This window comes from Pectinophora gossypiella, chromosome 8 (genome assembly GCF_024362695.1).
Source record: "Pectinophora gossypiella chromosome 8, ilPecGoss1.1, whole genome shotgun sequence".
Lineage (NCBI taxonomy): Eukaryota > Metazoa > Arthropoda > Insecta > Lepidoptera > Gelechiidae > Pectinophora > Pectinophora gossypiella.
Window position 1 is genome coordinate 4,851,495 of NC_065411.1, and position 72,089 is coordinate 4,923,583.

The window sequence follows — 72,089 nt, forward strand, 5'->3', positions numbered from 1 at the left end:
AAACTTGTTTTGTATGTTGTGTGCAATAAAGTGTATTTGTATTGTATTGTATTATCACATCGTCGTGTTCCCTGCAAGGTCAAATGCCAACGTATTTTAAATCATTAAATGGGTCGTTCTTCTTTTTTATCGACAATAAAAAGACATTTTCCCAATTAATCGGACTTAACATCTTTAAAATTATAACGGCAATAAATATTTTAAAACATCATATAAAGATCTGTCCGTAAAGGACTATTTAGTGGTTCTCTTTATCTTGGTAACATACTTTTCTTTACAGGCGCATTCCAAAAAATATTGTGACAGAGTGGCCCTTTTCATCGGAGACAGCATTTCAATATACCACTCTGTCACAAAATTTTGTGAAAAACAATGAAGCTACGTTAATAACTAATTGAGGAACCGATTAGTATTTTGCTTGTATTTTGAGTATAATAAGATAACTATATTTTTGGACAATGGAAACATGAAATAAAATTCTAAAACATAACTTATTAAAAGCAGTACGTAAGACAGATCATTGTCGATAAAAAAGAAGAACGACCCAATGTAAATCTAAATCACTTTCAACGCTGCTCTTAGAACTTGATTATCCAGTAAGTGTTTATTTTTAATATCGCTGACCATTGTAACGGGATTAAAATAGTTAATGGAGTTTCCATTTTTGATGGGCTCTAAAATAAATAATACTTTGAAATTAGATTGTGATCCCGGTTTTTACTGCACCCTCAAATTTTACGCCGACCGCATTAGTCAGTAATCTCAGTGTTACCGCCCCGGGCATTCTGAGGACGCATAAAGGCGGTCACTTACTAGTACCACGAGTTAAGATTACATTTTGACCAAAAATGTCCAAAAATCTAATGGAGTAGATATTGTTATTCAGCTCTCGTTTATGAAGACTCGTTAAGTAAACTGCCTTATATTTCAAACCATATACATGAATGTTTCAAACAGGGGGATTAAAATGGCCACATCGAATTCACCTCAGAAAGAAATATTGCAATTTGACATTTTGCGCATATACTTAAAAGTAAGTACGCAATGCAAACAAATGTCAAAAAGCAATATTGCTTTCTTAGATGAATTGCTTCGATATGGCCATTTTAACCCCCCTTGTACGCTTCATCTACATTTGAGGTGACGCAATCGAAATTCAAATATATTTTTTACCCTTCAATTTACACCAGCAGTTTTCAAGTGCGGTCTATTATGACATAACATAGCTTGGAGTCCACGCACTAACCAACAAATATTCGTTATTGTATAAGGATAGTATCTGTCATAAGCACTTATATGATGTAAATATTTGCATCATCTCGACGGTACCTACTGATAAATATGTCGAAAATTAGACTGTAAGCCCTCTTCCACACAAGCAGCATTTGCTGCCGACAGAGAGATCAGTAGCTGACGGAGATAGCTGTTGGTCCTAACGACAACAAAGCGCTGCTCGTGTGTAAGAGACTTTACATGCTCATCTCATACAAAAAACTGTAAATGTTTCATTTTGTTCCACCGTCTACAGGTAATACAAAATCGTTTCATGCGGAAAGCCACGGGAGCTCCGTGGTTCCTTCGCAATGAAAATCTGCACATTGACCTAGGTCTGCCAACCATTGCCCAATGGCTCAAATTAGCTTCCAAACGTTTTTTCGATTCTGCTCCGCACCACCCGAATCCCCTGGTAGTTGCGGCTTCCGATTACATCCCGCTTAGGGACGGTACTGAAAAGTATCGGCGTCCGAAGGACGTAATATACGATCCCGACGACCCGATTACCCTAGCCATAGAGGCAGCCAATCAGCTCGCGACACCAAACACTTCAGGACCCCGATACCGACCCCGCCGGCGTGGTCGACGATTTCCCTCATTCAGCGCTTATCGCTATCGACCCACTAGGGTCGATTAATTCTTTCAAATATTTTTCCTCTCAGACGACGCCCTGAGCCGAGGTTCGCGCCCAACTGGGCACCCTCAGGCCTGTTGTCTTAAATGTTGTACCGGGTGAGAGCCTTCAGCGCTCCCCATTTGTCCGGCCAAGTAGTTAATGCCATCTGCGGCAAATCTACAATAAGTCACGTCAAAAAAAAAAAAAAAAAAAATTTCATTTTGTAATGCGCTGTGTAATACACGTTGCACAGTTAAACTCTGGAATTGTATTTTTTTATTATCTATGAATGTCTAGGGCTCTATGCCAAGATTTTTCTTGCAACTACTTTTCCTCGGCTATACAGATTAAGAAAGTCGGATGAGATGTTCATCGAATAATATTTATGTTGAAAAATTTAGGATTCAAAGTGTATTATGATACCAATTATCTAAATAAAGATATTTTTGAGTTTGAGTTACCCTCACAGGTGTAAAGATACTTATTAGGTGTAGAGTACTAATATGTATACACTTTGACACCATCTCACATTAACTTTTTTGACAAATTAAACCGTAAGTCTCATTAAATGTCAAATATGATAGTGCGACAGGGTTCTAAAGTGGGTACATGATATTGCTCATGACTGTACTCACAGACGTAATACAAGAATCTAAATTGTTACATTACAAGCGAATGCTCCCAGTGAGTGACCACCTTATTACGATTCCTCAAAAATATATTAAGTATAGCCAAGTACTCATTTCGGGTGTGTCCAATTTCTTTTGCCGTATTTCGTTGTGTTTTAGAAATTGGTTACTTTAGAAAAAATGTGTAAAGGTAATTGAGTTTATGAAACATTCTTCTATGGGTAAAGCGGTCGAAGAGTATAAGGTAATAAATACGTAACGTAATTTAATGTGATCTATCAAACATGGTAAGGCAGTGACCACACACACAGACACACTCGCACAATGTTACAAACGTTTCGTTGCACTAGATATATTGACACGCCAAGTCCAAAAATTGAACACCCAAACACTCCCTTACCAAAAAATCGATATGACAATAATGGTTTCACCAATTCGACACGGTTACCCTTACATCAATCTCCATCCTACCTACGAGGTGTCTTCCGTGAATCTCGTTACATTCACGATTGAAATATATCTCAAAGCCTCACCCCGCTTCTTTATTTGTATGCCCCCGTCAATAAAGGAGTCACACGGTTCGGAAGAACCCTATTGTATTCTCTTGAGGTTACCTCACTACATCCTCATTCATACATAGAGGTTCTGTGAATGAGATTGTATGACTAAAGTGGCAATAATAGCTGCTACATAAATGTATAATGCTATGCTATTTAATGAAGTAATAATTATAGTAATAATTACTAAAACCCGACGTAATATTTTAGACGTAGGTATTTATGAAATATTCACTTCAGTTAGAACCTATGATAAAAAAAACCCACCAAAAATAAGTCTACACAAGGAAATTTCCCCGAATAAATGTTTGTGAAGTAAGATTTAATATTTCAAAATATAATGGCGCAAATAAAATACCGAAAGGAAAAGTACGTTATCACAAGATTTTTTTCTGTATTTGTTGTCTTCTGAATACACTTTTCAATAGATTTTTGACGAGATTATCAGGTCTAAAATAAATTTATTAAGTTTTTAAACTTCTTGCAATGATACGCACTCCATAAAGTTACGTCAACTGACATTTCTATTTTCTTTTTTGAAGACAGAGGGAGTTTTTGGCGGGAATCAAAATAGATTTTGGCTAAGAATCCTGGTCGATTTCTTAAAGTTTGAAGAACTTAGGAATACAATTACTTACTTAATACTTACATATTATATTTATTTTGTAAGTAAGTAATTACTACTAAACTACTACTATCAGTCAAGTAAAGTTACGAGAGAAAGTTCGTTGAACACGTTAATAGACTACTAAGAAAAACATTGCGAATCTAGTCATAAAAGAAACGTGTAAATATCCTTGACTTCGGTGTTACTTCTCCATTGTTAAAGGTTTTCTTGCGTTTTCTTAGCCCGTTGCTTCAAAGAAAATAATGTGGTTACCATTGTTAAAGGTAAAAACATGTTAAGCGTATTTTTGGTTTTCATTCTGAAGGAAACGGCTTTGATATATTATTGTGTTACCTCTCTCGTGTATCTACTACGTACCTACTTACCTATTTTTATATATCGTCATTCGGATGTGATTTTTGACGACAAAAGCTCGCAATGGACACGTTAGTTACAATCTAGATAACAAAATAGGTTTTGTTACAGAAAATCAAAATTAACAAAAAATAATACCGCGATGCGACGCCTGCGATACTTTCCATCAACATTTATAAATTTTATTCAGTTAGTTTTTATTTAGAATAAGTTTTTGTTTATTTAAATAATTATATGAACACATTTCGTACAGCAGTATAGGGTTTAAACAGTATTCCATACCGTCACACAAAGAAACAGACCTACATACATACTTACATAGATACTCTCGAAAAACATTACCCTCCTTTGGCAGTCGGGTAAAAATACAGGTAGGTAAATAATTAATGAAATTAAATAAAACACTATTTTTGCAGCTTGCATGCAGTTTTTCTGCGATTGGCAATATAACCGCAATATTTTCCTAGGTTATAGATAATTTGATTACCTAAATTCTGATTACTAAATAAAGACAGATCTAAAGGTGACAAATAACGTTTCCTTTTTTCTATTTAACTTATTTATGAGTTTTAATAAGCCAAAATATAATATTAAGTTCGATATTTGTCATGTTTTTCTATGACGTCACAGGTTGCTGTTACATACAAATTCCTTAGTAATTTCGTGTTTTGACATTTAGTAAAAAGTAAGTAATTTGACTAGTTGGAAACTAGCTTATTGAATAGGATTGGTATCCAGTTCAATTACAGTTACATTACAGTCACTTTGTATGATGCTACCTACTTTCCTCATGGCTTCTGTAGTCCAGTGATTGAGCGGTGGGCTCACGATGCGGAGGCTCCGGGTTCGAATCCCGGTGGGGACATATCACAAAAATGACTTTGTGATCCCGAGTTTGGTTAGGACATTACAGGCTGATCACCTGATTGTCCGACAGTAAGATGTCCCGTGCTTTGAAAGGCACGTTAAGCCGATGGTCCCGGTTACTACCTACTTACTGATGTAAGTATGTAGTCGTTACTGACACCAGGGTCGATGAGGTTGGTATTCCACCTCACAACCCATACGATAGAAGAAGAACATCCAGTTCAATTAGTTACATTACAATCAGTCTTTTTGATATTAGTCTTCTTTCTTGGACAAATGGGGAGAGCTAAGGGCCTTGCCTAAACCACCGGAAACAAACTGACTGTGTATTATTCAAATAGAGCCACGTAACTAATTGCATTGAGTGTCCACCCGATTGCGTTGATTGCTATATAACGATATTGCTATACAGTTTGCTGCAATAATCTCTTTAGCTTCTGTAAATGCTGCTCCCAAAACGCAACGCTGTAATTACATAGTTTACCGCCAAATTCATATTTAATGTGAAGTTACTAAAACATTTGCATGGATATGCGGTGTGGAAACAAGGTGATTCGATTTCATTTATGTTGTTAGTTCGTTCTGTAGCTTGGTTTGGTGTATATGTATATTTTAATCCGACTCAAACTATGCTGGGTCCCTGGGCACACAAAAATTAGGGACCCATTTGGAGAGTAAACAAAGCGAATTATACGGTAACTATTTGTTATGGGTAAATCAAATCTATAATTTATTATCTCATTAATAATATTGATATGCTACTGATGTTTTGGTTCAGTCCCTCAATCAGCGCTTATCGCTATATCGCTTAGTGCTGTAGCGATAAGCTTCTTTAAAATATTTATCCTCTCAGACTACGCCCTGAGCCGAGATTCGCGCCCAACTGGGCACCATCAGGTCTGTTGTCTGAAACGTTGTACCGGGTGAGAGCCTTCAGCGCTCCCCAATTGTCCGGCCAAGTAGTTAATGCCGTCTGCGGCAAATCCACAATAAACCACGTCATAAAAAAATCTCTAAACAAAGAGATTTCTTCCTACTGACCAACGTTGTGGTCTTCGCTGTGTGGTCAATAAGTTACATAAAAAAAGGTGTTTTGGTTCATTTTCGAAATACGAAGAAGGATACGAAGTACATATATATATACAGATACGTACAATCAAACAGCAAAAGTGCAGTCAATGAGCCCAGCGAATTATTTGTAAACAGTGGTGAAATTAAACCGTTAGATCTCATAATTATAAAATTTATGTTTTGTAGGTGTTTTTGGGTTTTTGGTCTACAGAAACGACATGTAACCAGGAGGTCTTAAGTGCAACCAGTTAATTTATTACTTTGCAAGAAACTGATTGGACTTTTGCACCGTATCGTACATAAGGTGAGGAATAATTTAAATTATTTCATATTGTGAAAAAGTTGTAATGCGACCGACATTGTTTGAGAATAAAATGTGTAGGAGACATTTTTGATCCTTCGGGGCCACCTGAAGAGGGAGGGGGGTCTGGCAACAGGACCCGTGTGTACGGTAAAGACGGTATTGATTATAATGTAAATGAAAACTTCAAACAGCTACAATTCTGGATTGGGAACAAATTAAAAACATAGCATTCCGCTGATTATACATGCGGGTACTTACCCAAGGGTGTGTTACGCTTCCGTGGTGCAATGGTTGAGTGCTGGGCTCACCATCTTGAGGTTTCCCGTAGACCATATATCACATAAAACACTATGCGATTCTTAGTTTGGTTTGGTCATTACAGATAGTAAGATGATAGGAATTGAGAGTTACATGAGCCATAATAATAACCCTGACACCAAAGTTGCTGAGATTGGTAATCCACCTCACAATACATACGACATCATCTCCCTAGCATTATCCCATTTTTCACAGGGTCCGCTTACCTAACCTGAAGATTTGACAGGTCCGGTTTTTTACAGAAACGACTGCCTGTCTTCCAACCCGGGAATGTGAGTTTCCTCACGATGTTTTCCTTCACCGCTGAGCACGTGATAATCATTTATGACCCAAACATGAATTCGAAAACAAATTCGACAATCATTGGTTTAGGTATGTGCTGGATTCGAACCAGCGACCTCAAAGTGAGATGCAAGCGTTCTACCAACTGAGCTACCATGGTTTCTACCTCACAATCCACACGATATATAAATAAAAACTTACATTACATTGTACAAACATTAAGTGCAATGTAATCATGACATTTCAGCTAAAAAGTAAATAGGAAATAGGAGATGCGACTCACAAAGACAGAAGAGGAGGCTTAAGCTTCCCACGGTGCAGTGGAAAATATGAAAGTGCATTCTATTTACACAATACGGATGGTACAGCTTAGTGAGTAAGTGTTATTTACTTATGTACCTTTGTAGACCGATTACACATAGAATATTTATGTTAGAGAGTCGTACTGTTTAGTGAAGCGAAGCCATTATTTTTATAAGTAGTTGTATATATATAGCTGATATATATTCTATCTGCATGCCGTAGTACTTGTCTTCTTTTTAAACCTGCCACACTACTTTATTTACATAAAATTTATTTGTAATAATGGAAGAGCGGGGCCTCCAAACACAGGCTTTGTCGCTTAAATGGAGACCCCAATCCACCAGTAGTTAAGGCTTTATTGTAAAAGAAAATAAACATTTTTCATTTTCATTTCCATTATAGTTATTCTAATTGAAGTTATCATGACGTACATATACGTACGCACCCATAGCAACGTTGAAATATAATTACCTGCCAATAGTACGAGTAATAACCGTTCATCAGGTCAGGACCTATCGTATATATCATATAGATATATCAACGACCTACGTGGTCCAATTGATCGTTGGACTCACGATCCGGAGGTCCCGGGTTCGATTCCCGGTGGGAACATATCACAAAAATTACTATGTGGTCCCTAGTTTGGTTAGGACATTACAGGCTGATCACCTGATGGCCCGAAAATAAGATGATCCGTGCTTCGGAAGGCACGTTAAGCCGTTGGTCCCGGTTACTACTTACTGATGTAAGTACGTAGTTGTTACATGAGCCATGTCAGGGGTCTTTGGCGGCTCAATAGTAACCCTGACACCAGGGTTATGTAGGGTTATGTGGTTGGTACATAGATTTCATCATCATCAGCCGTACGACGCCCACTGTTGGGCATAGGCCTCCCCCAAGGATCTCCACGACGATCGGTCCTGCGCTGCCCGTATCCAGCGGCTTCCCGCGACCTTCACCAGATCGTCGGTCCACGTTGTAGCGGGCCTATCCACTGAGCGTCGTCCGACACGTGGTCGCCACTATAGTATAGTTAGCCCGTGTAGAGTTAGAAGCTCTACATGAGATTTGATAACTTTTCGACATTGTGATCGATATGATCTCATTTGGGCATCATTTTACAATAAAATGTTTTTGTTGGCATATTATTTACATTTCCTTACATCGTCTATAAAGTTGAATGAAGCTAAAACGTACAAGTTTAGAAAACTTTACAATCCATTTAACAGGTAATATAATTAATTATTATCGCAGCAGTGGGACACTTTAGGCTGGATAAGAACAAGATAATTATTATCGATTGTGTTCGCTTTAGCTTCTTCCAACTTCAACAGTGGTGCAAGAAAGCACCCATTAGAGTGCACACACATAGATTACGATGATTACTTTTTTCCATCAGTATATATCAACTCCATTACAGAGGATGCGATAACAAAAGATAAAAGTCCACATTCCACCACACGTTATGAGAAATAACCGCGGCAGCCATAAACTGGGGAGTTATTAAAAGTTTTCACTTTCTAAAACTTCATAATGTTGGAAAAATGGACGTTCAGATTGAAACAATTCTATATCACATACGATGCGCAATTCGGACTGCAACCATAGAGTAAAGAATGATACTACGTAAAGAACGGTAATTCTCCGTCCTGCACTAACTCGCATCGGACGCCAAGCTAGATATACCTCACTCCACTGGGTTTACTTTAGTCTAAATGCCCTTTTTTTTTTGACGTGACTTATTGTAGATTTGCCGCAGATGGCATTTACTACTTGGCCGGACAAATGGGGAGCGCTGAAGGCTCTCACCCGGGTCTAAATGCCCGTAAACCGCTAAGAAGTAAGGGGAAGCGCGCTCAGATTGTATTTCACTCGCACTCATATGTTAAACGGCATATGATAAGAATGATATTTTTGTATGGAGTGTCCGACGTGTGTTGTACAACCCAGGGGTAGCCTAAAAAGTCCACTCCAAAATGATATTTACACGACATAATTTAAGATTCAAAATTTTGGGTTATCTTATTGATAGATTGCAATTCTACCCACCAGAAATCAGAAATCATTTTTGAATTTACGTCATTTCGCAAGGTGTTATGGCTGATGAGAATAAATGACAAGAAACTGCAACAGCAATACCCTAATAGGTATCACGGGCAGGATTATAATGTACGATATAGGTATGTGTAGTAAAATCATACTTTTATTATTAAGTATCCGATTTTTGGACGAGATCCCAACGCATCGTGTGGCATGTCGTTTTGAGTTATATGTAAACTTTGCAGCAAACATACAACATCGCACTGTGTGGCTAAGCTCTAAATTGCAATGTAACGTTTGCATTACGGCAATGTTGCCGCCAATAAGAGCTATAGACAAATGATTGAATACCCACTTCCTCGCCGATACTTCCCCACAACGATTCAGTTTCAACTAAGTCGGTTTATAGTTAAAGTTGCATCTCACATGCTTTCACCGAGGATTAGGATGAATGATCCGAGTTTGACAGGCCGACAGACTTATTGGAGCCAGTGCAAGCTCTCATTAGCTAATGTTCGCATGATTGATGCATTGTTATACGTCTCTGTCACACGTAATGTGTTAGAACAGGATATTCTGATTGATTAGATGGAAACATGCTGAGAGGACGCCTGAGAATGTTTTCTTTGACTGGTTAGGTTACAGACTAACTAACAACAACTATATCCCCGAAGGGGTGGCAGATCAAGTACACTCACTCCTCACCATACTTACATATATATACGTCCCACTGCTGGGCACAGGCCTCCCATCAATCAACCGGAGAGGGTATGGAGCATACTCCGCTGCTCCACTGCGGGTTGGTGAAGGTATTTGGGCTAGTAGCCCAGGACCCGTTGGTCCTGTAAGCCGTTGCTTAGCGTGCCTTCTCCACGCCAACTATGTTTAAATTCCATATAATAGGGGGATAGCCTATTACCATTAACCAGGCACAAATCCTGGGAACAAAGTGATCAGACTAAAGAAACACTACTTGTTTGCAACCAATTGGGTAGTTGGGATGCAAAAAACGTTTTCTTTTTTCTATTTAACTTATTTATGAATTTTAATTAAAAAAATAATAATTATAAGTTCGACATTATGTCACGTTTCTCTATGACGTCACAGGTTGCTTTTTCATACAAATTCCATAGTAATTTTGTGTTTTGATGTTCAGTAAAAAGTAACTGATTTGAAACTACCGGTATCAACATCCGGAGACAACTGGAAAATCCGGTTGGGAGAATGCACGTCTTTTCGAATCTCCGGATAATGTTGACTACACACAGAGCCGGAAAAGCTGGAGAAATGAGCCGATGCGCGGGATGTTGATATCCGAATTTGTTTGGATCACAATATCATGTTTATTATTATGCTCAATGGTGAAGGAAAACATCTTAAGGAAACCCATTATACCCGGGAAATTTCAGTAACTGGACAGAGACAAAAGATATTTGCCAGACAATATTTCTTACTACAATTACTTTGTGTTTGTACTCGTACTGTCTACAAGAACGCTATAACTATTAACACCGTGTTCAATTAAATAATTAAAATATGATATTACGTTAGCGACGTCTATTTAGTTGAAGTAACAGTAGAAGTGGCAGTCACTGTGGTCAAAGTGTCACTGCCTTGCTATTTAAATGGGGGGCGCCGGTTCGAACCCCGGTAATATACCAAGTCCAGTATACATACCGGACTTGCACCATCATCATCACCAGCCCATTAACGTCCCCACTGCTGGGGTACGGGCCTTCCCTATGGATGGATAGGGAGATCGGGCCTTAAACCACCACGCGGGCCCAGTGCGGATTGGTGGTTATTAACGACTGCTAATGCAGCCGGGACCAACGGCTTACCGTGCCTTCCGAAGCACGGAGGAGCTTGAGATGAAAACTTTTTTTTTTTTTTTTGTGGTCACCCATCCTATGACCGGCCTCTGCGAAAGTTACTTTACGTCAACAATCGCAGACCGAGCGCGTTTACCGCTGATCCACCGCGCTCCTCAACTTGCACCAATGAGTAGGTAATTAGTTTATCTTAAGTGCAATTTTCACCAACATAATTGGCAACATTTTAACGGCGATACCATTCACCACCTATCACATTGGTCTAACAGTCACTACGGATTACTGAAAAAACACTGAAACCCAAGTCAGTTCAAAAAAGTTCGTGTCCCAAAATGTCCTGACCAGGAATCGAACCCAAACACGATGTCTAACTACTCCCACAGACGCCGCCCTTAGCAAATTCCTTTATCTCTGTCAACGTCATCCTTCCGCAATTGCACACGTGATATTAAACTTTTGTACAAAACGAGGAAACATTATTTAACCACCAATGGCATCGTAACTTCAATACACATTAGCTTGAAAATGGCGAATTCAAGGTAATCTCTTGTGGATTTAGAAGCTGACATTAAACGCGTGCTAATAGAGAGTGTGACACACTGACTTGTGATACGGGACAGGCCACAGGAGACCTGTTAACGTTGATCCTTTTTACGCATAAAACAAAAAACATGAATCCTTATAGTGAAAGGCACTTTAGTGGTCTGAAGCGCATGTTAAAAAAAATTCATTCTGATGTGATTTTCTTCAAGAAAAACTCGATTTTCTTCAATTAATTTCATTCAACATCATCATCTCCCTAGCATTATCCCGTTTTTCACAGGGTCAGCTTACCTAACACAACAATGTGTCCCACAAGAATGTGATTTTTCAAAAATGCATAGCTTAAGCTTAAGGATTATATCCCAATCGGGGTAGTCAGAGGTACGAGTAATACATCGCAAGAAGAACTAAGGATCTACAACTACTCGTGACCTGAGCCTACCTTTCTGTTAGACCGACCTGATAGATGGTGACGCAAAAAAAGCGCTTATATGTGGTTTTCACTATAAGGTGTAATTCATACTCACCAGCCTATCTAGAGTAGTAAAAGCCAATGTTCGACGTATAGGAACAGTTCCAGTTCGCGCAGTGTGAACACCTATTACGTTCTCATTACCGCGGCCGTACCGCGCCGCTTTACCCGCTCGTTAACAATGCCCTACCTGCAAATTGTGCCTTCACAATGAATGTATACGGCCTTTAACGAATTTTCATTACTCGCGGATATCTATGCTTTAGTTAACGGCTGTAAACTGGCATTGTATGTTGTGAATACGTTTATTCGAAACTAAATTGCCGCTTTTATGGCATTTAAAAAAAGAACCGACTATTGGTAGTACTTGTCAGAACCAGATTCAAGGCTTTAGCTTTCGTAGATTATGTTATAGGTTTTTTGCTTTGGCATCGTTCGGTTAAATGAAGTACGCTCGATAATAAGTCACAAATGACCAGAATAATGTTATTTGATTGTTTGTGACATCCTAAAGTAATAAATGTTTCTTTCTATGATTTAGAATGAAATAACATCACTTAATATTCAGTGCATCTTTGTTCTGACAAAAGACATAAAGGACATAACATAAACAGCCCACATAAGTCCCACTGCTGGGCACAGGCCTCCCCTCAATCAACCGGAGGGGGTATGGAGCATACTCCACCACGATGCTCTACTTAGAGTTGGTGGCGTTTTTACGCCTAATAGCCAGGGCCAACGGCTTCACGTGCCCTCCGGAAGCACGGAATGATCTTAATTTCGCAGACAATCATGTTATTGAAGCCTGAAAAGTCCTCACCAATCAAAGGATAGTCTCACATGGTGCATTTCGACAATGTCCCCATCGGGAATCGAACCCGGACCTCCAGATCGTGAGCCTAACGCTCTAACCACCCTCCATGGTCTAGTGATAAAAGACAACAAGTCATAAATCTTGCATTAGTGGACAAAAAATCTTCAAATCGGTTTGTTCTGCGACTGTAAAAATATATATATACACCGCGATCTAAAAGAGCTCATTCCACCATCCCCCTTTTATCTTCGGACTTCCAGACGTACGGCCGGGTTCCATCCCTATTGGGTGGATATCCCAACTATTCGCACAAAGCGCTTCGCATCGTCCTTCATTACGCGCACTGCTAAGGAGTGGAGTTCTCTGCCGCCTTCTGTATTTTCGAATGCATATAATCCGGGTGCTTTCAAGGTTAGAGTGAACAGGCACCTTCTGGCCGAGCTCCATCTTAGGCCTCGTCAATGCCTTCGGGCAAATCTGGGGCCAAGAGCAAACCCATAAAATCAAATAAAAAAAAAACAACCAAAAAAATCTTAAAAATCATTAATAAAGATGAAGATTTGCCATGGGTAGGCAGACACCACGAAATTCCACTTACCACGATCCTGGCATATCACGCTTGCTCCAGGCTCATCAAAATCTACAGTAAATGGGGTTTAATATTAGCGACGCAAGGATCATCCCAGTTATATTTTATAATATCACCTTTAATATCTCTTTATGTTATAAGTTCCATGAATAATCAAGGCTTAACGACTACTGTACTAACCTGTGTGTATACAGACATGGTTTAAGATCTAGAGAAAATTTTAAAAGATAGGCAAGGATAACATTGGCAAGGTTCACCCATCACACTGTAATCTTTTCACCCGTTCTCTTTATATTAAATGATTTTCGTCCCATAGTCATAGTACACGTGTACGTTATTTAACTAGTATACCTCTTTTACATTTGACTTTGTTTTTTTTTTTGCATTTGAGCCCGGTTAATTGTAATAGGCTCGCCTTCTTTTACATGGGAACGGCCTCTATAGTCCAGTGGTTGCGCGTTGAACTCACCATCCGGAGGCCCCGGGTCCAAATCTCGGTGGGGGCATATCACAAAAATCACCTTGTAATCCCTAGTTTGGTTAGGACGTTACAGGCTGATCACCTGATTGTCTGAAAGTAAGATGATCCGTGCTTCGGAAGGCACGTTAAGCTCTTGGTCCCGGGTACTATGCAAGTGAGTAATAGTTACATGAGCCATGTCAGGGGCCTTTGGCGGCTCAATCATAACCCTGACACCAGGGTTGATGAGGCTGGTATTCCACCTCACAACACACACGATAAGAAGAAGAAGAGCATGGGACTTAAATATAGATGACCAAATGTGGATCTTTGTTTATACTATATACCTCAGCGTACCCCTTCGGGGTACAATGTTAAGAGTATGTTATGTTACTTTAGAAAAACATGCAAAATATTCCCCTTCAAAATAACGTATCTCGAGGCTCTTTCAAAAAGTCACATTTCCCATCATTCTTTCTACCAATATTTACTAATTCAATACCTTTTCGTTACCGAGGTGCAGGTAGAGATAACAAAAACTCAAACTTTGAACAAATATGAACTTTCCTTCTGAACAAATGTTTGGCTACCAAAGTTGGAACATTGCGCCCAAAAGACAAAAGTAACAAAGTAACTACGAACCAGAAAGACAAGTTGGACTACAAGCCAACAGCATAGGGGTTATGTAACAAACACTTAAAAAAAGTATAAACACTATTTTAAGATATGTAATATACTTCCTGTTAGTCTAAAGCACACCTACTTATTAATATTATAGAGAACTTGTTGAGGCCTCGTCCCCCTCAGTATTCATTACGATGTCACTAACACCCTATATATTAAATGTTTACAGACTACGAAACTGTTCTAACTAGACAAGTATTTAACATGTAACTTTACCTTCTTATTATGAATGTCGTGGTACCGAAGTTGGAAATAATTGTGGAGGAACTAATTAGGTGAACGACAGCATGAGAAGTGACCTCATTGCCAAACATAACATAAATAGCCTCGTCTCCGTGCTAGCCACGTCTCACTGCTGGGCACAGGCCTCCCCTAAATCAACCGTAGGGGGTATGGAACATACTCCACCACGCTGCTCTACTGCGGGTCTCACCCAACACTTAATATTATTTATAAAGAGGTCTACCTCTATGAGCACATAAACTAAATTTAGATTTTTTAGAGATTTCTTTTTCATATCTTTTTTTAATATCTTTTTTTAATATTTCTTTAGATTTTTTTTTTAACTTTTTTAAGGTTGTATGCAACGTATTCTAAGAAAAGGCAGATAATCCATTTAATCGAACAAACGATTTTACTACTATACAGTGTTTAGAAGTAACAGAGTATAGTTAAAACATTAAAATGTGATACAGCTGTCAAACCAATCATTCTATATTTATTTTAACGGGCTGTAAAGAAAAATGTAATCCAATTGTTATCTTTATAGTGAAATAACAGGATTGAAGTTCACCTGGCTAAATATCCAAATGCTAAACACCGTTTTGTGGTAAAGGTAAATGTGTTATATTTATATCAATACGCCCTAAGGGCCTCTAAAAACACCTTTGACGATTGCGTGCAAAGCTTTTGCGGCACAAGCCATCTGTGGCGGCTTTTAAAAATCTTTTCCTTTGGCAGCGTGCAGTGGTTGCGGTCTCCGCCGACGGGAACAGGTGCGAAGCCTACGAAGCCTCCGTTTTTTGTATCAAGCGATTATTTTCCCAGCAACTCTGCAGAGAAAATGTAAAACGACAGAAAACTTGCTCCAAATTACGCGCCGCGAGATTTTTCACTGCATTTTTACAACTTCGCGCAACATTCTGTTTAATATTGATGAGTTCGTTAGATTGTTGATGTGACTGAGATTGTTGCTCGTTAATTTGTAATTTTAACTTTTATTGCTTATCTCATGCTATTTCCGGCACATTGTAACAAAATGTACTTTAGCATGCTAATTTGCATATGTACAGCTGAGTAGAGAACTTAGGCAACACTGATCACTGTCCTGTTAAACAGAATCAGGTTGATTTCTCTAATGCCCTTTTTAACACGTTTCAAACCAGAACGTCAAGAGGCAAGAGGCTAAAACCATTCTTGAGACATTATTTCCCATGTTTTTTGACACATTACAAGGCAGACCCCACCATCAGATGGGATTAATAAATGCCGCGATGAGAGAGAGACTTTATCTACACATTAAATTTATTTTTGTAAAATTATACGATGTAACACTACTCGGCCCCAATATCTCACAATACGACTCTAATATTATATTATTTGTATTATGATTGCTCGCGTCTTAACGGAGTGGCGTATACTCAAACTCAAAGTCATTTGTCGACAGCCGTTGTATCATATCAAATTCGATTTCTATGCTCGTCTCTCGACGCTCTATCCCGGAACGTGTTAAGCAATATAATGTTACACACATTTGAGACTGCGTAAAATAGGAAATATATTTAAAATATATGAGTGCCTACTTACATTCCATTACTGGAATCACGAATCTGATATTCAACAAGCTCAACATGTTTATTTAATAATTTATTGTACACAGAAACAAAGTCATAAAAACAAGTCAAGAATATCGACTGCATATATGCAACAGAGTGATTACCTGCCGCCGTTTATAATAGAAAAAAACATTTTGCTTCATTAATTTCATATTTTGCGCGAAAACGGTTTGTCACCACATTTTCCCCAGTAATGTGACATTTAAATAAACAACGAAACTGTCAAACAGTGTAACTTGAAACCTGATAGTTTTTGTTTATTTTGTGATATGTGACGTCACACGAAGCTCAATCATGGCGCCCGTGTTTTAATTTGCGAAAATAAATATTGGACTTGTGACTTTCTGTGATTTGCCCTACTTATGGCATTAACTACTTGGCCGCAGATATTTAGGCAGTAATAAAACTGTTTTTGAACAAAAAACCCACGATGAGCAACTTCACGCTCTTTTTGGCGCATCAAAATTTATTAGCGGACTTCCAAATCCCAATTTAATTTTTCAGGCTGCTCTAAAAATATTGGAACGGAATATTTTAAGTTTTTATTGCGTTTCCGCTGGCGGCGGTTGACTCTGCTCTATTTTCGACACTCGCTCAAATAACCAGTAGGTAGGTAGGTAGTGACGTGCCATCCCCAGGAATATTCCCAAAGTGGGAAAGTTCCTTTTGTAAAAAAACTCTTCAATAGTAAGGAAACTGGCTGCTTTTATTTTCAAATAGATCTTGTTTGTTTGCATACTCTTTATTGCTTTTAAATACAAAGGAAATTTACACATACTATTTATCCTTACATAAGGCATAGGCGAGCTTATCCCTGATAGGGATTTCTTCTAGCTAACCTTGGACTACCTGAAAGAAACTCAGTGGGTTCTTCCTGATTACATCTGCTTAAAGTCTAAGTAATAAAACTCTTTTCACATAACTCTTACGCCTTTTTTCTGACGGGAATATTTCCAAAGTTGGAACATTTCCAGAAACGGCAAATCACTAGTAACCGGTTTAACAATCATCAATTTTATTTTGTACACTCTGCTATTGGTTTATATCCGTGTTGGCTGGATTACTGTGCACATGCACGCTATGATGTCTGCCTAACACATTATCTTTGATTCTGTGCTAAAAAACACGCATTAAGTTTGTATACGGGGTGTAAATGACATCGTAACGAATACTGAGGGAGATGATTCAGACCATGATTCTGAATTGATATCAAGTGGAATTTTCCGTCGCAAAATTCATGATTTTTTTTAGTTTTTTTGAATTATTTTCAATTCTATACTTTTGCGATGAAAAATTCCACTTGATATTGACTCAGAATAATCAGCTGTTTCATCCCCCTCAGTATTCGTTACGATGTCACTTACACCCCGCACAAGTACATACTGCATCCATACAAGTAGGTATGGGTGTTAGTGACACCGTAACGAATACTGAGGGGGATGATTCAGACCATGATTCTGAGTTGATATCAAGTGGAATTTTCCGTCGGAAAATTCATGACAATTTTTGTTTTTCTTTTTATCATTTTCTGTTCCATACTTTTGCGACGGAAAACTCTACTTCATATCATCTCAGAATCATGGTCTCAATCATCCCTCAAAGTTTTCGTTACGACGTCATTAACATAGCATCTCTGCTCTATCCCCGAAGGCTGAGTGTATAGTATATTGTTGGTATATCCACTCCTCGTCAGCTATCTTTGAGTCCCGTGCATTGATAATAATAACAAGTTACTAGGTCCTAGATCTTCTTCTTCTATCGTGTGGATTGTGAGGTGAATTACCAACCCCATCAACCCTGGTGTCAGGGTTATTACTGAGCCGCCATAGGCCCCTGACATGACTCATGTAACGACTACGTACTTACATCAGTAAGTAATAACCGGGACCAACGGCTTAACGTGCCTTCCGAAGCACGGATCTTTTTACTTTTTGGACAATCAGGTGATCAGCCTGTAATGTCCTAACCAAACTAGGGATCACAAAGTGATTTTTGTAATTTGTTCCCACCGGGATTCGAACCCGGGACCTCCGGATCGTGAGCCCAACGCTCAACCACTGGACCACGGAGGCCGTAGTCCTAGAGATAATAGGAGGCAAGCGTATTGCCATTATTTAGGCATAAATCGTGGAAACCACGCGGTATCAATTGTCTATGATACAAACATAAATTCAGACTCAGTAAATTCAGTATTGGAACCATGATGTGAGTCCACAAAAAATATTATTAGCAAACTGTCTTCTGACTACTTGTGGATCTTTCCACCCAGTTGAGGATTAGGGACGTGGATTTATGTGTGTGTGTATGACACATAATAACGGGTTCTTACCGCGTTTAAATGGGGATATGAGACTCCCGATATTTCGACACTGTTGCAAATGCCATGATCACGGGATGACACTTGAAACAGTGTCGAAATATCGGGAGTCTCATATCCCCATTTAAACGCGGTAAAAACCCGTTATTATGTGCTTTAATTATGATAATAACCGCGTAAACTTAAAACAATGTGTGTGTATGATTTTATGTGTGTGTGTGTAATTTTATTTGTGCACTACCTCCCCAATAGGGTAGTTCCCAACTAGTCAAATCAGTTACTTTTTACTTTAAACGTCAAAACACGAAATTACTATGGAACTTGTATGAAAAAGCAACCTATGACGTCATAGAAAAACGTGACAAAGTCGCACTTATTATTACATTTTTCATTATTAAAATTCATTTATAAGTTAAATGGAAAAAAGAAGACGTTTTTTGTCGCCTTTAGATCTGTTTATATTTAGTAGGTACTTAATCAAAATTTCATAATTTATCTTTCACCTAGAAAACTAGCCAATTATTGCTACTATGCAATTGGTTTACATAGGTGTTTGCTAGATTACTGAACACAGGCACGCTATCACGAATCACGACTAGGGTTCATACGGGTAAATTGTCAAAACCGTACTTGTATGACGTGACGTACTGTAATAACCACGGTTCCACGAAGATAGAACTTATCAGGCATGTTATGATTTTAATCCTACTAATCGATAAGTGTTGCATGGAATGGAAGCTTAACCAAAAGCTGCACCAGCTACCTAAATTTATACACAATAAAAATCTTTATCTCTTTATCGTTCCACTGCTGGGCACAGGCCTCCGCTCATACAAATGCAAGGGTTATGGAGTATTTACCACGCTGCTCCACTGCGTGATGGTGTAGGTATTTTGCTCCGAACCACGGTATCGTCTTACTTCTTCAGACAATCAAGTGATTCTAGCCTGCTTGCAAACAAAGACAATCTCACAAAAATATTTCGACACTGTCCCTGGAAACGAACCCAGATCTCTAGATCATGAACCCAACGCTCTATCCACTAGACCACAGAGGCTGTTAATAAAAGCGTGACTACGTATATTTCAAATGTTTTCTTAGGACTTTATTTCACTAGGATACTATGGTAGCGCGACGGTATGTAAGTAGTTTTATAAACGCTACTACAATTCAACATCTGCATAAATATTGCTGGTGGCGCGACTATAGATAGCGCTACCATGGTATCCTAATGAGATATAACCCTTACGTACCCCTTACCGAGACCAAAATAATGAAAATTGCGTAATTTCTGATGTACAGTCACAAGAAATCAGAAGGCAACTTGCAATTCTTAACAAAGTCCTAACATGGTCAAATAAGTGATTCCTTCGTGGTGAGTTTTGCATCACATATATATTATTATTCAATCTTTGCTGCTACCAATCAGTTTGTTTACACAAAATAATAAACCACGCATTAAACTGAAATCTATAAAACCAGCAAAAAATGTATATGAGTATGTACCTTTGTTTAAAAGTTTTAATATCTGACCAAGCAGGCAGCGCCATCAGAGGAAAAAAAAGTCATATTATAACGTACCTATAGTTAGGTACGTTATTGTATAGTCTATTATATTTTATAGGTCACCTTACTTGCAACAAACTTGCAAAATTTCGACAAATATGTTAACTGCAAGTGTTTTTTAACAATAACACGAAGAAATGTATTCCCATTGTACATAGGAACATGTCACAATATGGTAACGAGGTCGAATTATTGATCGTATCCATCATTCCCTTGCGAGTTGTCAGTATTAGTGCCGTGACAAATACGAATATGTATTCCATACTGGACAGGATAGATTAATGAAACACTGGTGCTTATGTCTGTAGACATCGGCCCCGATTCCTGCAGACACCGCCTAATTTTATTTTAAGTTATATCCGTCAGTTTCATATCCGTCGAAAAGGAAAGGGACGGATGATTCACAGCTCTTAATTTTAGGAAGAATGAGTAAATGAATGAATAACCCGAGCGAATCAAAAAGGTACGTCACTGGTATGCAATCCGTTTGACATGCTGTCTACTAACTGTGTCGGGTTATTGACTGATGTAAAATTTTTAGACGGTTGTTTTAGATTTGTGCTTAAAATTGACGTGTGTTCCATAAATTTTATGCTTGTCGATTACCCGTCCCTTTCCTTTTCGGCGGATAAGAAAATGACAGATATAACTTAAAATAAAATTAGATGGTATTTACAGGAATTAGCACCAATATCTACTTAATTTTATTTTAAGTTGTACCTGTCATTTTCTTATTCACTGAAAACAAAAGGGACGGAAAGTTGCTGTTAATTTTAAAATGAATGAATAACCCGGGCGAATCAAATAGGTGTCAAGTTGGTATGCAACCCGTTTGACGTGTGCTGTAAACTACCTTATTGGCCAATGTAAAATTTTGGGTTGTTTAAGAAATTCTACCTAAAATAGGAGTGTGTTCCATAAACTTTATGCCTGATTACAAATCCGTTTTGTTTTCGGCAGATAAGAAAATGACAGATATAACTTTAAATAAAATTAAATGGTGTCTACAGGAATTAGCACCATTATTTTCATTAGGGTACTTATAGTCGGTTTCTAGTGAAAGTCACATAAGCACCGCCATTTTGAAACATCACATTCTGATGTGATTATTTTCAAAAACCTCGATTTTTTAAATTAATTTCATTCCGGCTTAAAAAATGGAAAAAAAATCTTACCTGGATTGAAACTAATTTTTCTTTTGCAAGATTACTGGGACTAGCTAGAGAGTACTAACCCTAAATTTACAATTCTAGTAAGTTCTAGAGCTATTATTATTCAAATCGATATGCACAAAGAAATAAATCTCGCCTGCCTCATAACTAAGCTATAAATCACAGTTACTTTTCATAAAATGCATGTTTGGGTTCAAAGGTACGCGTATAATGTATATGCACAGATTACTTTGTACCCTTATTAAAAACGTCTCTTAAACGATATGAGAAATAATGAACGGAAAATGTCGGAAATGGGGATCATGTATGTGGTTATATTTCATTTCGTCCCAGGTTCAAAGTATACGAGTTCAGGGAAATTATCAAAGGTATTTTAACGGAGTTATTTTATGAACATGATTTTTACATACCTCATCTATCGCCACCTTAAGATCATTTCTACGAACAACATGTTTTGTCTTGTTTTTGTGTATTGCGTCTTTTTATAATACAGTTTCTATGAATATGATAAATCGCTTGGTGACAGTTTATTAGATATAGATAGTACTAGCTGTCCGCCCGCGACGTCGCCCGCGATATTTCTTGCTTCTAATTAATTGTAAGTTAAAAATAACAAAGTTTTATACAACAGGCCCTTTTTGAACCCTTTAGGTGATGAATTGTCAAAAATATCACATTAGTGCTTACTCACGTTGTACGGAAATTCATACTTATAACTTCAAAAATGACAAAGTTTCATATCAACTTACATCTTCTGTTTTGACCCTTTAGGGGAGGAATTTCGCAAAACCCCGTCTTAGTGAGTACATACGTCCTAAAAAGAACCTCTATGCAAAATTTGAAACTCGTAGCACTTATAGTTTCTGAGATTTCGTGATGAGTGAGTCAATCAGTGAGTCAGTGACCGTTCGCTTTTATATAACTTTATTTCTACTTAAATATAAATAAATAACTTGCTTTCGGCCCGCGACTCCGTCCATCCTCATTTAAATCGGTTATCGCAAGCACCACGTTTAATTTTCCACCCACTTTTCCTTTTGAGGAATCATTTCCAGGGTGAAAACATTATTCATTGCGCATTTATAATAAGCCTTTTTCGATTTAATTTTCTCTTTGTAATAATGATTGTGTGCCCGTGATAACTGATAGCCCTGTTCGTAGAACGCGTGGCTTACATAAGCTTATTATATTTACTGTGTTTACATCATAGCGTCACGGGTTTGAATCGGGCTCTAAACCACTGAATTCTAGATGCTATGCTATGCTGAACTGATAGCCATGTTGTGTCATGTGATACGAAAAAGGCTTATTATAAATGCGCAATGAATTATGTTTTTATGACAGAGGGCACAAGTAACTGTCAGTACTATTCAGAGGCAGAGGACAGGAATCCTAGTATGGCTTTGTAATAAACTACTCTGGGCGCCATCCCACTTGCGTCAGACAGAGTACTGCGGGGCGGAAGGCAAGAGGAATGGAGGCATGGAATATGCTGCACCGACAAGGGCGTGGCTCCAAAATTGATGATGATAATGATGAAAGATTATTGATTGATTGGTAAATAATGATAACATGTGTTTTTATGTTGATTTCTTTTTCAAAATTAATGTCTGGTTACTAGCACAAGACTCGACCCCTATTACTTGACACTTGAACAGCTGGCGAGGTGTAGACGTATAAAACTCACCTCTGCCTACTCCATCAGGGATATAGGAGTGATGCTTTGCTATATTTAAATAGACAGACAATTGTTTTGGGCCAAGTAGTTAATTAATGTCATTTGCGGCAAATGCACAATAAATAAGTGACGTCAAAAACAAAAAAAAGGTAGATTTTTTTGTCAAATTTGTAGCCTCACTTATTATTACAGTAACCTGTGTACTAAAATAGTAAAATAATAAAAAATAGTAAAAATAATAGTACTACTACACTACTATACTTTTTATTATTTTACCGTACTTACTATTTAAACAATTCCTTGGAACAATCGCGCAACGTGGACTAATGAAATACAAACAATTTCAGAATATGCAATAATAAATTTCCATCAACTGGATTTTCTTTTTCCGAGAAAACAATTAAGTTAATAAATAATTATATTAGATTGGAACTCTACTACAAAGGGCATCTGAGCAAGGGCAAAGGGATAAATTACTTAAATAATGATAGTTCTGGAAACTATGCTCTCTATAATAGACAAAAAAATATTAAATTAATATGCTAACCAGCACTGCCCAGTGGTTAGAGCGTTGAGCTGATGATCTGGAGGTCCGGGTTCGATTCCTGATGGGGACATTATCGAAATTAGTTTGTAAGTTTGACCTTTATTTGGCTTGTATATCGCAGGATGAATAACCCGATTGTTCTAAAAAAAACATCTAACAATGAAATTACATCTAACAAAACTACCTGTTACCTATTTGTGATATGTTCCCACCGAGATTTGAACCCGGGACCTCCGGATCGTGAGCCCAAAGCTCAACCACTGAACCAAGGACGCCATGAGATGCACGATCCTTAGATAATATGATGCGCCGCCGTAAAGTTAGTCCGGTCAAGTAATGTTTAGTCAAGTATTTTTATACTTCCTACTTATTTCTAAAATACGCAAGCTAAGTAGCTTCATGTAGCTTCCGGGAAAATTCAAACCACACTGGATTTAGGCCAAACTATTTCATTTAAAGGGCACTACTAACCGATTTGGCATAGACACACTATCCAAACACACACAGGCACTTAATCAAACCGGGTCGAACTGGTTCAAACTAGATCCGTTATAAATGTCGACCTTTGAAAATGTCAACTCGTCCATGTCCAAACTATGTAGTAGGTACCTATCATTTTATATTATAACGTGTATCTACGGTATCTATTTGTGGCGTTCCTCTCGTAGTTTTATATGTTCAGTAGTGTGCTGGTATTTAATTAAACGACCACATAAAGCAATACTTGAAAAGGTTTATTGTTTCTCACATATTTTACACTTTTAATGTTTTATAAATCATTAATAATAACAAAAATAAATAATGATTGATAAATCACCATGTTTTTTGTATTGTTTAAATTAACTTTTTATCACAAGAAAATATTATTTATGCATCCATTTTTGATGCTAAGAAGTCTCTATATTTGTCTGTGAAAATACCTACCTTTTTTATAGTAACCAAAACCATAGACATTTTTAAATTTTGTTCGTGATCCGAACACTGTTTTAAAAAAGTTGTGTCCGATGGTGGATTTATAAATGCATAAAGATAAGCTCCTAGGAAAACCGATTTTCGGTCACAATCACTATTGCGAGAAACGTGATATGGATTCCACTTAGTTATTACAGTCTAAAAATAAGCTATACGAAAACGGGCTCTGTGGTACAGTGGTTGAGCGTTGTTCTGACAATCCGGAGGTCCGAATCCAGGTGAAGACAAATCACAAAAATCACTTTGTGATCCCTAGTTTGGTTAGGTCATTACAGGCTGATCACCTGATTGTCCAAAAGTAAGATGATCCGTGCTTCGGAAGGCACGTTAAGCCGTTGTTCCCGGTTATTACTTATAAGAAGTAAGATTCTTGGGCACATAAGACGCGGCTATTTTATTCAAAACATTATAGAAGGAAAGCTATAAGGAAAGAGAGGAAGGGGAAGACCAAGGAGAGCTTACATGGAACAAATTAAAGAGAATTCGAACGTCGTGTCTTATAAGGAAGTCATAGAATAATAACTGGCCTTTGATAGACAAAAATGGAGAATGCTTCACTGACAAGCGCATATCTCTTAAATTATTGATGATGTAGAACGTCTAGGGCCTTGTGCGGAGGTTTTCCTTGCAGCTTCTTTTCCCCGGCTATACAGCTTGTGAGAAGCTGCAGTAGTTTTAGGCGGATAAGACGTTCGTTATGTAAAACCTATGTTACCTACTGAATAAAGATATTTTTGTTTTTTAATTTGAATTTTGAACAAATGAACAAGGGTTCTTTTTACTTTTTGTCGATAGTTTCGTTCATGCTTCGTTCGACCATCAAAGGTATACGTCATTCGAAGAGATAACCTATTAACAACGTATCAATCAGTTATACAACAGACATGGTTAATAACCTGTCGGGTGCACGCTGTAGTCAGTCACGGTCCCATTAACTTGGGATTGCTCATTATTTGTCGTTGCAAGTTTCTCCTTAGTTCAAGCGGGGAGCCTTTTCAAAAAAGAAGTAGGTTTTCAATTTGACCCGTATGTATTTAATATTGTTGGAATTGCACAATATTCTTATATGTTAAATAATCTATGTGAGCCAAATTTCAAAGGTCATCACCAGCCCATTATCGTCCCCACTGCTGGGGCACGGGCCTTCTCAATGGATGGATAGGGAGATCGGACCTTAAACCACCACGCGGGCCCAGTGCGGATTAGTGGTTATTAACGACTGCTAATGCAGCCGGGACCAACGGCTTAACATGCCTTCCGAAGCACGGAGGAGCTTGATATGAAAACTTTTTTTTTGTGGTCACCCATCCTAAGACCGGCCTTTGCGAAAGTTGCTTAACTTCAACAATCGCAGACCGAGCGCGTTTACCGCTGCGCCACCGAGCTCCTCAAATTTCAAAGGTATGTCCACGCATTTCTCAGAAACTACAAATCCTATAGCAATAATTCTTTTTTTGTGGGATTATTTACTTAGGAAAGAGTGCAAGTGCCATCAAAATCGGTTCAAAAATGTTCAAGTTACGGTCGAAGAACAGAATTCAAAAATTCGATTCTAACGTTGTATTCAACAAAGTATTATTTCTCATTTTTTATTTGACAGATTTTGAAGTTGGTTTAATTTTTGAAATTACTTTTTTAAATGAATAGGTATGACAAACGAAGCCATTAGAAGCGATCCTTATTTATGACATTTGCGGATATTATTCGTTATGACGGTTTCGTGACTTGCCTACAGTAATGTCCAATATGCACACGGACTGCAAGATAATCCAGTCAAAACCGTAGTTGTCCTGCTGTCATTATGCAATTCCAATACTGCTGCAATAGCTGCATAACTACAGGAGAGAAGTTACATTTGCACTGCAAAGCACGCCCTAACAGCTTGCTAATGAACTAACAGGGATTTCATTTCTAGAGGGTTGACACTCACGACAAATTAACAAACTAACAACAACTTTGTATGTGATGAGGTGACTTACTAATGGGTTGGACAGAGCCACAAGTCAACTTAAGTCCTAAGATACGATGAAGCTTATGGTGACAAACAGGAGCGGATCCAGCTTAAATGCCAGAGAGGTCACCAAGTCACAGACAACCTATCTCCGTAGAGAATTAGATAAAATTGTAGTGGCTACCCATGACCCAACCTGTCGCCCAGGGGGGGTTCTTGACCGCCATAACCCCCCTCCCCTGGATACGCCCATGGTGACAAAGGATTAGCCTATGGCCCAAAACGTTAGTCCTATGCAAGAACTGACACAATCCCTCTGTCAAATTTTACGACATGCCCGGGAAGACAAGCAGCTGAACGTGGTCTATGTTTATTATTCGTTCCCAGAACAGCATTGAAAGAAGCTCTTTATTTATAAACTACCTATTATTACTAATCTAGAAAGCATTGTGTGTACCAAAGTCGTAAACTGTGTATCTACTAGGTACAACCTAGTACGGACGTACCTATTAAAATTAAATCAATTAAAAATGCAATATTATACCTTGATAATATTATAACTTATAAGAGAGACTTGTATAATTTTATAACTTGTAACCAATTAATAAGTACATTAATCATAGTATCTATTATTTTCAACAGAGCAACAATTACAGTAGAATCTATAGACGTACTGTTACAACCAATAAATGGGGTTGAGGACTAATTCGATCCAATCAAGTTGCGGAATTGGGCTCCTCGGTAAGCAAGGAACGCAACAGGATCGGCTACATAAATCTACAAACGAATTGGATGTCCTTGCACAATCTCGTACTAACTCACCATGACCACAGGGAAAGAAATTACAGTTGGAACAGCTAGCTTCAATTTGAAAGCTGTCCCGCTCACACGTGGGCCAGCCCACGTGTGTGAGCAAGACAAACGCTAGTTTCGGAACAATGCGATTTGTAAGATTTCGCGTGCCTTTGTAGACAATTTAACTTACGATCCCCAGTATCACGCTATTATGAATGAAGGTCAGTGACCGTCAAACGGGTGTGTTCCATAGGAATAAAGTTGAAAAAAGAACATTTTGCCATAATTAAGCAGAGATTTAGTGGAGGACTTAAAAGTCAAGCTTATAAAAAAGTAACCTTGACACCAGTGTTGATGAGGTCCGTCATTGATCACAACTCGAACGAGAGAGGAAGAATCAGAATCAAACATCGTGTAAAAATACTGCTACTGAGTCACAGGTATTAAAATAAGTCAGTGTTATAGAACAAGACACCGCTTATAAAGTTATATAGCTGACAATGTTGCGTTCACTTTAATGTGCATAATTATGGGCGATACCAACCTCGCCTACTGTAATCTGTTTGCTACAACCTGACGCAGGTATAAAATCCAATTATTAGAACCCAACTTTTAATAAACCCTCAAGCACTTAAGCCCCGAAGTAAACTTTAGAATACGCTTTAGAACAGCGATTTTGAAGTTCCAGGTTTTGGTAGAAATTGAACTTATATTTGGAAGAAACGGAAAAGTTCGTTTATTGGAGGCTTCAGTTGAGTTACTTTGTCTAAGACGGAGAGGCTTTACAAGACAACTCAAGGTTATTATATCAACTTTTGAGGAGTCTTAATTAAATTAAGTACTTATTAAATTAAATAAATCATATTCCAAGGATGAAGAGAAATTACAAGATCATTTAAGTTCACATGGAATTTGAAAAAACTCTAATTGTTTTTTTTTTTCTCTCTTAATTCCAGAAATTATTTTTAACAACGAATTTTCGAACACGTCTGTCTTTAGAGCTCAGAATTCCACTGCGCTCGCGGGGTAATGAAGGTGAAAATCCGTTTACGACAGTCTAATCAGATTCACAAAGCAAATGTAGTAAGTAATCGGTTCCGAATTCCAATCCGATCGTTTGAAAACTTATTCCACAAAAGAAGCTCAGTATGTTTGCAGGCACGGGGATAGCGTTCGACAAACCACCCGAACAATGGCTGTACATTATCGTGCACTGATTTGTCACAGCGCTGATTCATTAGGCAAGCATTAATCTTAGCTGTTACATGATAAAGCTTTACTTTGTTTATACACCGCCCAATTTGAGGAAGTTCAGTTCTGTATAACAATATTGTATAGCTCTGACGTCTTCTGTACTCTGTAGTACTAGTTCATCATTTGATTTTGACGACGCTATATCGTCGCCATATATACAGAGTGTTAGTGACATCGTAACTAAAACATTGAGGGATGATTCAGACCAAGAAATTCCACTTGATATCAACTCAGAATCATGGTCTGAATCACCCCCCTCCTGTATATGTACTTAGTTTGCACGGGGTGTAAGTGTAAGTGACGTCATAACGAATATTAAGAGGGATGATTCAGTTCATTATTTTGAGTTAATATCAAGTGGAATTTTCCATCACAAAAGTATAGAATTGAAAATAATTTAAAGAAACTGATAAAAATCATGAATTTTGCGACGGAAAATTCTATATTAACTCAGAATCATAGTCTGATCACTAACAACCTGTACCTAAACCGCCTTTTTTTAAATTAATTATTTTCCAAAAGGATACTTACGTGGTTGGCACTATAAAACGAATTACCTACAGCAAATTAATCACAAAATTATCCCGTGGCGAACAATACAATACAAATTTTATACAATAAAATATTTTTTTGCACAAAAAAAAACAGAAATAGATCTGATACAAATGAACAAAAGAAGCACGATTGGTGGCCTTATTGCTTAACAACAGTTTCTTCCAGGCAACCTTAGGGTGAAATTTCAATATTTCGGAATCTGTGCGTAAAGCAAACACCTACTTCGTCATCATTCAAAAGTTTTAATTCAATATCAGGCTTTGGTAGTAAGAGGAAATAGGATTTTAACATTGTTAGCGGAAATATATTGGGATTGCAGATTTTATAAAAACGTGCCTCTGGCATACGTACCAGTGACGGCGGAAAGGCGATAAATTGACAATATGTTAATTAATGTAATGTAATATGATTAATTATGTAAATGACAAGTGGACGTTGGTCACTTAATATCCCTCAATCACTAGGGTCGATTCATTCTTTCAAATATATTTCCTCTCAGATGACGCCCTGAGCTGAGGTTCGCGCCCAACTGGGCACCCTCTGGCCTGTACTAGGTGTAATGTTGTACCGGGTGAGAGCCTTCAGCGCTCCTCATTTGTGCGGCCAAGTAGTTAATGACATCTGCGGCAAATCTACGATAAGTGACGTCAAAAAAGTCGCTTTATAATTGATCAATGCATGTACTAGTTATGTCACTTATTGTGCCGTATCATTTGTATTTTTTCCAATACATAGCCATTAAACCACAGAGCTTTTATTAAAGATAGATGCCGCGGGAGCATAGTCGGTGGAACCGAAATAATGCTGATCATATTATATAGGCGCCGATTGTGTTATAAAACTTTCCACGCCATTCATTGCTTCTTTGGTTTCGCGTAACCACAACTAGCGCTTGTATTACTACGCAATAAACGGCTGGTAAAGACACTGACTTTTGTGCTGTATTCATAGTCTAAAAAATCATAGATATAACGAAACGAAAATTTTATATAATCACTCCTCATGACGCGATGCATTCCTTTACCATATCCGGACAAATGACTTTTTTGATTTGGGTACAGGGTAGATGACAACCAAGACGTACTTTTTACAAATTGTCGAAGCATGTCTATGAATTTTTTTATGAAACAATGAGTTACAGTCAAACGTCTATTACTAGCATGGTAACCCTAAAATCACGTATCTATGCGATATCGGATTAATAGTGAGGAAGCAACCTTAGTATACGGATATGAAAAACGTCAACAAGTGACCAGCGCCGTGTTGAAGAATTACTTACCATTTATACGCTGCCCGCTGACACCGACACCCCACCCCATCCAGGCAAGTTTGACGCTGCCTCGAAGCACAGCGTGCTATAGAACGCTAACTTTTTTAAGTAGGAAACTTTACCAGCTTTCGTTTTTTAACTAGTTTAACTTGACTAGTTAACTGTTATATATTGAAGATGAAAGATTAGTGTTTTATATAATTGTTCATTTATTTATTTATTAAGTAGTAAGCGTGTTCCGTGCCGCGTGCGGGGCGTAGGTTAGGCTAAAGATGGATACAGACATTGCGAGGCATGTGCCCTGCATGCCATGCGTGGAAGCAGGCCTCACAATGTGTGTACCTTCATATTCGTGGCGAGACACGTCCTTCGCGTGTTAAATACATTGCGAAGCGTGCAGCGCTTGGCGTGCGGAGCACATGCCTCGCAATATCTGTATCCGCCTTTAAACGTGCGTAGGACACGCTTCGCCACGAATACAAAGACCTAGAGACTAAAGTAAGACCGAGGGAAGTAAGGTAAACCTAGCTCAGTCGTTTCTGGCGGAGAGTTGCTGATCTATACGTAGTATTATTTCTTAGTCTACGGCTGTGTGCTCTGGCGTAGTTATCTAACAGAGAATAAAGCTTAGCTCTCCCATTACAATATCAAACTTTAAATATTAACTGAGCAATCTCATCGCGAGCTTATATTTCTTGTTTATGCTTCAGGGATATAGGAAGTGCTCCCTATTGAGAATTTATGTAATAAGAAATTTAGTTCTTCCACGACTGGTTGTAAAGAAAAACACATGGAACGCGTTAAACTTGTTATCCCTATATTATGACATATCGTATAAGTATATTTAACATAGAGTTTAAAATCTGGTAGTAAGTATATAAGCTTATATACGGAAATAAGTGACGTCATAATGTTGTACAATGTGGGTTCATTTACATTTGAATTTCGAAAGTGCTCTTTGTCCTATTCTGATCGGAGTGTCTAGCATTCAGGTAAACATAATTTTCATAATATTCTATTTAGCCTCTACAATCGTACTTCACTGCCGCACTACAGAATTACAAACTTATTTAACACGCAATTAAATTCTCCTTGCTGGAAAAAAACCCATTAAGCAATAGTAAGAGAATTTATTTGGCAAACTTGGTTTCTACCCCTATGTTCGCGATAAAGCGACCAATAGTAAGAAATATTTTTACTTCATAATAAATATCATGTTAAGCCGTGGTAGCTCAGTTGGTAGAACGCTTGCCTCTCACTTTAAGGTCGCAAGTTCGAATCCAGTACAGGCCTAAACCAATGATTGTCGAATTTGTTTTCGAATTTATCTTAGGATTATAAATGATCATCACGTGATCAGCGGTGAAGGAAAACATCGCGAGGAAACCCATATTCCCGAAAAATTCATTTTCAGAGGTAGGTATGTGACGTAATCTGTATTGGGCTGGTTTTCCCTTCGCGGGTTGGAAAGTCAGTAAGGCAGTCGCTTCCGTAAAAAACCGGACCTGTCAAATCTTCAGGTTAGGTAGGCGGACTGTGAAAAACGGGGTAATGCTAGAGAGATGACAAATAAAATCATGAACCCCCAGAGGATAACCGAACGCACTTACCACTAGACCACGGATGTCATTCTACATAATATAGACTGTACCTATAGACTGGTAACTTTATAATTATTATTATTGCGTATGACAGACAAAATTAAAATATCCTGCGTGGATCGTATATCCAGCTTAAGCTCCCTTAAACAAGTCTCTGCCGCATCTGTCACACAATGCAGCTCGGCTATACTACCTGGGAACCGGTGCAGAGGGCGGGCACTCGTTCCCTATGTGAGATGTGGTTTAATCCGGGTAACCATATTCACAGTATGACACTCCTTCTTCCTTTAAGCTCCATTTATGTAGGACTGACTACCATTTATGTAGGACTGACTACTGCATAGACTGGTAACTCTCTTCCCCGCACCAATTCGTGTCGGGCGCCGGGCGCCGAGCTAAACTTACCCCATCACCGCGCCGCCTCTGGGTCTTACTTTAGTCTTCCACCCACTCCACACTAGTATGATTTGGTAAACGATTTCCCTCAATCAGCGCTTATCGCTATCGAACCACTAGGTTCGATTAATTCTTTCAAATATTTTTCCTCTCAGACGACGCCCTGAGCCGAGGTTCGCCCCCAACTGGGCGCCCTCAGGCCTGTTGTCTTAAACGTTGTACCGGTTGAGAGCCTTCGTCGTTCCTTATTTGTCCAGCCAAGTAGTTAATGCCATCTGCGGCAAATCTACAAAAAGTCACGTCAAAAAATAAACTCCACCCACTCCATTCCATGTACGGACAAGTAGACTTCGGCAGGCATTTCATTTTTATGTTGTGGATATACCACCAATCCGCCCTGAACGTATTGCCTCTACCTTTTTGATGCGAGCAAAGGACTGGAACTGTCTGCTGTCGTCTGTTTTTCCAACTCGTTATAATCTGAGAGTCTTTAAGGCAATAGAATAGGCGTTTGCTAGGTAAGTGTGATCCACCCTTGACCAAATCGCCACTTACCATTAAGTGTGATTGTGGTCAAATGTGACCCTATTTTATTTATTTAAAAAAAGAAATGGCCATAAAACGCTAAATGAGTACCTACTGTGGGGCGCGCGAAGAGTTTTTTTACTCACATTTATCAGGTCAGGCGATACAAGAATGAGATTCTTGTATGAAGTATCCGAGAAGAGATAATACGTAACGCAAGTGGTTGGTTTGTGTCTCAGCCGCTGTCATTTGCCAAGCTTCATCGACGAACCGTCAACGATGTCTTCCTGTCTATCAAAGTAAACTGTCGAAAACAAAACTAGGTATCTAGTAGAAATTTCAGATAGGACAGCGACGTGGCGAGTAACTTTTGGAGAGTCGCAAGCAGTTATACACAACAACACCTACATAAGGCCAGGTGCGCACTACGAGATTTTCGCCGCACGGCAGAAAAGAGCAGCGGCATAATGTCGCACTGTAATACTGCGCCGCTGCGGCGGCTCTGCCGTCAAGTGCGCGCAATACAATTTAAAGCTGTTTGGTACAGAATTACAGTGCGACATTATGCCGCTGCTTTTTTCTGCCGCGCGGCGAAAAACTCGTAGTGCGCGCCTAGTCTAATTCTGACACGCCACTTTCTCTCTTCCAATCTTATAAAAAAAGTGATTTTTCAGTGTTATCGGCAAGTGATCACGTCGCTGTACTTGCCTCAGACGTCATTTACTTCTTGACCAGACAATAGGAAGCGCTAAGGGGTCCCACTCACTCGCTACTCACTGTCAGTAGAGCATTTACCTCATCTCGGATAGACGTTGAACTAGTGTACCACACATGTATTTCCCGCGTCATGCAATACCATCATTAGTAGACTCGGAATTCCATTCCTGAACGATGAAGACGAAACAATATTGATATTAGATAATGGAAAAATGGCGTGCCACCGACGAATTACTGCAGAGGAAAATTGCCATTTCCCTGCTATTCTCTATCTTGAGCTTCTTAGTTAAAATACCGTCTAACCAGCCATTAATGTTGCTTACGAGTACTTGGTTAGACGGTTTAAGTTATAAAGACATTAAAGTTACAGACAATGGTCTGTGAAGTTGAAATATTTTCACAGGATAATCTTCTTCTATCGTGTGGGTTAGGAGGTGAACCAACCACGTAACAACCAACCAAGACCACCAAGACACCAAGATAATAAGCTATAATGATTCATCGGGTCTTTTTTGTCAGGTATTCCAATTTTCAGGGGCCGTATACCCAAGTACAGCAATGATATATTCATGCCCTTTCTTGATTCTAATGTCGAATCGCTTTCGTTTTTTTCATAAAAATGTATAGTCGGGAATTCTATGTAAGTATTTATAAAGTAGTTGCATACGATGCGGAAGAATGCAGCGCGCTTCAACCTTAAGATTAGAAGTCTTAAGTTAGATAATAATAAGCTGTACAATTTCCTATCGAGGGCTACGACGAATAGACGCAACGAATGCTATCTACGTAGATAAACATTGTAAGGCTATTGGTCGAAAGCCATCGACATTATTTGCGACGGTCAGAACCCTAGCCGCGGGCACCGGTTCGTATACCGTCTATGTATATCATACTTTATAAATAACTTAATTATAAGCAATTAATACAAAATTAATAACCTGATGCTCGCAGTAAGCAGATTAAGATAATTATCTGTATTTAGATCCATAAGTATTTTGTTGTATCTTAATCTTCATTAACGTTGGAGTTGTGCGCTTTTGATGTAGATATTCGTATTATAAAATAAGTACTTACAACGAATTTATAGAAGGTTTACGATTTACTTAAATAAATATGATGGGATAAATACCATAGCCAAAAATCTTCCAGAACAACTTGCTAAAAATCAGAAGTAAGGGATTCTCACAATGCGACGCAGTTCATTCGTTAGGAATTGAAACAATTGACAATGAGGGATTTTTCAGGCTACGTTCACCAAAAACAATATAGATGGCGTTGTACAGTTGTAACGTGATAAAAGAAAAATTACTTACATAATTATTACAAAACTAGCTTTTGCCCGCGACTTCGTCCGCGTGGTGTGTTATATAAGAGAGAGATCTTTGTGTGTGTGGTGCATATCAAATTTCAAGCATCTAACTTATGCAGTTTAGATTTTTTCATACAATTATTTTCCCAATAACTCCCATTTTTCAAAATACAGCCAAAAATAAACTTGATATTTACTAAGGTATGCATGCATGCTAGATTGAATCAATTGATTGAATAGATTTTTTTTTTAATTGATTGTTCATTGAGTTTTAATTTTAATACACACTTCCTCTCTTCCCTTCAATGTTGCTGTGCCCTACAGGGTCCATGTTTTAGTTCCTATGCCTATGTAACACCCCATTGTACTACATGGAATGCAATAAATAATTTAATTGAATTGAATTGAAAATATCTATCTTACGCGGTTTCGATTTTTTCATACAAATGTTTTTTTCCCGCTAACTCCCGTTTCCGTGGGAATTTTGCAATATCCTGTTTCAACTAAGCTTTAAGTTAACTAAGGTACCTGCATGTCAAATTTCAAGCATCTAACTTAAGCGGTTTAGATTTTTCATACAAAAGGATTTTCCCGCTAATTTCCGTTCCCGTGGGAATTTCGGGAATTCCTTTCTTAGTGCACCTCTACGGTACTTAAGCTATGTCCCTTCCAAATTTCAAATGCCTACGTTTAGCCGTTCAGGCTATGCGTTGATATGTCAGTCAATGAGTCAATCAGTTTCTCCTTTTATTTAGATTTGATTTTTTCATACAAATGTTTTTTCCCGCTAACTACCGTTCACGTGGGAATTTTGTAATATCCTGTTGCAACTAAGCTTTAAGTTTACTAAAGTACCTGCATGCTAAATTTCAAACGTCTAACTTGAATGGTTTAGATTTTTCATACAAAAGGATTTTCCCGCTAATTCCCGTTCTCGTGGGAATTTCGGGAATTTCTTTCTTAGTGCACCTCTACGGTACCTAAGGTATCTGCATGCCAAATTTCAAACGTCTAACTTGAGTGGTTTAGATTTTTCATACAACAGGATTTTCCCGCTAATTCCCGTTCCCGTGGGAATTTCGGGAATTCCTTTCTTAGTACACCTCTACGGTATTTAAGGTACCTGTATGACAAATGTCAAACATCTAACTTGAATGGTTTAGATTTTTCATACAAAAGGATTTTACCGCTAATTCCCGTTCTCGTGGGAATTTCGGGAATTCCTTTCTTAATGCACCTCTACGGTACCTAAGGTACCTGCATGACAAATTTCAAACGTCTAACTTGAGTGGTTTAGATTTTTCTTACAAAAGGATTTTCCCGCTAATTCCCGTTCTCGTGGGAATTTCGGGAATTCCTTTCTCAGTGCACCTCTACGGTACCTAAGGTATCTGCATGCCAAATTTCAAACGTCTAACTTGAGTGGTTTAGATTTGTCATACAAAAGGATTTTCCCGCTAATTCCCGTTCCCGTAGGAATTTCGGGAATTCCTTTCTTAGTGCACCTCTACGGTATCTAAGGTACCTGCATGCCAAATTTCAAACGTCTAACTTGAGTGGTTTAGATTTTTCATACAAAAGGATTTCCCTTCACTACTCTGCTCCTATTGATTGTAGCGTGATGAAAAGTATACTATCCTGTCCAGGAGTGTGAAGAATAATTGTACCAAGTTTCATTAAAATCCGTCCAGTAGTTTTTGTTTCTATAAGGAACATACAGACAGACAGACAGACAGACAGACAGACAGACAGACAGACAGACAGACAAAAATTTTACTGATTGCATTTTTGGCATCAGTATCGATCACTTATCACCCCCTGATAGTTATTTTGAAAAAGTATTTAATGTACAGAATTGACCTCTCTACAGATTTATTATAAGTATAGATAAAATGTAATAATGCATATATAAAAATAATGTATGTACGTAAAAAAGTATGTACGTAAAAATGTATCTCTCCTTCCGAGAAACTGTGAAAGGCATACTTACAATACAAGAAATAAACATAAAATTGCTATTCAAAATTCTAGATTAAGTAAATTAAATTCATCTTTTTTGGGGTTATGTATACGTTTTTACAATAAAATACCAGATAATATTTTAAATTTGTCTCATGCTCATGCTCATGCGAAGTTCATGTGAAGCTTACTTTATGTAAAAAACTAATTACAAGATTAATGACTACCTAAATGATAAAAATGTCTGGTATTGAATGTGTTCCTCTAGTTATTAAATAACTTGTAATGTATATCCTCATTGGTTTTTAAAAGATGTGTTGCTGTTGCAGTTTCTTGTCATTTCTTCTCCTCAGCCATAACACCTTGCGAAATGACGTAAATTCAAAAATGTTACATTGACCTTCAACAAGTTTATCCATGATAATTACGTTGAATAAATGATTCTGATTTCTTATTGTTGCTTGATATTTGGATTACATTATATAGAATTATATTGCTACCTACATTGCTTCTCTTTATTTTGACCAGAATAATAATGGCGTAATAAAAAGGGTCAACATGTATACCCAAAAATAAAGATAAAAGATGCATATGTCTGTTATCCATGAAATTAGAAGGTTAAATGTAGGAAAATGTGTACAGCGCCATCTATATTGTGTTTAAGGAACGTAGCCTAGAAAGTCCCTCGTTTGAATCGAATCTACACGATATCGACTGTACGTTGGCGCGTACGTATCGCTTAGATCGCGTCGTCTCGTGGTGCGGCGCGCCGTCTTAAGACAGATAATATGATGAACCCTACGGTGACAGATGAACAACCCATCATACGATATACCCGGAAACATAAGCAGCTGAACGAGTCCTATGTTTTTTTATTCGCTCCCAGCCCAACATAGAAGGGTTTTCGTGTTTCGGTCATATATACATACAGAATCCCGTCACGTAACTCACGTAGAGCTTCGTAACTCCGTGACGTCAAACGTAAACAAAGTTTAACGTGCAACTACTATCTTTATACCGTATTATTCCCATATGCATGTTCTGGCAGCCAAACATTAATCCGAAAGTGGCGAGTTTTTCCTCAGGCCAGACAAACTGTATGTAATCCTTGTGACTATGAGTTGTTCGCAAGTTTCCAACAAATGTTTATCACGGTTCTGAAGAGGAAAATACCGTGATAATACTTAAGAACAGGCGAAAGTTCCGCGCGCTGTTCGATTGTTCTAGAACAGTGTCGTATTCTCTTCTTATAACAAATTGTGAGTATAATAAAACTAAATATAAGTGGGAAATTCGGTGGCATTTACGTTAACCTTATAGTCCATAATATAGAGTAGGTATGTTACCATTCATCCATTGCTTGACTTTTTAACATAGTATTTTTAAAATATTTTTTTCTGCTATTGAAACCAGAGTTGAACATAACGACTGAAAGTGTTGTATTACCAAAACGTATTAGATACTCTATGCCACATTGCAAATATAGGAAGCTAGGTTTAATACTTACTGATATATAGGAAATAGAAAAGAATATAGAAGTAAGATGATTCCGTGCTTCGGAGGGCACGTTAAGCCGTTGGTCCCGGCTATTAACCGTAAAAACACCTCCACCAACCCGCAGTGGAGCAGCGTGGTAGAGTATGCTCCATACCCCCTCCGGTTGAGTGAGGAGAGGCCTGTGCCCAGCAGTGGGACGCATATAGGTTGTTTATGTGTTATGTATTAGGAAATATAATGTACATACATACATAAACTCACGGAATAGAAGAATGAGGTTGTAAAGGCCCTACTAACGCTCTTTTTGTATGAGAACCACTGTCACTGGTTTAACCTCACTCTCTTTTACTGTTATTCCTGCAAACAGATAACTACGATACTATCCCAGATATCTGTGCGTCATAAAGTTTGCGGACGAGTGGAGCGCAAAGTTGATGTATGAACTATTTGCTCATACTTGTATGGCGCGCATTTCGCTCTCACTTGGCCCTTCCAACATCTTTCTTCTATTCCGTGCATGAACTTACGCCTATTTAGAAGGAAGAGAAGGGTGTCAGGATCGAATCAAATGGACATAATCTCTACTCACCTCGGTGGGAAACATAATATACTAATTCAACTATTGTGAAAGCCTTGATATACCTACTAAACACGACAACGAAGTCAAGATTTACCATAGACTTACGATTTTTTCGCGTAGCCTTTAAATGTTAAAGTTAATAAACACACGGGAAAATGATTCAAATCTAAATAAAACTATTTGAATTTCTCAAATAAACGCAGTAGAATGCAGCCAATTTCAAAACTATTTACATTATTCCCCTAGAATTACGCGCATTTAACAGATACAGAAACATTAGCACAAAAGCTTAATAAACTTTCCACTTCTAAATTCCAAATTTAATTACTAAGTTATATTATACGAGAGATCGGTATATAAAGTTAATTAAATGTGTAAAATACGAACAGGACGGATAGGGATTTCGGGAGTCAGAATTCAATTTGGGTGTGATTTCTTCGTGAGTCGGCTGGCCTTAGCGAGCCATTTCTTGGGATATTACGCGCTGAGGCCGGACATTGGAATCCCACCACATGCCTTTGTAAATGCTTATATATAAGATTGGGTCTGTATTCTGTATGTTACGTACTTAAGTGAGCTCGTGGATAAACCAGGGTATTCCGTTTACGTCGAAATATATACAGCCTTTATAATGTTTCATGTATGTTTTTCACCCAAGCAAAGAATATTAGGTATAGAACGGTAACTCTCCGCGCCGCACGAATTCGTGCCGGACGCTGAACTAGATTTATATTTCGATCTGGAGGTAATCACCAGATTATCCGAAATTGAGATGATGTGTTAGCACGGAGGGCACGTCAAACAGTCGGTCCCGGCTACTGTTTACATTTTCTGACGCCAGGGTTGATGAGGTCAGTCACTGACCTCCCAAACCACACGAGAGAAACTTTTCACTCCATACGACGACGTTGTTATGCGAAAACTGTTGGAAGCCGGGCTTAAATGAAAGCTAAAGGAATAATACCTACGACGTAAACTCTCATATACTTTAAAATGTATGAAAAAGAAAACGTTAAAACGCGACCCAATTGCACCTCAATAACCGTTAAAACTAGCAAAATTAGCTTCCAAGAGCTCCTATAGAGGAAAAAGAATTTAAAGAAAGCGAGCGTCTAGCTTTCGAATAGTTAGTAAGTATGCACGCATTACAATAAATGTATGAAGCAAATGCACGGGACGGCATAAGTCATCTCGTGAAATATGGAATACTCGTAATGAGGTAAGGGCGATAAGGATAAAGCGAGGTAAAAGGTTCCAAGGAAGCGGGCGTAAAACCAGGCTTTTAGAAGGTACGTAATTATTATGAGCAAGCACCTCGCCCGCGCAAATAAAATTGATAACAAGCGCCTAATGGAGTGGTTAATATTATGGATAAACAATATTGTTCACTTTACTTTCCACCTTAATATAGCTGTATTTACGAGTATTAAAGCTTGTCTTGGAAAATAACTGCATTCAAAGAATTATTCCTGTGGATCTCGAGTAACGCCAGACAACAATTATACCAGGTTGGTATGAAGGATAAGCAACAATATACCTTTTGAAGAATTTCGCAATTAAAGCGATATGAACCAGAAAATTAGTTACATAGGCTATTTTTTTTTTCAAATACTTTGTTATCTTTGCAGAACTGACATGAAAACCCTGTCAAGTGTGAGTCCGACTCGCACACCGAGGTTTCAGGGTTAACTTGTCTCCATACATCGAAGTTATTATATATTCATTAGTTTACCAACTGCAAAAAAAGCTTGTAAGTGCTTAACTTTTTTATGCACTTGAAAAAATGCTGTCTCCATACATCGACATAGGTCGCGATCGGTTTACTGACGGCAAAAAAACTGTTTAACGCATAAACTTATTTTATGCATTTGAAAAAATGCAAAAAAATTGTTGACATATTAGTACTAATCGACAAAACGACATAATGATATCGCCAGAATCAATAAAATACCCTTGACAATTTTTATCACGACTACCCTAGTTATGTATTCTGGGACTGCTAATATGATTTATAACATATAATGTAAGTTTAAGGTTACATACCCATCTTTGTAATGTTACTTTTGATTACTAAATTAAAAGTTGAACAACGTCGCTCTTCTTTTTGTAATTAGGTTCTGCCGTCGTGAGGAGGCACAATCCGTATTATAATAAATGCAAACGTAACTGTGTCTGTCTGTTACATTTCCACGTTTTAACCGCTGAACCGATTAAAATGAAATTTGGTACAGAAACAGTTTAAGATCCAGAAAATTTTTAACCTAGCAATCGACCCTTAAAGAGATGAACAGAGGGGTGGTAAAAAAGTGCAGCCTGCCTTAATCAAATCGACATGGATGGAGCCGTCGGCGAAGAGCTGGTCAAGTATACAGAGGGATGATTCAGACCGTGATTCTGATTTAATATCAAGTGGAATTTTCCGTCGCAAAATTAATTTTTTTAGCCTTTTAAATTATTTTCAAATCTATACTTATACATAGGAAAATTCCACTTCATATCAACTCAGAATTATGGTCTGAATTATCCCCCTCAGTATTCGATACGATGTTACTAACACCCTGTGTGTACTTACCATCATCGTCTCCTTAGTGTATTCCATTTTACCTGTATGGACCCTGTGGTCCGCTTACCTAACCTGAAGATTTGACAAGTTCGGTTTTTTATAAAAGCGACTACGACTACCTATCTGACCAACCCCCGAAGGGATAACCAACCCAATACAGATTAGGTCGCATCCCTTCGAAACGCATTTCTCAGAAATGTGGGTTTCCTCTAGACGTTTTCCTTCACCGCTGAACATGTGATAATTTATGATTGTAACATGAACTTGAAAGCAATTTCGAAAATCATTGGTTTAAGCCTTTGTCGGATTAGAACCTACGACCTCATAATGAGAGTCAAGTGCTTTTCCGACTGGGCAACCATAGCTCGTATATTTACGTAACAACTTCGAACTTAATAAACTAACCTAGTTTATTAATAAGTTCTCATCACAGCACAAACCAACAAGGTTATCCAACGGCAAATTAAATAAAATGTCTGAAAACTTCGCAATGAGGTTGCTTATTTATCACATTCAACCTTTAGTACTGTTGCTTTTGTTATTTCAGACTTCAAAGTACTTTGTACGTTTACGTTGGTGGCGTAATGTTAGATGTGAAGTCAAAGGGAGTTCGTGTGTGAAAACCCTTGTCCAATTAGGCTTAAGAAACTAATTGAGGAAGACATGAGAAAATTACGTACTTACGTATACAAACATTGGTCCGACCATCCCCTTGCTACTTCTACTAATTGATTCTTTATATACTTAGGTTTTTTTTTCTTTTTTTTTTAGTTTTCTTCACAAAAATCCCGAAAGACATCTATCACCGTTTTACTACACACTGTGGACAAGTAAAATGCTTATTTCAGAATAATCATTACAGACATTAGAGGGGCTAATCAAATATAATAAAAAAGGAAAGCCGAAATATAATAAAAATAAGCTTTCTTTTCGATTAAGGGATTGTTATATATGGACATGGACCATTGTACATTATGGACTACTCCCTGTCACCATACAGAGCTCATTGTAAAGTTTTTTTTTTTTATTGTGGATAGGGCTTGAAAGCTGTTGCTTTCGCTACCGGTATGAAATTACGATACCGATTTCCTATGGATATAATCAAATCGGTACCAAACGGCCTTAACTTTAATCTAATACCTACCTTAACCGCTTTCAAGCCACGCTTGTTGACTCAACCCACCCACTCACTTACACACAGTAAAATAGCCTATAGCTTTTTGGAACCCTTTTCTTCATAAAAAATAATAACACGCTTTGAATAGCGTATCAAATAAATTTCTGGTACACTACATAATCTACCATGAAAGAAACCATTACACAGACTACCGAGTCTGAAATTTTTTGATATATCGGTACTATCATCCAATAAATTTGGTACGAGAATATGCGTATTCACCATTAAGTATGATTTAAAGGCTCCGTAATTCAGGTATGACACATAATCGATGGCCGGAAGCTACAAGGAAAGGACATCGTGCCTACCCTTCGGTGAACGATTAAGTTTCATACGCCATTAGAATTTAAATTGGATTTATAACCTTTCCTAGAAAATGTTGCCTACGAGTCTTAAGGAAAATCTTGATGTTATCTATTGTAACTATGAAAGATTTATGTGTGCGTTAGTAAGTAGGAGTATTTTTTATTACGTCTACAATATAACAACATCACGCCTCTATCCCTGTGACCGCCTGTAAGAATGTATATGTAAGACTGTAAATATGCATACACCCACACCTCGCCAGCTATGTTTTAAGTCCCGTGTAAAAGGGGCGAGCGAGTTCCCAAAAGTGAAATGTGTTTTTTTTCTGTCAGGTACGGTCATGAGTACTAATATATATACACTTTGAAACCATGTCATATTAACGTTTTTGTCAAATATGGTAGTGCGACAGGGTTCTAAAGTGGGTACATAATATTGCTCATGACTGTACCTAGTTTATGAAGTCGCTGACCGACCTGTGATGACTATGTACGACACACGCACTTAAGGGTAATACATAACATAAAACGACTATCGCGGACATTTCCTTTCAATGTTATTTTTAACCGCTGTTTTGACCCAAATGTATGTAATATTTTTCGAATTGCACAATATTTGAATGTCGTCGCCTTATAAGGAACACCACAAAACCGCCCTATTCTGATAGGAATTTCTTCCATCGATTTTTTGCAAATAAATTCAATCCGTGTAAAAATTGAGAGCACAATTTTTTACCTGTATTAAAAGTACCCTGTTGCGAGGTTGTTGTTCTTGAGTTTTGTTGTTAACAAAAATCACATCCAAATATTATTTTTCCATTAGGCGCTTTGGTGGTTTTCACTAAAGTAGTTTTGGTAGGTGTTGTTACCAGTTACAGAAAGCTCGTTGGCGGCGATATGTGTTAGTCCAGGCGGGTTTTTAAAAACTTGTGCCAAATCTCCCAGGTATATAACATGCATTTCTCATAAAACTACAAATCATATTACAATCACTATTTTTCTTTTCTCATTTATTATTCCCTGTCACGACAGACCTTCACCCACGCTATCTTGTATAAAAACTAACTATAAACACATCGGATAAATATAGGACGATCTTAAAAAGGGTCAAGTGAGGTCTACAACTTACGAGGCGCGTGTATGGATGTGGGACTGGTTTGTCAGGACCCACATTAATACATAATAAACTCACGCCCGTAATTCTTAATGACATAGGCAGAACCACAAGGAAACAACAAGTGTTGGTTGTGAAATCAAATACCTACCTCATCAACCCTGGTGGCAGGGTTAATAATGTTATTATTAAGCACACGACAATTTTATTTTATTTTATGTTTATTGAGAAAACCAACAGCTTTATAAAAACATATTTAACAACACTTATTATCTAAACTTAAGCTATTTATAGGTTTCCCTAGAGTTCTAGAACATCGTTTTATGTATGAACATCGTTATATGAACATCAGTAGGTAAGTAGTAACCGGGACCAACGGCTTAACGTGCCTTCCGAAGCACGGACCACCTTACTTTTCTTTTGCTGGCCGCTTTTTATACTTAAAATTACAACATTTTAGGACTAAACCCATGCAAATATATATAGAAGGCTAATATGCGCAACGTGATAAAATTATCGTTCGATTCAATACATTTTGTCGAAATCGATAAGTTTGTTTTTTTTCCTAACATGCGTGGCACGTGATTTTTATTTCACATTTTGACAGAACGTGATGACTTATTTGGATTAACATATTAGCACCAATCGACACACAACCTCCTAACGACCTCCGTGTTCCAGTGGTTGAGCGTTGGGTTCGAATCACGGCGGGAACATATCACAAAAATTACTTTGAGATCCCTAGTTTGGTCAGGATATTACAGACTGATCACCTGATTGTCCGAAAGTAAGATGATCCGTGCTTCGGAAGGCACGTTAAGCCGTTGGTCCCGGTTACTACTTACTGATGTAAGCAAGTAGTTGTTACACGAGTCATGTCAGGGGCCTTTGGCGGCTCAATAGTAACTCTGACACCAGGGTTGATGAGGTTGGTACTCTGCCTCACAATACACATGATAAAAGACCAATCGATAAAACGACATAATTATATCTTCAGAATCGATAAAATGACCGTAAAAATTTTATATCTACTGGAGTGTAATGAGCGCACGACATTGTCACCTCACCCTTTTACGACTATCAACATTTAACCTTCAAATATATATATGAAGCCAAATACTGTATAAACGGCGCAACAATTCCAGCGTTAAAACACTTCGCTGCTCATAAAATAGCCACAACACATTAAGCGAAGGACTTTTCTGCGATTCTGATTAAAACTTTGTCAGTCTGAACAGTCTCAAGACAGTAATTTGAAATGGGTTCTTCTGTCGACCCACAAGTTGTAGCAAGTACAGATAGGCTTACGTAACAGAACAGTTACCTGCAGGAGATACACGGAACAGGTATTATGTACGTAAAGTGTATTTAATGACATGTCACTTAATGGTAGTTTGGCAGACATGAGCGGAGCGGATAGCGTGTAGTTTCTAACTACAACATAAAATAGGTAGCGATGTATATAATATAGTATATACACCCACTCCTTGCGGGCGAGCCTACTGACATTAACCGGGTACAAATCCTGGAATGTTAATATTCCCGGGGCCTTTTTTAATATTTGGGCTGTCACCTCATCACACAATTCCTCGTATCCATATTAAAATTAAACGACAAAAATGGCTACAAGTTTCCTGCTTAGAGCTTGGGCGCTTACATGCATGAGTCTAAGTATTATGTATCTTTTAATGGCTTTTCCAATAGATAATTGTATTGGAATTACTATTAAAACATAATTGTAGTTGTTGTGTAATAGTAGGTACAATACAGCTGCTTTGTAAGTACGCCATTGCAAAGAAATATTTGTTGTAAAGGAAATTCTAAACGTGCCGAAATAGTGAGTTCGGAAATTCACGATACATCTTCTCTATCAGCGTTGGAGACTTGAAATGTATGGATGACATCAAGTTACTGGGATTACATGTTGAAATGCAAAAGGCAGGATGCACCTAGCCGCATACCAAGCTTACTGACTTGTAAGGTAATCAATAAAACCAACTGAAACTCACTCTCCGAAAAACTGGCAGAGGTGCAGTTAACGCACAATTTGCAATTCAAAAGTAGGTCTATTAAGAAAATCGTACAGATACGTAAATTAGGTTTTAGATGTTAAAAATTTTCCTATAGTTTTTTTTTACTGATTTTATGGGTAAATTGGAATAGACTACTAAATAGTAAGTATTTACTTACTTACGTTAATACGGCACCATAGAATAACAACCAGGAAACCCAATACAGATTAATTCTTATACAGTTATACAGTTAGTTACGCATTGCATTTCGCAATCTTTCGTCTACATTCGGAATCCGATTACAGCACTCGACAGGCAAAACAAAAAATGTAGCAATGTATTCACTGATCAATCCGTATTTCAGAATTTGTTTTCTTTTCGAAAGCAACTTATGTTGATTTTAGATCTGAATTGTTTGAATTTCCCATTATTTGTTTCCCATATTTTAAGAAAAAGATTAGATCGATATTACAATCTAATTTAATTCTAGTTTGTAATCTATTTCCCATTGGTACTAACTAAGCCGTTTAATAAATGTAAAATCGAAACAGTACGAGTACCAATTTTTGTTCAACAAAACACTGAAATTAATTTTTGAATTTGGAACGTTAATATTTTTTCTCTATTATACGTCCTCTGTATTTAATTTTTGGTCAATAAATAAGGGAATAAATGTATTTAAAATTTCGAGTTGGACTTCAAGCCGCTTCAAAACTGAATGGGTTCATTACGAGCTACTTGGAGTAGCAAGAAGTAGGTAATATTCTATACCCCTCCGTAGAATGAGGGGAGGCCTTTACCCAGCAATGAACTAGTACCGTGCCGTTATCAGGAGCTAGGACATAGATCTAATCCACTTCAAGTTTACTGAACATGATTTTTTTTATTATAAAAGTACGCCATAAATAAAAACAAAACAATAACTTCCCTAAAAAATGCACAAAGTACAACAACGCAAAAAGGATGTTCATCGAAATGATCGTACGGCGGTGGTGGACGTCCTGAAATAAAAGGGCCTCACTCAGCACCATTCGCGGCGTGAACCACGACGCTTGTATTATGTGGACCAATTACAGCAGAATAGTCGATAGTCCAACGAGCCAACTGACCTTCCCGGCGTTCGGCCCATTGGGTATTTGCCCGATTAACCCTATGGCCAGTCCGGGCATGTCTTTGTCTAATTAAATACTGATTTTAAAATTAATGTTTCTCGCTCAGCCCCTGACTAGGCTAGCAGCCTGCATTCGTCACCTGACGACGGGCGGAACATGCGTAGGAGACACTGACAGCAGGCACTAAGCCACTGTCATTATTCATATTTCCTTTGACGGTGCTCCAGACTCCCCCTACATATAGGGGGATTAACTGTCGGCGTACAGCTGCGTTCTCTCGGATAAACATAATTTACTAACGACACCTGCTAACAATAACTTAATTATCTTACAAATTACGCCTACCTGTATTGTTGCTGGGCGAAATAAATTCCGAGTCCCCACTCATACAATGTGCATAAAGTTACGTGCATATATCTATATCGACATCAATCTTTATGGTACTCTGAGGGCGCTGGTGTACCGGTGGGACTCGCTCTTTCTTAAGATGTGGATAGACCACCACACGACATAATGTTAAAAACCACACCAACGTTATAATTTTTATATTATTATTTTTATTTCCTATTTAATTGTTATAACTTATGTAACGTATTTTATTAGCCAGCAAAATCAAAGATGACCAACTCAGTATTAACGTATAATAAAGAGATAATAGAGATAATAAAGAACACAAAATTATAATAATATAAAAAAACCTTACTTTACACCCCCGTAGCTATGCGCCATATAATCAACAATACCTAGACAACGGGGGTTGCCAGATCTGACGCCAACATATTTTAATAAATGTATCCGAAAAGCACCTTCTTATAAGCTGGGGCCTATTTCGGCCTTTTTTCTTGCATTGTCTCACAGCGACTTGTAAATCTTGTGGCCGCCGCCTTATGCTATTTGCACTTTAGGTTATTTTCTGTTCCTCTAACAACGTTTATGCATAATGTCAGCCACAACTTATACAAAATAGTAATATAATAGACTTAATGGAAGTTGTAATAAATAACATTTAAGGTTACCTTGGAAAAGTAGAGAAGTCGTACAAACGACCGCAAACCTCAGCAGTTCTTTAAGTAAGCACAACTTTAAATGGGTTATTTTAGTCGCCAACTTTGATTACTTACACCAGCTTTTTCTTATTCCATCAAACAGGGCGAAAAAGAGCTTGTATTAATATTTAATGTACAAAATAAGAAAATATTGTGTTTGGTGCTCGGCAAAGAATCTGAAGGTCTAAGGGGCGCCAAAAGTAAGTAACCTGGTATTCGAAGGAGTTCGAACACCAGGTTACTCAGTCCAGAACCGATCCTGCCGGTACCCTTCAACAGATAGCACCAAAATGTAACATAGGCTATAAACCTAACGAAACAACAAACACCCTTTCCATCACATAAGCAGTTTAGCCATAAATATAGGGTATTACTAATATTCTAACGAATACTGAGGGGGACGATTCATACCATGGTTTTGAGTTAATATAAGTAGCATTTCCTGTCGGAAAATTCATGAAAATTTTTGTGGTTTTTTTTCTAAATTCAACTTGATCAGAATCATGGTCTGAATCATACCTCAAAATTTTCGTTACGATGACACTAACACTCTGTAGGTAAATACATAAATAGGCACCTAAAATCGTAAACCTTTCAAACGCAAGCCCAAATAAAATATCAGGAGTCTTTAAACCACGGATCAATATTATTAAAAAACTCCCTTCAACAAACAAACTACAGCAAACCCACGGATACTTTCAATGAGCTACGTCAGCGTGATTTGGAAAGTTCAAATCACCTGTCCAAAAATGGTCCAAAAAGTGTACGTCTAAAAAACTGTGGATAAGCACTCGTCCACGAAGATTTATATACGTACAATGGACTAATCCGCTGACGATGGGATTGCGACGAGCACCTGCTCCTCGCGAAATGGAAACAGTTTTTCGGACTGTACTCATGTTTTCTAAAAGACCCTATTGTGACAAACTATCGTGCTTTAGCAAAGCGACGATTCCAACTGTCCTGTTTTAACGATAGTTTGTTTTAGAAACTTTTCAACGGCAACGTTCCCAACACGATACTAACGATTACAAATACTATCCATACACGTTCTGATGCACAGCATGATGTTAATTCACTATTTACTTGACTTAGGTACCTGACATCATGTAACGACTACGTACTTACATCAGTAAGTAGTAATCGGGACCAAAGGCTTAACGTGTGTAGTCGTTACATGAGTCATGTCAGGGGCCTCTGGCGGCTCAATAGTAACCTTTACACCAGGGTTGATAAGGTTGGTAATCCACCTCACAATCCACGCGAAAGAAGAAGACTTGACTTAGGTATTGCAGATTTGCTACATACATTATATAGCTATTAACTACTTGGCCAGACAAATGGCAAGCGCTGAGGGCTCTCAACCGGTACAAAATTGAAGACGACTGGCCGAGAGTGCCCTGTAGGGCGCGAGCCTCAATCTTTGAAATAATTAGTCGACCCTAATGGGCCGATAACGATAACCGCTGAATGAGGGAAATCATCCAACACGCCAGCAGCGGGGGATATTAACTCGCAGACGTCAACAGATATGTAACATTCGAAATGCAATCGTATCAAATTAATTTTATAAAGTATTAAAACATTCATAACAGTGTATGAAATATATTACAATAGTTGATCCGACTTAAGCCGATCAGAAATACATAGGAGTGTAAGCCAACAGGGACATATACAGTGACATCGATTCGGCTTGGATTTACCAGATTGAAGTAATGATGGTATTGTTTCAGATCCGATAGAGCAGATTCAACGTCGATTGAGGATACCACATACCAGTCCTTGTCTCGTATACCCAACCTGTTACTTCATAAACCGCCTCCTACAATAACACCCCCACACAGGGCCGAATTTCCCGTAAGGCCGACTGGCCCGGGCCTAGAACGGCCAGACATTAGGGCCACATCTCACAAGGACACCACAGCGGCGCCACCAACAAATTGTTAATACCTATTAGCGTGTATACATTTTATTTATGGCACAATCATGACTGCGCTACCATCGTGTCCTAGCGATATAGGGCCCTAGAAAGCGGCTAATCTTTAAAAATATTTAAGGAGAACAAGAAACGACACAAAATCACACCACAGAAAATTTTCAATGCACAATACAGTTGACGGCCTATATGACGTAATATATGAATATATGACTTGGGCTTTATAACTTATACGAAAACTATTGTCTAAAATCTCGCTGGATATAATGAAGCGAATGCAGTGGGGTAGAATCTTTACGCAGGGGCACAAATTCATAATAATATTATACCTAAATCCCAGTAAAAAATGAGCTGTGAAGGGGACCAGAAGAAAACTACTAGTCCGCTTCTGCACCGACATAATACAACACAAACACGTAAATAAATACAATTCACAAAAACCCGGGGACGAATTGGAAGTTCCTTTTTTCCTTCAGAACGGTGTAGTTTCCCTGATATTCAGTAACAAATGCCCCCTCATGAATACAGGCGCAGGTCTCAGAGCACATTTTACAAGTTTTATCCCTTGTAGGATTAGCTTTTGTTGCCATATAAATATTTATTTGTGTTGGTTAAGCGAACCTTTAAAGATGAGATTAGTCACCTTCGTATATTAAGAGAAGGTAGTGACTTGGGAAACAATAATAAATTGGAAGAGATATTTGGAAGCTTCGGCTTTGTGCATAGCTTAACACGTTCACTGTGTAACTGAAAATTAGATATCAACCCCTCACGTGCAATGTTATTTTTCGATAAACACATTGGAATTTATGTAAGTACACAGACACACAACGGCAAGAAAAAATGTGTCACACATATGGGACATACACGTATGAGTTTCAAATTTATTTCCTTATATGTGGTTCATACACTGAAAGAATGCGAAAGCGCGGAAAGTGCGGTGGTGGAGCGAAAGTTGATGGTAGGGCTGGCAGAGGAAGACCTAGAAAGATTTATATTGACCAAATTAGAGATGTCCTTACAAAAGGTTTCGTACGATCTACTACGAGTGTGGAGGAAGCAAGAGAAGTGTGTCAGTAAATGTGCATTCTATAGTCTCTGCTTACCCCGGTGGGAAATAGGCGTGAGTTTATGTATGTATGGATGTATGGTTCATACACAGTGAACGAGTTAAGTTAATACCTATGTGCAGTATAGGTTTAAATACTGAAAAGTGAATCTACTGGTCAACTGTATCGTCAACTGATTGATGAAAGGCAACATATACGGCTAAAATATAATCATTAAATTTTAAATGAAAAACTTCGAACAACCTTTTCAATCAATTTTCAATTATGTGAAGCATATTTACGAAGAATTTTTAAAAATATGCATAACATTGGATAAAAACAACGCGTCGTACACACACATAGATTTATAAAATAAATTTCAATAATATCAATTCAAAGAGAAAACGGAAAAAAATTAAACAACGATTGTGTTTTAACTAACACAATCACTATCAATAATCGTCAAATATGCAAAATATTGACCACGTGTGCTTTGTATAGTGTTGTTATGATAGCAATGGTCTATCGACCATTGCTGCCATTCTATCGTTAACTTGAAAATCAGTCTTATTGATGGCACTGTCTTTTATAATGCTATCGATACAAAAAATACTATAGACATAGTATCGACAAAATTAAAAAGTTGCCTATTTTTGACTAACTACCGATAGTATGTTTTTCAAAGGCAACTATCGACAGTAAAACTATCGTCATCGCAACATCACTGGTTGGTTAAATAAGGCAACGTGGTTATAAAAGTTAACAGTTGAAAGGTGAAAAGTGAGGGGATTGGTCGAAGGGCTGAAAGATTAATATCGAAAATAGATTTGTTTGCCAATCGTGGACTTTTTTGACACGACTTATCGTAGATTTGCCTAAGATGTCATTCACTACTTGGCCGGACAAAATGAATCGCGGACGTAGTACTGTGATCATAATCATACCAGCACTTGTGGCGTTGATGCTAAATATCGTCCAGATACAGTGTTGTCAGGTAAATATTTCTTTATTTATTTTATGTGTATTTTTTTACGCTTATCAGTGAACGCATCCCATATAAAAAAAAACTCTCTAAATAGATTAAACATATTGTTTGATATCGCTTAATTGCGGTTGGAAAAAAATATATAAAAACAGTAAATAAAGGAAATGAAGAATCGTAACTACTTGCGCAGTCCCTATAGATCTGAAAATAGCCTAGCTTGCTTATACAAATGGAAACACTCACTGATCAGCTTTCTCTTAATCTTCCCATGCCTGGTTTCTATTGACAGCAGAAGCAGCAGCATACAATTATAAATATATTTATGCGAACAGCTGTACATTATTTAAGTATTAAAGAAAAGACAATCGTATTTTACAAATTTAGAAAAAGCACAAAAAACCAACAGAAAAATAACAAAAGCCAAAAAAGTTCGGGGTTCACACGATAGGCTGCCAAAAAGTTTTTAATTACTTACATTTTTTTAATATATGGAGTTTTTTTTTTTTTTTAATATATAGACTTTTTGGTATGTTTCCCTTGTGTAGCTAGGCTTATTAACGGAAATATAAAAATATAGAGCAAGCTGCCCAAACATACAGAATTAAATATGTTAACTCGTTTATGTTAGTTTGCTACAGATAAATATGACAACTGCTACTATAAATTTACATATTATGACAAAACTCTACTAAAAAGCTGCTAAATCTAAAAGCTAAATCTTCATTTACCTACCTATAATCCTCGTTTATTTTATAATTGACAGAGTTGGTTTGTCTCTGAACCTACAAGAAGGCTAAACGCAAAGCAGGGGACCCCCTACATTCAACCACAGGATGGGGTGTGGCAACCAGTCGCCAACACTGAGTAAGAGGTGTTCTTCTGTCGTTTTAATTATGTATGACTTTAGAATACAACTAAAAATAAGCATTCTATTTAAGCACACGTTCAAAAACTTTATTAAACAGTAAACCTGCCAAGTGCAAATTTAAAAGTAGATAAGTACCTACTATTATAATTTAGAAAGTTATATTTATACAAAGTTTTGTTCATAATAATAATCCATTTTAAGTTTACAGTTATTTTATTACGGCTTCCGTGGTCCAGTGGTTAAGCGTTGTGCTCACGATCCAGAGGTCCCGGATTCGAATCCCGGTGGAGACAAATCACAAAAATCACTTTGTTATCCCTAGTTTGGTTAGGACATTACTGTACAGGCTAATCACCTGATTGTTCAAAAAGTAAGATGATCCGTGCTTCGGAAGGAACGTTAAGCCGTTGGTCCCGGTTATTGCTTACTGATTTAAGTACTTAGTCGTTACATGAGTCATGTCAGGGGCCTATGGCGGCTCAGTAATAACCTTGACACCAGGGGTTAGTAATCCACCTAACAATCCACACGATGGAAGAAGAAGTTCACAGTATATGATAATGTGCATATAACCTCAATACTCTTTGAATGGTGAGCTGATCTGATGATAATAAAAGAGAAGGAGAGAGATTATTGATTATAGCAACCTTCCTTTCCTTTCTATTCTTTACCCTATTTTTTAAAAATTACGTGAGTTCTAGAATTTTCCCGGTAAATGGCAATAGCCTCCGTCCCTATAACATGAGACTTAAACATATATGGGGAGGATTGAGTGTATCATGGAGTAGAAAAAAGAGGATGGAAAGGCCCCGCGCATTTTTTAAGAGAACCGCTGCCGCCGGTTCAACCCCACTCTCTTTTACTACTACTCCTGCAAACATATACTAACTACGACAGTTCTACTCCTTCTCAAATTCCATAGCCACTTTATCGTCAATGTATATTTTCTGTGATAGGCTGCAATTTTATCATTACTTTTCGTAAGATAGGGAGATCGGGGCTTAAACCATCACGCGGGCTCAGTGCGGATTAGTGGTTATTAACGACTGCTAATGCAGCCGTGACCAACGGCTTAACGTGCCTTCCGAAGCAAGGAGGAGCTCGAGATGAACTTTTTTTGTGGTCACCCATCCTATGACCGGCCTTTGCGAAAGTTGCTTAACTTCAACAATCGCGTTTACCGCTGCGCCACCGAGCTCCTCAAGATACTGCATACAAAAGTATTTTTTTGATAAATAGCCTATCATAGATAAATGGCCGTTTTTAGCTTTTCTCTGATTAGGAGGAGATCCTCTTGCATAATAGTCGATATTTGACTTATTGCCCTGAAGTTTGTAATACACAAGACGACCAGACTTTGACTTTGCACTCCAGTCGTCAGCAAACTTTACAACGACAGTCGAGTGGAGTGCAAAGTCGAAGTATGAACTATTTGCTCATACTAGTATGGCGCGCGTTTCACGCTCACTTGGTCCTTCCAACCTCTTTCTTCTAATCTGTGGGGTGTATATACTATACACTTCTACCTACAGGTGTGATGCTAGTCATCCTTTTTCCCGTGTTATATTATTGCATGCATTTCGATGCAATCAAATACAAATACAAATCTTTATTGGTAACGTAAGCTACATGTATTGGTGATCTTTGACTCCATACAAGAATAAACAATATTAAGTATCTGATTTTTATTTTCATAGCACACATCCGTGCTTAGGGAAACTCACAAAGAGAAAATTAAATCGAAAATAATATATCTACATTTAACGTCATTTTGAATTGACGTTAGATAATTAATTTAAATAAATAATAATAACAATAATATAATCTACATCTACATTTAACGTACATCATCTATATATAACAATAATATAACAATATATTTATATATTATGTTCCAGGTTGCAATTCTACGTATATTCAGCGTACGTTGAACGGCGCATGATGTACGCAGTGCGTATTATCGCCGCTACTAACACTTACACGCCAGACAAGGTCTGGTGCCACCTATGGCTGCCTAACGGTCGGACTGTCACAATCGAAGCTTCTATCCAGGTACACATACACCAGAAATGCGGACCCACACTTACACACTCTCTCACATAAAACACACCGACACACACACTACCCATACCCATATACGTATATTTAATTTATTAGAAGACTAAGAGATTCGATTGGAAAATCTGAGTACAGAGACAAGCCAGAACAGCGTTCTCTGGCGCAGACGTGTAAAGAGACCCGACCCCAGTTAAACTGGGAACAGGGGTGGACAAAGAAGAGAGAGAAGACTAAGAGATAGTGTCTGTTTCTTCACATCGCCATTATCAGCAAGTCGTTTATCAAAACTATGTATTTTTGGATAGTTTTTAGCAATACAATTTTGTAATTTTGATACAAACCTATCTGGGGCAAGTTTGGAAACTGCCACAATACATAATTTTATTTCGGTGGGGAAAATTTTTAAGCGCTAGAGCGATAGCCGACAAAACTCCTATGGAGTCCTCGATTGCTGCCAACATTTTAAAAAATGCCCAAAATGCGCCATTGACACACGTGAACACCTACACTTACACTATCAAAGAGTCATCCATCTGAATTGATTCTCCTAGGACACCTTTTAATGTTTCAGGTGATCAAAGACCACGAAAATTTGGAATATACTGCAGCGTTTGTGCTATGTCCGTTGCGATACTCGGGTGTATCTGCTGATGAGACAGTGGGAGCCATAGTAGCAGTCATAGCATCCAAAGCGCCCGATGAACCTACAACCAACCTTCTTATCGTTCAGGACACAGCACCGAAAACTAATATTAGCGTATGTATGCGACTACAATGACTTTTTTCCATAACAAGTAAGAAGTATCACATTGGTCTAATAGAAACTTCGGTGAGGTGTGGGGCCTTAGTCCATCTTGCGACAGATGTACCTCTGACTACCCAAATTGGGATATAGTCGTGAGCTTATGTTATGTAAGTAAGAAATAACTACAACCTAATCATGCCACAAATAATATTAATGATGTTGCTTGCTCCCATGACATGCTGAGAGTTTTTAATTCTCGGTCAACGGAGGTCTCTTTGGGCCTTTTCGATTTCCACGTTTCCACGCGCAAGCCACGAGCTCGTCACGACGACAGTTCCATAGGACCCCTTACATTTGTGATGTATTTTACAATTGTTTATAATAAATAAAAAAAGCGGCGAAAAAATCTAAAATAATAATATTATATTAAAATAACAAAACGTCACTATTTTTTTTTTAGGGGAATCTCCACGTTTGCGTGAAGCCTTTCTACAGATACAGCCGTACCGAATGGACATTAGAATGGCTAGAAATGAACCGGTTACTCGGAGTGTCACACTTCTACTTGTACAACGACTCAATAAGCGATCGATTCGGCTGTCTACTAAAATATTATGAGGACAAAGGTGTTGTCACGTTGCGCCAATGGCAACTGCCATTGAAATCCGACGTAGATATAAAGTGAGTTCATTTGTCTGTATTTACTTTATATTTATAAAAAGGGCCTTTACATCATTGTCAGATGATTTCAGAAGCGTTCTTATAGCGTTGATATAGATCGTGAAAGGACACTCTCATTTCTGTGTCTTCTGTCGCATTTGTCGGCTAAAATCGGGAACCATGCCTTGTGCGCTTTGTAATCGTCGACCAAATCTTTCGCACCCGCAGAAGAAAGAGTAAAAGAGTATTAAAACTGTATAGCGACGATGCGGCCAGGCCGGTAAAACAATAACGGCCTTCATGGTCCACTGGTTGAGCGCTAGGCCCACGATCCGGAGGTCCCGGGTTCGAATCCCGGTGGGGAAATCTCACAAAACTTATTTCGTGATCCATAGTTTGGTTAGGACATTATAGACTAATCACCTAATTGTCAGAAAGTAAGATGATCCGTGCTTCGGAAGGCACGTTAAGCTGTTGATACCGGTTACTACTTAGTACTGATGTAAGTAAGTAGTCGTTATATGAGCCATGTCAGGGGCCTTTGGTGGCTCAGTAATAACCCTGACACCAGAGTTGATGAGGTAGGTAATTCACCTCACAAAGCACACGATAGAAGAATCGACGATATGGTGTGTATAGCCCGAGATATCTAACACAACAATTTTTATGTCATGTCCTGAGGAACTAAATCAGGGCCTTGGAATGGTAAGCATATACCACGGAGATCGTTCATCTTCATCATGTTTCAGAGGGAACGGTATGGTGGCAGCCTACAACGACTGCCTGTACCGATCGATGTCAAAAGCTGATTGGCTGCTGATAATTGACGCTGATGAAATTGTGCTGCCACGATATGAGAAAACTGTGCCACAACTCGTGCGCTCACTCACTGACGAATTCGTGACCAAGAAAGCAGTCGCCTTCAACTTTACTAACGCCTACTTTTACGTGTTTTGGGAGGTGAGATACGAATTATACGAACGCACGCTGTAAGCCCAATAAATCTACCGGTAATGTCAAAAGCTTACTTAGCTACCAAGTAAATATAGTGAGCAAACATAGTGAGCTTAGTTTAGTTAGTTTACATTTCATTCTTACTTTTTCTTTTAATCACTTTGACTCTATCAATAAATTATCCTTTAGGATAAAAGCTTAGCTGTCATGTAAAAAGCCCTGAGGGTTAAAAAGGCCACATCGCAATTCATCTAAGAAAGCAATATTGCTTTTTGACATTTGTTGACATTGCGCAGTTACTTTTATATGCGCAACTGTCAAATTGCAATATTGCTTTTTGGATGTTTTTTTTTTAAATGTGGCCTTTTTATCCCCCCTGGTGTAGTAACTGTTCAGTAATCTGTGTTAGAATACCGCCTGTTTAAAATTTGTATAAGTTCTCCGTTTAAATCATCATAATCCTGCTGATGATAATGATATTCCACTTTAAGTGAGGTCGGCTCGAAATCTACTCCTCCTTCATTCATTTATGTCACTCGTCATCGTCAAAGTATCTGAATCTGGTGGCATCTAGGCCTTAATCTGACTCACCAGATGTAAACAATGAACCAGATTAAAGGCCAGATTCCACCAATGTGGAAATGGCTGAGCGGAGAAGAGCTTTGCCTTAAATGACCAATGGAACTTGGCTACCGAGACACACGTGACGTGTATTCTGACACTTAATTATAAAACCAATTTGTTCCAGGATGACCCCGAGGCACCTTCACCTTTGATGACGTCACGCAAGACTCAGCGTCTAAAAACAAACGAAGTCGACGAGAAAAACGATAATACACGCAACAAGTATGTCTTTCAGCCGCTGGAGGTCGTTGAACTCGGCAGAAACAACATCTGGGAGAAACTGCATAACTCCATAGCTGTCGAAGTATCTGTTAAAAGAGCTGTTGTTCATCATTACCGGGTGAGATATTATTATACCAAAATAAAACCCCAACTATGATTTAAAACCGTACATTATATTATATTCTTATATAAAACAAAGTCTACTCCCAATGAAGAAAATATATTTTCCCATCTGCTTTACTACGGCTATAAATAAATCTTCATCATATCGCTACAAATGCATCCGCTAACACTCTCTCTCTCTCTCTATTTAAGAGCTGCGCTCTTGTCGGTGGAGTAACCGCCATTCCTCTCTTCTTCCCGCCAAAACCTTCACCTCCCGATACGACACGACCTGCACCTTCTCTTTTATTTGTTTCATAAATGTTATCCTAGGTCTACCCCTTCCTCTCTTCCCTTCAATTTTTCCTTCTATAATGTTTGTTATAAATGAATCGTGTCGTATCAGGTGGCCAATCATATTTCCTCTCCGGTTCTCTATAGTCTTCAATATGGTTCTCTTTTCTTCAACTCTTTCCAGCACTTTTTCATTTGACACCATTTCAGTCCAGCTTATACCCTCCATCCTTCGCCAACACCACATCTCAAACGCTTCCAATCTCTCTCTGTCTCTCTGTGTCATAGTCCACGTTTCACTTCCATAGAGTGCAATGCTCCAAATATATGATTTAATAAACCGTTTCCTTATTTTTAATGATATGTTTTTGGTTTTCAAAATGTATTTTTTCCTGTTAAATGCTTGTTTGGCTATTGCAATTCTGGCTATTATGTCTTGTGTGCATCTAGAGTCACTATTTATTATACTTCCAAGATATTTGAAACTATCAACTCTTTCTAATATGTTGTCATTCAGTTTAACAGGTCTATAGTTTGCTGGATGTTTGGATGTTGTCATTATTTTAGTTTTGCTCGCGTTTATCTTTAACTGAAATTTTTTGATTACAATGTCCATGGTTGTTATCAGATTTTCTAGTGCTATTTCATTTTCTGCGAATGCAGCAATGTCATCTGCGAATCTTACAAATTTGATGTTTTCCCCATTGATTTTAACCCCCCCTTCCGAACTTTCCTTGATTTCTTTAATGGCGCACTCTATGAATATGTTGAATATCAACGGTGAAAGGGGACAACCCTGTCTAACTCCTTGTCGTATTCTTGCTATTCCCTTTTCTTCTCCAATCTCAATCACTGCTTCTTGTTCTCTATATAATTCCATTATTATTTTCCGGTCTCTGTAATCCACTCCAATGTCCATAAGTGCTTTCATCATCAATTTCCAGTCCACCTTGTCGAACGCTTTCTCTAAATCTATGAATGCTATATGTGTGTCTAACCCTAAATCCATTCTTCTATCAATTATCATCCGCAACGCTAGTATACCCTCTCTTGTACCTTTTTGTTGTCTGAACCCATATTGGTCGTCTCCTACCACTTCTTCTGCTTTAGGTCTTAGTCTATTCTGTATTATCTTCAAAAGTATCTTGGCGGCCTGAGAAATAAGACTCAGTGTTCTGTGCTCCTCACATTTGAGGGTGTTCTGTTTTTTAGGTAATGTTACCGTTTTGCTCACTTTAAAGTCTTTTGGCACCTTCCCTTCTTTATACATAAGTTGTGTAATTTCGAACAATTCGTCAAGTATTGGTGGGCATACGACGTATTTTATGAGCTCAATATAGATACCATCTACTCCTGCTGCTTTTCCGTTCTGTATACTTTTTATAGCTTCGTCAAATTCCTTTCTTAATATCGTTGGTCCTAACTTATCTTGCTCTACTTCACTTTCTTTCTCAATATCTTCCTCTTGCAGTCCTGCCCCTTCATATAGTTTTTCCATATACCTCTTCCAGCGTTCGACTATGGTTTTGTTTTCTATTTCTATCTGTCCGGCTTCATTTAATATGGCGGTACTCTTAGTTTTATGTCCTCTATCTAGCCTTTTAATGATGCTATATGCTTTATCAATTCTTCCACTCTTCATATATTTGTCTATATTATCACAATCATTCTCTAAGTCTTTCTCTCTGTATTCTCTACACTTTAAAGTTATTCTATTCGTTAGCCTTTTATATTCTTTAATACTTTTATCATCGATTTTATTTCTGTACTTTCTCCTTTCCAACATTATATCTATTATTTCTTCATTTAACCACTTTTTTCTGGGAACTATTTTCTCTCTCTGTAAGCATTCCTCTGCACTAGATTTAATTATATCTCTTATGTTATTCCATCTCCTATCTATGTCACTCGTTAACTGTTCTATGTTTTCCTTACCTAACTTTAACTTATCTCCTACTTTATTACTATATTGCACTCTGTTATTGCTTTTAAGTTTATTGAGATCAATCTTCTTTGGTTTGCTTTTCCTTTTGTGCTGCTTCACTTCAAACCAATGTTTACTAATAAGCAAGTTGTGGTCTGTATTTAAATCGGCACCTGGCAAAGTTTTGCATAATGTGACTTTCTGTTTATTAATATTTCTGACTAGTATGTAATCTATCTGGTAACGGCCGATATCTCCTGGCATCTTCCAAGTATACAACCTTCTTTTTGGTTGTTTGAATAATGTATTTAATATTATTAAACTATTTTCCTTACAAAACTGTATCAGCCTCTCTCCTCTAGTATTTCTTTTCCCTAGTCCGAAGTTTCCCATAACTTCATTTCCATTTCCTTCCCCTACAACCGCATTAAAATCTCCCATTACTATTAAATAGTCTTTTTCTTTACTTAAATCTATTAGTGAATCTATCTCATCATATATCTGTTCTATCTCTTCATCACGATGACCTCCAGTTGGCATGTATACTTGTATTATGAACAAGTCTGCCGGCGTAGCTCTTATCTTGACGGCTGTTATTCTGTCACTGTGGTGGATAGTATTCTCTACCTCTCTCCGCTAACACACCCCAGACAAAAAAAAACTAACAATAACATTACCTAGAGAACGGTGACTCTCCCTCCACACTAATGCGTAACGGACGCCGACCACACCTGCTTTGGGTCTTACTTTTATTAAATAATATAGGCTCGCGTTTGACCGTAATCCTGATGGTAAGTGACGATGTGGTCTGGAGTGGATCACGCTTTCCTAGCAAATACCTATTCACTCTAGCATTGAAGACTCTAAGATTACAACGAGTTGGAAAAACAGACGATGGCAGACAGTTCCAATACTTCGCTTTTCGCATGAAAAAGGAAGAGACAAAACGTTTAGTGCGGATTTTGGTCTTAAATGGCCGTAAGACGATAAAGGGGGCAGCGCGCGAACTGTCTCGGTCGCACTTATACCGGCAGCATACAGAAAGAATGAGATTTTTGTATGAAGTGCCCGGGATGAGGTCAGCGCCTGATACAAATTGGTGCGGGGCAGAGTTACCGTTCTATACGTAGTAAGTATTATTCTTTATTATATGCCACTAGATAAGTTTCTTTTTCTTTCAGGTGAATTGCGAGAGCTTCGATAAAGCCGATTGTCATGAGCAACCATCAGTAGTAGACAGAAGAGCGCATGCATGGACCGAAGAGCTTTGGAAAATAATGAAAATTAGACATGATGAGATTAAATGTCTAGACCACTGATATCACTTTAGCTTCTTACTTAACGCCATCACTGGGACACCATGGATGCTCCACAAACAAACAGCTTTGTTGGACAAGCTGATATCAGAAGCCATAGCCAAGTTCCAAACGGTTACGAGAAACGCTAGTGTAATTGAACTAAATACCTCTAGGTTTATAATAGGATTGATTGACTTTGTCATTTGGGTTTGATAAGCGATTATACTGTCGCTTTTTGCAATCGTTTGCAACTTCGCTAAAGCGTTTGGTGAGGTACCCTTTATACAACTGTATTCATTTTGTTGTCGGCGTGACCTTGGTGGTTATACCATGGTGTCCTAGTGAGAGAGGGCCCTAGAAATACCGTCCAACCATCTGTTCGCAATTGGCAAAATTTACTTACTAATTTAAGAGCCACGCTCTTAACATTCTCCATGAGAGAATTTTAAGAGAAAAATAGGGCAGTTTCCCACTTGCCTTCTGCCCAATTGGCAACACCAACGTCATAATAACAAAGTTGCGTTCCAATCAGCGGAGACATCTTGCGCATGGATGCGTTCAAAATATAAAAAAGAAATAATTTTAAGTAACGAGCAAATATTTATGTACGTTACAATATTGCTTACATAAGTACTTTATAATTTTTTTCCGGTTATAAAGAAAATAAAGTTAACAGTTACTGGCAGAGAGAATTTCAATAAAAAATAATGTACGATCTTACTTTATTCATCAGGGTGGCGTATCCCGTTTTATCCACGACTTCGTCCCGATTTTCAGAGGCATTTTAATAAAACGGATAACACTTACGAAACATAAATGACGATTACTGCACCATCTTTTATTTTTCTCTCGATAGCCGATTCTATAACTAAAAGTACTAAATACTTATAACATAATCTCACGGCTATATTCCCAAATAGGCTAGTCAGAGGAACACAAAGCTTGGAAAACACAAATTATAAATCTGGGAAGCCTGAGTGCCTACTTACTTAGTTCACCTTGCGAAGGATAGTACATATTATGTATTTATTTACTTTATGGAAAACCAACAATTACATTAAATATTGTAGAAATATAGTATATATATACAATAAGAGCCAACAGGTTTCCATAACAGAAATTTATAAATACTAACAAATAGAAATATCGTCTTCAGATTTGTTAATTTGGAAAAAAATCTCTGTTTACGCAAATGGTTACTTTTGTCATATAGATTTCTTTTATTTTTAGACTCTAAATACCTTCCCCTTTAAAATAATACCTAAGTGCACACCCCGGACACTTCATACAAACAACCTCGTTTTACACAGACACTACACATTGACGTTATCGTTCACGCGCATTTGTGTGTGTGACGTCTGACGCCATACGATTCAAGTCTAAACTGTGTTCGAGGGGGGCTGAGGTAAACTTAGCTCAGACGGCGTGTCGGGAGCGGAGAGTTGCCATTCTATACGTAGAATTATTCCTTATTCTATGCCTTGAGACATAAAATTTAATCATTATTTTTCAAGGAGCTCGGTGGCGCAGCGGTAAACGCGCTCGGTCTGCGATTGATAAAGTTAAGCAACTTTCGCAAAGGCCGGTCATAGGATGGGTGACCACAAAAAAAAAAAAAGTTTTAATCTCGAGCTCCTCCGTGCTTCGGAGGGCACGTTAAGCCGTTGGTCCCGGCTGCATTAGCTGTCGTTATTAACCATCAATCCGCACTGGGCCCGCGTGATGGTTTAAGGCCCGATCTCCCTATCCATTCATAGGGAAGGCCCGTGCCCCTGCAGTGGGGACGTTAATGGGCTGATGATGATGATTTTTCAAGACAGTTATTAAACACCCGCAACAGAACTTGAGTTGATTTTTTTGTCCACCAATGCAGTTTAATTCTAAGATTATGAGGAACCTAACCAACAACAAATACAAAACAGTAGACTGGCCCCCTGTGCCATGGGACATAAACATAGCTGGCAAGGAGTGGGTGTATATTAGTACAGTCACCTCTGACAACCCTTTCAATACAGGCGTGATGCTGTTATATTATGCTTGTGGTGCCAGCCTGACAGGTCATCAACCCTTCGCCCGTATGAAATGATCCATCATATCAAATCATGTGGCAGTGAACACAATCCCGTCGACTTTACGACACGCCCTGTATGGTAAGCAAAAGCAGCTGATTGTATTGTTGAACCCTTTGTGTGATAACAAACTTATTGCAGTTGGTAAACTAATCGCGACCTATTTCTATGTATGGAGACAATAGTTTTTCAACGGCAAAGTCAAAGCCTCGGAACCGTCGACGCGCGAGTTTGACTCGCGCTAGACTTTTTCTATAATACTCTCAGTTCTGCAGACGACCTCGGTGATCCAGTGGTTGAGCATTGGGCTCACGATCCGGAGGTCCCGGGTTCGATTCCCGGTGGGGACATATCAAATTACTTCGTGGTCCCTAGTTTGGTTAGGGCATTACTGGCTGATCACCAGATTGTCCGAAAGTAAGATGATCCGTGCTTCGGAAGGCACGTTAAGCCGTTGGTCCCGGTTAATAATTACTGATGTAAGTAAGTAGTCGTTACATGAGCCTTTGGCGGCTCAATAGTAACCCTGACACCAGGGTTGACGAGGTTGGTAATCCACCTCACAACCCACACGATAGAAGCTTCCGCAGACATTATAAACTGCTCAACTACACGAAAAATACGTTCAGTAGTATAAAGTACTAATGACATGTTAGTAAAGCATCGAGATTCAAACCCTTGCGGTTAGGGGCTAGCGGTAAAATTAATAAATTCGAGTATTTCCTCTCTCAGTTCGAGCCAACTTTGAGAGTGCCCTGAATATTAATATGGAGGTCACAGCAAAATTAATTTATACGAACCAACCTCAGTTTTACTGGAATTTTCTATTTCAAAATTCCTTTTGCGTTCAATTTCGAAATCACGAGCATCAGATATACCCAATTTTGATGGCGGAACTGATTTATTTGTAGGTTTGCGTAATTAACACGAATGGAAGAGAATAAACGAGATAAATAAAAATGTAAAATCTTTTATTTATTTGCGTATTTTTATTTCATATGATTGGCATAACAAACATAATATACGATATGATTCCGTCATTGGGAAGACATGCTAAGCCGTTGGTCCCGGGCTACTAGCCCAAACACCTCCACCAACCCGCAGTGGAGCAGCGTGGTGGAATATGCTCCATACCCCCTCCGGTTCATTGAGGGGAGACCTGTGCCCAGCAGTAGGACGTATATAGGCTGTTTATTTATGTTTAAGTTATGATTGGCATCAGGTGAATTTTATCGGACTTCTCATTTTTTCCATTTCAGCTAATAGACATAAGTTGCAATTTTTGTACGCAGTTTACTTTTATCATCATTAAGAGCTACACTCTTGTCGGTGTGTAGCATTATCCACTCTTGTATCATCATCAGCCCATTAAGGAGCCCGGTGGCGCAGCGGTTAACGCGCTCGGTCTGCGATTGTTGAAGTAAAGCAACTTTCGCAAAGGCCGGTCATTGGATGGGTGACCACAAAAAAAAAGTTTTCATCTCGAGCTCCTTTGTGCTTCGGAAGGCACGTTAAGCCGTTGGTCCCGGCTGCATTAGCAGTCGTTAATAACCATCAATCCGCACTGGGCCCGCGTGATGGTTTAAGGCCCGATCTCCCTACTCATCCATAGGGAAGGTCCGTGCCCCAGCAGTGGGGACGTTAATGGGCTGATGATGATCCACTCTTGTATACAAAAGACCAATTTCTTGACTTCGTTATAAGACACGACGTTCGCCTTCTTTTTAGTTCATTTTACTTTAATACAAATAAATAACAGCCTCCGTGGTTTGGTGGTTAGAGCGTTAGGCTCATGATCCGGAGGTCCGGGTTCGATTCCCAATGGGGTCATTGTAGAAATCATTTTGTGAGACTTTTCTTTATTTAATAAGGACTATTTATTTTGGAACGAAAATATTCTAATTTGGAACACTTCATTTTTTACGAATGGACTGAATCTAAGTAGTATTGACAAATCCGTCATTTACGGGCTCGGATAGAGGCCCTAATAATACTCTCAATCTGTATCTTGTGTGTGTCAATTTTCAAATCTCAGCTTCGAGACTACCCTCATGTCAATGTGACAGTAAGTTCTTATATAAACACAGGGACTTGAGCATGATCTTAAGGGCAGTCTCAGCTGAGATTTATTTATTAATACCACCCTATATACGAGTATCCTACACTAGTTTAGGGGTGAAAAGGTGGGTTACAGACAGATAGGTCATTCGAATTGAAGAAAAAAAAAATATACGGTCGAATTGAGAACCTCTTCCTTTTTTGAACTCGGTAAAAAGTAGTGGGAGTTTCTCTGAAATGTTCTATTTTTGTATTTAAGTATAAGTACCTAGAGGAATATTTATGGTTCCGACGTACAAAGTAAGAATGTTTAAGAGGTATTCCTATAAATACAATATAAAACGTCAATGTGGAGAAGACCGTCTGGGCTAAAAGACCGTCTAGTGCCAGTAAATTCTGATTTTGAATAACTAGTGCCTTACATCTCTGTCAATAAAACAGGTTCTAGAGAGCTAGTCCGACGTCACATACAATCAAGACGCTTCTAGTGACACCTCATTTGTTAAATTCGGATAAGTAGTTTAGGAGTTAGGTTAGGAGGGAACAAACGTATAATATACACACATACTCGTACATAGCGCATAACCCTCCTTTTGCTGCGTCGCTGTCGCGTAAAGAATATGACTTGGTCTTGCCTTATTTAAAAAGATAATTAGTTATCTGTGTTATGAAAGCCTTATTCAAAAATCGGTAAAGTAAGCTTACTTTACTTTCATCAGAATGGCATTGTTGGTTCACCGCCTGAAACTATTTTCATACGTCTGCTACTGGAACACCGTCTACCTACCAAGTTTTAAAAAAACGATAGTATATCAAAAAAAATATGGCGTTTTCTCTTATATTTAGACTTATAAACATAGCCAAGTATATTATCTATCATACCCGACCAAATGACTTGGTCTACAAATAAATCCAGTCAAACGCATATTTTAGAACAGTATGCGGGTCTTCCCCACATTGACCTTACATTATTAATAATCAGAAGCTCAAAGGCCGTTTTGAGTGGGCAGGGTTACAAAACCTAATACATTTTCTATCCTAACATAGGTCATGACATTTACTTGTGATTCAGAACGCACATGACAATGAGGGACATAAGTATTTGCACGTCACAAAAGTTTGACCAATCACCGCTTCGCTTTCTTTTTTTTGAACACTGTCAGACTGACCCTGCACAAACCCGGCGATGAAATTTAAAGAAGTTATCTACTGTTAACCATTATATACGGCGATACTGCTGATCACGTATCACGCTGCTCTAACAGAAAGCTCGGTGAGGTGTGAGTACTTCGTTCCTCTTGCGACCGATGTTCTTTTGACTACCCCAATTGGGATATAGTCATAATTAGAACAAAAACTCGTGAGAAATAGGCTCGTATAGAGTGAAGATTTGTAATTCATGACTAGTAAGTCTTTAAATAACGTTAACTTTGCACGAATACAAGTTTTATCAATCAAATATTCGAGAACATTAATGATTAATAACCGTGTTTAAAAATAGACACAGTGTACTGAACTGAACTGTAATTAAAATCACATTGTGACTGCTATCATAATATTAATTGCACACATTTCATTTTGTACCAATTCTCTCTATATTTGCACAGATAAGGTCGATTTTAGTTTAGTATTTGTAGAATAATTTATTTAATCGAAAGCCGTGCATTTGACATGCTATCAATTAAAAGTTCGATGCAACGCGTCACGAGCACCAAATTGAACAAAAAAAGGTTTTTTTTTTTATTTAGTTAGACTTTTTTTACCTACCTATGTATTAGATACCGGCAAAACCTCTGCCAAGAGAATATATAATTCACATACACATTCACAAAACATTCACTACAGGAAAACTTATAATAGGGTGATATAATATATAGGAATAAAATCTCTTTCTAGAGATAAGCTTACCTGTACTGATTGTTTCCTTTGTATGTTTCTTTTGTTTTATTGTTGTGTACAAATATAAATTAATAATATTGTCTATTGTATTTTAGATATTATATTATAATATATACAGGGTGTAAGTCACTAACACCCGGTATACTGACAACAGTACGTTTCCGGTATTGATACCCACAGTTTATTTATTATTTTGGACAACTTACAAGCTACACTCTGCACATGCAAAGTTACAGACAATAAAAAAAAGATTAAGAGTTAGCTCAATTACAAGTAGTCAGAGCATGCACAATCAAGTGAACAAGAAAAAAAAGATATAAACAATAAACACATGTATTTAGAGACCAGTTAAATACTTAAGAAACGAGCAGTGTGGTGACTATTAATACAGGACGCCATTGCTATGTCCACCAAATGTAAAACAACATCAAACGTCCCTCAAAACTATTTTATAATTCTTCTATAAAAAGAAAAAAAACAATCGTCAAACAACAAAAAAAATGTATTTTCATAAACCTCTCGTTTTTCTTAAAAGACAACAACAACAATTTTTTTACTTACGTATGAAAGTGAGTGAGTGAGTATATGAGTGGGGTTAGAATAGGGGAGTCCCGCCCTGTAGCACCGGGTGCAAGAATAGGGCTACGGTACCCCCTGCCTGTCGTAAGAGGCGACTGAAAGGGGACACTGGAGATCGTGGGTGGTAAGGGCGGGGGCCCGAACCGCCCAACACACGGTCTCCGGGAGGGACGGCAACGCGACATGGCCTCGCGTTGCTGTAAATGCGAGATGGCGTAGGGGTGGGGACCTACCCCGGGACGCGCATTTTTTATAGCAGGCGCGAGGGAAGCACCGGTGCGTTCGCTAGAGATCCCGGAGCTTCCCGACATGCGCAGCAGAGGGCCATCGGAGGGGTTTTAGTCGGTAAGAGTCCGACATAACCTCGTCACTCCCCCGGGTGGCGAGGTATCCATGAGGATTTCCCCTTCGTTACCAAAAAAAAAAAAAAAAAAAAAAAAAAAAAAAAAAAAAAAAAAAAAAGGGGAGTTGCTTCTGAAATGCCTCTTGTATGCTGATGATCAAGTTCTTGTTGCATCATCTGATAAATCTTCAGTACATGGTAACTCTAATGATAGGACAATTACAAAAGAACGTTTTGACATGACATAACGGGTCATCACGCCCGCCCGTCCCTATCGGGTTGAGCAGAGTCACAAACTATCAACAACACAACCCACAGCCACTCTTGATATTCGTTCCAAGATAAAATAGTGATAGTTTATAGATTGCTCATAATTATTTTATTCTTAGTATATAATTCGTTCATGAAAGAACATTTGGACCTCACTTTAATTTAAAAGAATGAAAATTTCTCCGGCACTTCGACTCAATTTCGGAAATTACATTTTTACTGTAGTTTGGCTTTGCGCCATATCTCTATTGATTGTTACTGCTACGAGGAACCATATCGAGGTAGAAGTGGTACGCGTTCTCATGCATGTCTTCCCGATATATCCTTTATAGGGTATGTAGAGAAAATTGAGCGCCAATGTCTCAATGCTCTGATGTCACTATCCGCTGTTAATGCATGAAGTAAAAGACACGCAGTAGGTACAGTCATGAGCAATATAATATACCCACTTTAGGACTCTGTCGCACTAACATATTTGACATTTAATGGGAGTTACAGTTCAATATGTCAAAAAAGTTAATGTGACATGGTACCAAAGTGTATACATATTAATGCTCGTGACCGTACGATTTCCAACAACTATATTATAAACTAAAACTGCTTTTTCTTAGTAACTTACACGAGTTTATTTACAAATGTCTACCTTCTCACTGCTAATTAGCCTTAAAGGTGGCCAATCAGGTCACGACAACAAACTCTCCAGGACCCCGACAGCGACCCCGCCGGCGTTTTTCCTCTTCCGGCGCTTATCGCTATCGACCAAAAGCTTCCTTTCAGTCGGCGCCCTGAGCAGTCCACTTGTAGTCTTAAATTTTGTACCGGTTAAGAGCCTGACAGCCCTCAGCGCTCCCCATTTGTCCAGCCAAGAAGTTAATACCGTATGAGGCAAGCCTGCAATAAGTGACATCAATTAAAGAAACAAAATCCATGTTTATTCACTCTAGACAACTTGCAGCCACTGTTGATACGAAGTCTTAGGACTTGGATGGATATGATGAACCTTATGGTGATAAGGGATCAGCCTATCGCCCATAACATTAGTCCATCATGTTAGAGGACGCAATCCCTCTGTCGGTTCGGTGGGTGTCGGAGTTGTCTTTGATTACTTGTGGCTCTGCCCACCCCATTTGGGATTACGGGCGTGAGTTTATGTATGTATGTATGTATTCACTCTAGCAAAATAGTGATTCATATTTACAGGGTTAGCGTAGCAGCATCTTACGCCTCAAAGTCACATACCGTCGGCTGAGGTTATAGTAGGTAACGCACGCATTTAAATTCTTCCATAAGTAGACGAGAATAATTTCTAAAGAACTTCATATTCAAACAATTGCTGAACAAGCAATTCATCTAAAAAAGCAGTATTGCAATTTGACATTTGTGTTCTTCTATCGTGTGGGTTATGAGGCGGGACTACCAACCCCAATCAACCGTGGTGTCCAAACTAGGGATTACAAAGTGATCTTTGTGATATGTCCCCACCGGGATTTGAAGTGTGCGTTACCCCAACAAGAAAGTATCTCCTAGAGTTATATGAGTAGAACGTATAGTTGGTGCCTTATCTGCTGTAAATGTGCCCCCACATAAAAAATGTGTGCCCCCTGTCGTTTCGAAAAAAAATCGAAAAAACGATTCTTGCTGGGGTAACGTTTTTCTAGCAGGAAAATTCTAAACGAATGATCGGAGAGAGAAAAACTGTGCATGGCCAGATAGCTTATATGTGTGCCAAAATGTGCCCCCAAAAATAAAATCTGTGCCCCTTCAGATTTTCGAGATATTGCATTTCCTGCTGGAGTAACGTTTTGATGAATAGTATATCTCTAAAACCATTGCATGTGCCCCTGTAGAATAAACATACGCGAGTAGCTCTTAATGTGTGCTCCTTTGTGCCCCAATTAGATTTTAGAAAATATTTATAGTTTTCAAGTTATCGCGGTTTTATGAAAACCCGAAAAAACATCGCAGCGCCTAAATGAGACAAGGCATAACTTCGCTGAAAACTGTATTCGGTCTTTCTTGACGCTAATAATAACCATACAAAGTTTCAAAAATGTTCATGCATGCGTTTTTGAATAATCTTGCTAAAAGTAAAAACGATGGTGTCATAACTTTGACGGCAAAATACAAGGAACTGGCACAATCCCAGATGTGTAGGTGTAAACCAAAATCTTGTGCCTTTAGTCAAAAATATATGGTGAAAATATTGAGCTTCAAATGTTACGCATTAAGTAAATATAAACAAAAAACCAAAATATGTAAACAACGGCTGGTTATCCGACCAAATCTGAATGACTACTAAAAAGCGACGGATTCATACTTAACGAGGACCTTCTTTATTGGACGTATTATACCTAAGCTGTTGTCCTTACAGTCGCGTTCAAAAGTTTTGAGGGCTAATTAAAAAATATATTAAATGCACCTTGTGACTATATAAATGAAACAGCTTGTTGATGTGGAAATTATTATTTTTATTCCCTTAATTTTAATTCTTAAAGTAATTATTGCATCGAATCACAGATCAAAAATACAGGTATGTCACAAAACAGTTTGGTCACGATTTTGAGCATGTTAGTCACATGTACATTTTATTTGAAAATGGCTCTTATAAATGTACTTAATCATGTGTAAGGTCATAGAAACAGCTATTAAAATATAATCCAATAACAACTTTATTTTATTAGTTATTACT

At 38.2% G+C, this 72,089-nt stretch overlaps 1 protein-coding gene across 1 annotated transcript; it reads left to right on the top strand.

Annotated features, from left to right (window-relative positions):
• The first annotated feature begins 41,466 nt into the window (after positions 1-41,466).
• LOC126369106 (uncharacterized) lies at positions 41,467-59,597 on the top strand. Its single transcript, XM_050013398.1, has 7 exons — positions 41,467-41,498; positions 55,200-55,353; positions 55,931-56,116; positions 56,565-56,785; positions 57,514-57,724; positions 58,467-58,682; positions 59,589-59,597. The coding sequence occupies exons 1-7, from the start codon at positions 41,467-41,469 to the stop codon at positions 59,595-59,597; spliced, it is 1,029 nt and encodes a 342-aa protein (XP_049869355.1).
• Positions 59,598-72,089: the final 12,492 nt, after the last annotated feature.

Coding starts and splice junctions, on each gene's coding strand:
- LOC126369106 (XM_050013398.1), top strand. CDS start 41,467: ATGGATGGAGCCGTCGGCGAAGAGCTGGTCAA. Junction 41,499..55,199: donor GTCGGCGAAGAGCTGGTCAA/GTATACAGAGGG, acceptor ATTATGTTCCAG/GTTGCAATTCTACGTATATT. Junction 56,117..56,564: donor CACCGAAAACTAATATTAGC/GTATGTATGCGA, acceptor TTTTTTTTTTAG/GGGAATCTCCACGTTTGCGT.